This window comes from Enoplosus armatus, chromosome 15, assembly GCF_043641665.1.
Source record: "Enoplosus armatus isolate fEnoArm2 chromosome 15, fEnoArm2.hap1, whole genome shotgun sequence".
Classification (NCBI taxonomy): Eukaryota; Metazoa; Chordata; class Actinopteri; order Centrarchiformes; family Enoplosidae; genus Enoplosus; species Enoplosus armatus.
In genome coordinates, this window is record NC_092194.1 from 8,562,431 (window position 1) to 8,629,115 (window position 66,685).

The 66,685-nt window shown below is 43.7% G+C and overlaps 2 protein-coding genes across 3 annotated transcripts; one reads left to right on the forward strand and one right to left on the reverse strand.

The window, feature by feature from the left end:
• The first annotated feature begins 2,427 nt into the window (after nucleotides 1–2,427).
• Nucleotides 2,428–2,976, forward strand: grem1b (gremlin 1b). 2 transcript variants are annotated; one of them, XM_070920587.1, is made up of 2 exons: nucleotides 2,428–2,545; nucleotides 2,660–2,976. In XM_070920587.1, exons 1-2 carry the CDS (start codon nucleotides 2,428–2,430, stop codon nucleotides 2,974–2,976), a joined length of 435 nt encoding a protein of 144 aa, XP_070776688.1. The 2 variants fall into 2 exon arrangements, with proteins under 2 accessions (XP_070776688.1, XP_070776687.1); XM_070920586.1 differs by having other exon boundaries at nucleotides 2,428–2,976.
• A 1,578-nt stretch (nucleotides 2,977–4,554) lies between these two features.
• LOC139297431 (formin-like) lies at nucleotides 4,555–53,441 on the reverse strand. Its single transcript, XM_070920093.1, has 19 exons — nucleotides 51,872–53,441; nucleotides 44,809–44,975; nucleotides 40,160–40,280; nucleotides 38,449–38,510; nucleotides 36,426–36,729; nucleotides 35,942–36,338; nucleotides 33,193–33,343; nucleotides 28,281–28,365; nucleotides 24,870–24,931; nucleotides 24,536–24,624; nucleotides 23,503–23,632; nucleotides 23,256–23,402; nucleotides 23,063–23,122; nucleotides 22,845–22,965; nucleotides 17,087–17,179; nucleotides 12,428–12,479; nucleotides 8,010–8,159; nucleotides 6,841–6,922; nucleotides 4,555–6,729 (listed from the first exon to the last, which is right to left on the reverse strand). The coding sequence occupies exons 1-19, from the start codon at nucleotides 53,439–53,441 to the stop codon at nucleotides 6,685–6,687; spliced, it is 3,888 nt and encodes a 1,295-aa protein (XP_070776194.1). The 3' UTR covers nucleotides 4,555–6,684.
• Between the last annotated feature and the right edge of the window lie 13,244 nt (nucleotides 53,442–66,685).

The following is a 66,685-nucleotide window of genomic DNA, read 5'->3' on the forward strand; positions in this document are numbered from 1 at the left end:
ATCGAGCTCAGCGCGCCGCGTCAAGCTGTTAAAAACTCGTGTTGACGTGAGAGACGTGAAGGGCGCGGACATTTTTCTCTTCTCTTGTAAAGAGTCTGAAGAGTAGACAGTGAAAAGGTGAAGGTCAAAATCATTCCTTGAGATTTATTCTCCACACATTGGGAGGCTCGCGTGCTTCCCAATGTGTAGTAGGATAGATGTTTCTGCAGCAGCTTATTGTTATTCTCATCACTGCAGTGTGTGTGTGTGTGTGTGTGTGTGTGTGTGTGTGTGTGTGTGTGTGTGAGATTGTGTGTGTTTCTCCACCTTCAGGCGCTGCGTGATGATACTTCAACACTGCAGAGTGACGGCTGGCCATGTGTTCGGCAGATGAGTTCACGGGGAGATGAGAACAACGTAAAATATATGTACGGAAAGTCCGGGAAGAGACAGTTCGCTAATTATTTATGTTATAAAGACACGTGCACGTTGAATGTTTGGCCTAAATATAACAAACAACAGCGCTGGACTTTTCATTTCTAGAATATCATCAGGCCTGAAAACGGAACTTTCCTCAACAACAAAGGAAGCTCTTCAGTTGTCTTTCTGTATTTTCATATTTTGACTTTCGTAAAAGTCAGCCCTTTATAACGGGATTTAAAGTTGGAACGAATGCCTTTATATATAATGAATAACTACATTTCCAATGTTTTATACATCAGTCATAAGCCGTTCGTTTTGAGCTGGCAGGTTGTGAAAAAATGTCTTGAGACCTGATTGTCTTTAGAAAGTTATTTAGTTCATCAAGTAGACCAGAATCCATTAATCAACAACTTATTAACTGTTCCCATGTTGACTTGTAGCTTATTAGAAAATGCAAGCATTTATTCATAGATTACCAACATTGCATTTTATCAAACATAAAGAATATTAGATCAGGGATATTTTCACAACCTGGCAAAAGTTACTCTTAATAATGGCTTAAATCTATTTATAAAGCATTAGTAAATGATTTAAAAACCAACAAAAACACTATTAGTTATATTTATAAAAGAAAGACTAACGATATTCTTCTTTAGTTAATTTTACTTTAGGGACAATAGACACTTTTATTTAAAGACCGTGTGATTACTGATAACTGATTTATATAGTTGCCTAATTTGGGCATGTGTAAATAAACGAATTGGGGACACACGCAATAAATAAATGTCTATCACATGGAGCAAGGAATACTGCATGTCTATATCATACTGTGCTCCAGAAACCCCCAAACTTCTGATCAAACTCTGTCCATTTGTTTTTATTATTTATTTATTTATTTATCTATTTAAAAAAAGCCTATTTTCTATGTTCGTTTGGCTCAGTAACGTCTCTGGTGTTCAGCTGTATGTAATGCGTTTATAATGCAGTCTGTGTTGAGGATTCACAGGTGTGCTGTAACGTGATAGTCAAGTTCGTTCTGATGCGTGCCTGTTCGTAGTTTGCGTGAGGACTGTGAACGCCTCCTTTCCGTTTTTCAATTGTGACATTCTGCGCAGTGTTATCATCAGGCTCCTTTTGATAAAAAAAATAACGACTTTTCCACATGCGCATAAACTCCAGGCCTGTCCGCTCCCTCTCTGCTCGCCCCCCCCTCCTCCTCCTCCTCCTCCTCCTCCTCCCTGCCCTCGCTGTTCCTCGGTTGTCTGTTTCTTGAAGTGGGTTCAGGGAAGTGTTGAGGGGGCGGATAGTTTTGATTTTCTCTACATCGTGCTCAGCCAATAATGTAGAGGGAACTGTTGTGCACATCTCAGCTGGCAGACATTTAAAAGGGAGACAGTCCGGCGCTGGAGCAATTTGTATTAAACCCCCTGGCCCCTGTCTATGGAGCGGTTAGTCTCCCACCCATCCACAGTCCCGCCAGTGTTCAGTCGACAGCAGTAGGTGCCTATCACCGCGGAAGCTGCCGTAGAGGACTGACAGCACCAGATCATCGCACTTGTAGCAGTGGAGGCTCGAACAGGTGAGTGATATTGGACTGTTTCTGACCACAACTGCCGCTTACATTTGAACTTTATTTGGTTTATGACTTATAGAAATTGCAAAACTGCATGCCTGTTATGTATTATTATATTATATATTATATATATTATATATATTATATGTGTATTTGTGCAAACGTAGATGGTTTATTAAACATATAAGAAAGTTTATTAGCTTTTGCTTGCTGAGCCTGGTGGCGCTCCTTTGCGTAATGGATAATGTATCGCCTTATAAAGTGCGAGAACATAATACGAGACATTATATTTCTCACTCACATATATAGTTATATTGTTTTTGCACTATAATTTCGTTTTGCATGCTGTGTCTGTACGTTTTTACGCAGCGTAAAAGCTTTGACAGCTGTGCGTAACCCGTCCAGAGTTTAAACAGTATAGGTGATGAATTATTTTCTTCTTCTCCCCAAGGATGGCCAACTCGAGGCGTATCTTGTGCAGTATGGTTTTCATCATGGGGTTGCTATCCTCTCCCGTGGACTCCAAAAGAAACCGAGGTTCACAAGGCGCCATTCCTCATCCTGACAAAAGCAACCCAAACGAATCGGAGCAGCAACCGCAGCCTCCGCAGGCGGGCTCCGGGTCCCGGCAGAGGCAGGGCTCGTCCTCACCGGCCGACGAGGTGCTGGAGTCCAGCCAGGAAGCTTTACATGTGACGGAGCGCCAGTATTTGAAACGGGACTGGTGCAAGACGCAGCCCCTCAAGCAGACCATCCACGAGGAGGGCTGCGTCAGCCGCACCATCATTAACCGCTTCTGTTACGGACAGTGCAACTCCTTCTACATCCCCAGGCACATCCGCAGGGAGGAGGGAGCCTTCCAGTCCTGTTCGTTTTGCAAGCCGAAGCGTTTTACCACCATGACGTTTACTTTGAACTGTCCAGACCAGCAGCCACCCACCAAGAAGAAACGCATCCAGCGCGTCAAACAGTGCCGCTGTATATCCATAGACCTGGACTAAAGACGCACAGAAATGTGTTGTGTGTGTGTGTGTGTGAGAGTGTTTCATATTCTTATTCTTCGCGGACAGAATTGTTGGTATAGAAAAAGAAAAAGACAGGCTGTCACACAGCCAAGAACACGTGCCTGTCTCCATCTAGGAGGAAGCATCCCTGAAGGTTTCCTACATGTAGGCTACAATCATTCTCTTCTTGCACAACGTGTGAACAAATATGGACAAATATGCAATCAACATTTCACTCCTCACCAGTTTGCCAAGTTTGAAAACAAGCATCACTGCACGGCAACGCTGACTTGGAATGGGCACGTTTTACGCACGGCTTCCTCACCCCGAGAGGACTGCATAACCCCGGTTTATTTAACAAGTCACTGTTCAAAACGCAGGAAAACATTCCTGTCCAGTGTTGTATTTTTGTGCGCATATATGTTTGTTTAACTGGATGTTTCCACTGTGTGGAATTTGACGGATGAGGCGATATTTGTAAATGAAAAAATGTGATTTTATTTCGATATTTCAAGAATCTTTCAAGGTTAATTGATTTCTGTGAATTTCGAAGTCCATCAGTAAAGTTTATTTTGTAAGTTGGGTGCCTACTCAGTTGTAGAGACAATAGGCTCCTATGTTAGTTAAAACGGACAATGTACAGTGGTGGTTTCTACAGTGTCGAGGTTAAATAGTTGTAAAATGTAAAGCCACCTTTGATGTAACCGGTTTCTTTATCCCTTTGATTAAATTATCTATGAAAACATAAAATAAACGGATGTTGGAATATTGTGCATATCATCTGTCGCTTTACGCCTGATGTAAAGAGGGAGTGTTAAACAACACAACGTTAAATTCAGCTCTCTTCACCTGCTGCTCTCCTGCTGCTGCATGGAGCACTCAAACCCTGGAACACACTTCACCGTAAAGCAAGTCAGTTTTATGAGAGAAGATGCCCTTGTTCCAATTATCCCTTGAAATGATGTCATTTAACTTCATTGCATTTTGTTACATGGCTCGCAGATCTAGCGGACTGGAAGGGGGGGGGTTAAAGTGCAAATGAGGTATTTCCTGCCTGAACGGCACCAATCCAGCGTTTAATAAATAAGTCTTAATAGTTTCTTAATTAGAAAGAAGCATTATTTTTCATCCATATTAAATAAAACAATTGGGATGATCTGAAATGCCACAGGTGTAAATCTACTTTCAAAAATTAAACTTTTTTTTTTCATCGGAACCAATTGGTGATTTATTGATCCTATAGCTTGACGAACTTAAACGCACCACAACGCAATTTGAATTACATTTTTCCTACATTTCCACTGCAAGGCACATAATGACTGCTGGTATTTTAGGGATGCAACAAAACAGGCTAAAACATTGAAATGTGCATCTCATTAAATTTCACATTCCTGAAATCTTAGTTCTCTTAAAACAAACTTCAAGGGACCTGACAAATTCCTTATGTTTGCAATGATAATCACTTTATTTTAGGAGTCTTCCAGGAACAAGTTTTAATGTCTAACAATGAGGCTTGATTAAATGACTCATAGTTTATTGAACAGCCTAGCTGAATTATGAATCATCAGATCCTCTTTGATGAGCTTTGCTCGGTGCAGCCTTACGGAAGTGCTGACAGACAAAAAATATAGATATTGGTCCAGTTTGTTCGACATCCAGTAGTTTATTCTTGAAATTTAAAACAATTCCATAAAATTACAGAGCACCTAATGAGAGCTACTGAAGGTTACATGAACCGACATACATACAGTTGAGGCTACAGCAGCTCCTTGGTCAGTATCAGCTCATTTCTTTTTTTTTAGTTTTTCAATCCCTCTGAAGTAAAACATATCATTTAAAGTTATGAAATATCTATCTATCTATAATATTTTTTTATACAAAATAAATGGCACACAGTGAAAGACTTTGGAGGGTTAAAAAAAAGTAATTCAAGGTGCAGTTTCATGGATAGTCTGATAATGGAAGTCTGTCTGAGGTATAACAACTCACATGGCTTAAGGTGATATGCTTAAATGTTCTCAAAATACAACCCTCATCTCTCCAAAACTAAACGGCAACTCTCTTCATTCAAATTCCTCCATTCCCTGCAAATCAGTGGGCACAACATACAAGTGATATCCAAGTGAAAATATATCTTTCATCTGACTGACCCATCAGGCAGCTTCCCGGTCAATTATATTACAACTCATAAAAATACAGCCTCAACGGGAGCAAAGCTGAAGGTTTTTGGCATAAAATAAATCTTTCCTTACATAAATAGACTTTTCTTGAACGTTACAGGGCCGTGGTTACATCTTACATTTTGCGAAAATTGAGTTTAATACAGTTTTTTTTAGAAAAAAAAAAAATCTAATAGGATTTCATCATGAAGCAATATAATTCATAAATCTTATAACAAGGAAACCACAGCCTTGCATAGGAAAAGAGGTGCAAAAAAGTGCAAGACATCTGAAAAACGCACGCAGCTAGCATAAGAGGGGAGTGCGGCTTATAGCAAGCTACGACACACAGCTACTGCAAGAAGTAAAGTGCCTAAAAGTGTGCTGGACGCAATGTGATGTACAGCACTCACTGAAGGACTAACAACTTTGCATAATAAATACTTAATATCTTGGGTGAGTGGGTGCGTGGCCAAAACTTGTTGTGTTCTTCTGATGTTTTCAACTACACGTGTGTGTGTGTGTGTGTGTGTGTGTGTGTGTGAGGGGGCCTCTGCTCGCTGCCAGGCCTCTGCTCTTCTCTGGCCGTCACCCAGGAGAGGTCAGTCTGGTGCAGCGCTACACGATACAATGAAACCTCCGTGTACCGATTTGTACGCACGCACATACACAATTTACACGCAATACGTCTTCATCTGCACTTGAAGCCTGGCGCAGATCTTTTATCGTACTCCTCGAAGCTGCACGGCCCCTGCCGATTCTACAGCATGACATATTTACAAGACTTTTAATGAGTGAATGAAAAGCTATCCACTTCAGCAAAAGGACACTGGAAACTGCTTCTTTTTTTACCACTTCCAGAGAGAGAGAGAGAGAGAGAGAGAGAGCGAGAGAGAGCGAGAGAGAGAGAGAGAGAGAGAGAGAGCGAGAGAGAGAGAGAGAGAGAGATCTGTTTTATCAATCTGAGCAGAAATCTCCAACGTCTTAACACTTTGAATATGTAGGAGCACTTTCACTTTGCTGTCTGTAACATCTGCTCTTCGGAAAAGAAATGGTTTCTCTTGTCGATCCAGAAGGAACCCTCGCGGATGTGTCAGCTGGCCCTGTTGTGAACCCCACTGACCCCTTGAGACCTTTCACAAGCTGGGCACTCAGGGGTCATGCCACGCTGGATGAATGAGATCAACCTTTGGCCTTTAAGACTCTAATCACCGCGGCCGTGTCAGCCACGCATCCTCGCTGCAGGCCCAGCCTCTATCTGTACAGCAGACAGAAAAAGCTCCACATGAGGGTGGTGGAGCGTAGGGTGGGGATGGGTGTGTGGGAGGGTGGAGAGGTGTCCAGTGTTGTTAGTAGGGCAGAGATACGGCAGTGGGAGTAGTATGAGTCCGGCAAGGTTTTATTGCGAGTTCGTACGGGACACTGAGGGCGGCCCGCTGCTGCTGAGGCAGGTGTTGAACAGAGGAGAGATGAGGCCTGCACACTTTCTGATCTCCAACTTTCTTAGCATCACCACTCATTTCTTCTTCTGCTGTGTCATTTTAGCTCAGCTGGAGGACACGCCGGCTTCCTTCTGCCGCAGCCTCTCTTTCTGTTGGCAAGAACCACAAAAACATTCGGTGTTATGGACTTCGGTGCGGACTCAAGAGAGAGTAGCTTTCAGGAAATTACATTTCTCTGCAGTACGTAGATCAGTTCTTACCAGACTGTTTGCATTGATCTTCTTGGTTTCGACTCTCTTCTCCGCTGTGATCTTCTTGATGTTTTCTTGAGCTTCTTTCAACCTATGGAAAAATAAAAAAACACAAGGACTTGATATTTGCAGACCTTTAGTACACACTGAAAGGTCTGGAACTAAATCCAGAAAATAGCACTTGTGTAACTTGTGAAAACAATATAAAGTCGGAAGCCTCTCATCACTGTGACCTTGTGAAGTAGTTTGTAAGAGCAAGACATTTAAGTATCTCCCTGGGGCACCCTGTGTCATGGAGCCATGAGGAGTTTGCGGTCAGTGAAAGCCCCATAAGTGAGAAGCAGTAGAGAATGACAGTGGGTTGATGAGATAATGAGGCAGCCTTTAAAAAACACTTGGCTTTTATGAGTGCACAAACAGTATTTAAAATAAAGTTAATTGTACATAAGCACAATCAGCTGTGAGTAATGTGAGACGATTACCTAGTAAACAATTAAGAGAGAGCACATGGATCCACTCCTCCATCTCACAGAGGGAGAAGAAGGCTCACTTCAGATAACTGATAAATGATTTTAGTGTGGAGGACACTAAGCCTAATCTCAGATTGATGATATGATACGAGGGTTTAGAGCCATGAAGGCACCACATGACCACACCGTTTGGCTGGACAGTAACGAACAGCTTCTCATAGTCCCGTTGTCGCCTCTGCACGTACAGCGCTGCTGCCCTTTGGGCTGCATGTCCAGCATCATTACAGTGTTTGTCAGTTCTCTCGGAAACGTCATAAATTCAGGCCCACAGTCCTACCATTACACTTACATTAAGTGGGGGGACTAACAAGAGGTCAATTCAAAAAAGAATAATCAAATTCCATGCAGCAGAGGTATCCCGACTTTTAGTCCCTAGTATGGGTCAAGCTGTATAAATACTGATCCTATATTTCCCATAATGCAACTCATGAGCATCTTTTGTTAGAACCTTTCTGCCTTGTAAATGCCCATTCAAACTCCATGCCTTAAATTTGAGTGAATGTTAGTTTTTAGAGATTATTTTTTTCAGACTTCAGAGCCACAGAGGACATTGTAGAGTAGCACTCCTCCCGACAAGTAAACTGACCTCCATGTGTCTTTCACAGACAAACTAAGAAATGGAAGAACCCCCACCAGAGTCCGACTCACCTCTCCTTGGAGATGGTCTTGCTTTGTCGTACCCAGCTGTTCTTGAAGTCATTACAAAACTCATACCAAAGCATGAAAATGTGACTCGGGGCCACTTCTTTCTCCCCGGACTTTGGCTTAACCCCAAAGTAGCTCACCGTGTCCTGGAAACTGTAGGGGAAAATAGAGCAGAGGCACAAAGAGTGTTGTCTTATCGCACATAAACACTTATAAATAACCTCAGGCACAAATAATAGTGTGAACTACTCCAGGTTTACAAGTCAAAGTTATAAACAGTAAAGTACAAGGAAGCTAAGGTGTGTATGCCCACAAAACACAGACAGAGGGTAAAAAACACAGCGCACACAGAGAATGATGGATGTAGAGTCGGACAGAAAGGCGAGAAACAGAGCTGGAAGGTGAGTGTCCACCCTGCTGGGCCACGGGGGAGAGCCAGCAGCGGCGGCTCCATTATCACATTGACCTCCACAGCCGGGAGGAAGACTGCCAGAGGAGACGGAGACAGCCAAGAACAGGCTGCTGCTCCTCCACACACACACACACACACACACACACACACACACACACACACACACACACACACACACACACACACACACACACACACACACACACACACACACACACACTCTCCTGTGGAACCCACACATATAGCTCCAGGAACATATTTACTGGCAGACAATCAAAGATGCGAATATGATTTGATGTATATGCATGGAAGCTCACTCAAACGGGTGTGCACACATCAGATCTATGCAAATAAACTGATTGTGGATCTTCTGTTTTCTGAGACTGTGGCAGTGTTGTAGGCCAGCTTCTCAGCCTAATTCAATTGTAACCAAATCTGAACTCTATGCAAGGCTCTCACAGGGCATGAAAAGCAGCCTGCTGCTTCAGATTCACTCCCTAACCCAAACATGAAAGACATTTTCTAGCCCTGCCTGTCAAAGGGTTGATAAAAGGGGGCAATGATTCAAGGGATGCTCCCTGTCCCATTGACACCCAGATAGGCTCTGACCTCCAGATGCTAGGTGGCTTTTTGCGACGCTAATCTAAGACATGTTCATGCGGAATGAAATGGTACAATATGCTGCCCAGACGGCCTGCTAAACGCTGAAAAATAGGGGAGGGGGGGGGGGGTTCTGCGTGCGCCTGCTTCCCATTTCCCAGTGATGCGTCATTTTGCTGGGATGCTCAAAAGAAAAGGGAGAGTGCTGTAGATCATCCTGTACGTTACAAAAGAAATCAGAGGCTCTGGGATGTTTAGATTGACCAAACAGACCTTCCGTCCCAGGTAGCTTTGTTGCAGCCGGCCTGGTCTGGCATGATGAACAGGGTCTCTTCTCCATCAGCTCCTCTCCTGACCCGGGGTCATCATGTCAGAGCATGCACAAATCAAGCAACAGCGCTTTTCCTTTTACCCTCCTGAGCACGTGCAACAAGCAGATACACAAAACTTCACTCAAAACAGATGCACACACGCTCACACATGCGAGTGTACCTATGAAACATAAACAAAATCAAGCAGACCTTTGTTGCTTGCGAGCGCAGAACAATTACACTTGTACACACAAGCACACAAACACACACTTCTGTAATCCATGCTATAAAGCCTTTGCCGTGAGAGGGTTTACTGCGGCACCCACAACCGGCATTCCTCACTGACAGCTATAAAAAAAGACCCATTAGAAAACCATGAGCAGCCGTGAGAATCAGGGAAATATTTGGACAGGCAACTCTGCATTCCTTTGTTTCCCCAGTCAGAAGATTACAGAAGTAAACTCCATGTTGTTGGCTTATTCAGCAGAGGCACTAAGTCGTTTTGTCTTCATGCAATACCCGAGCAGATAAATATACCAAGTAGCATCCATGAAACTGTAGCTGCATGGTGATGGGAGAGGAGGCAGTCGGGCCAAATGAAATTGGGCATGATGTGGGAGAAGGGGAACTTAATGAGACGGAACTGAGGACAGAACCAGAAAAACCTCAGTGGAACCCAAACATGAAGCAGACAAATTAGAACTGCATGTTGAGGAAAAGGCATCGGCACTCGCCATGATGGGCCATACTGCCAGAATGACTTTTTTATTTTTATTTTTTTTTACAAAAAGCAAAAAACAACCAGAAATGATCTTGATAGAGACGTCATTCTCATTAAAATGACACTGGTGTTTTATAATTAAGCACATTGAAAATGTCGCCTCATTTAACATGTCAACAATACTTTGATATTATTGTATCAAATTATTGTTTTACACGTGTGAAACGTTTTGCCTGATGTAATATAAGGTCACTAACATCAACTGCACACAGCAGTGCTTTGAGCCAAAAGCTAATTTTTAATAAAAACTGCTAATTTGCACAAATTTAAACACAAAGTACAGCTGAAGCTGATGCAGGTATTTGGTCATAAACCAAGTATTGGACAAATTAAAATTTTGACCTGGCAATCACACTAAATTCACCCTGAGGCAACCACGAATATCAGCACCAAATTTCATGGCATTCCATTCAATAGCTGTTGAGGTATTTCAGTCTGGACCATAGAGCCACACCGCTAGCATAACTAAAAATGATTACAGCTACATTTATTTGAAAATTGATTAATAGTTAATTATTTTTCAATTTTCATTCTTGTGTGAATTTAATACCTTTGTGCTTTTAGACAAAGCAGCGTGTGAATTGTCTCTGGAAATTGTGATTGACATTTTTTACTATTTTCTCACATTTCATAGACCAAACAATTAATCGAGAAATTGGCAGATTGATCGATAATTAAAATAATCATATTTATTTTATTTTAAACCTATTTAGCATTTTTTTTCATTTTTTCCTATTTAACATTTCGGTCATAACCAGCCCTGATTCTTGTCAATATCCTGATGCTGATTCACCCCGTCCTTCTCACTGGCGGTTGACTTTGACTCGTGGGCGTCTAAACTCACAGGACTCCTCATGAGGAAGAGGCCGAGGTATTAGGTAGCACTAAGGATGTGTTGTCTTCCTTTATTAACACCGAGCCATAACGATTGTATGAGGATACCTCATCCAGTGCAGATGTGAGAGCCCACCCAGGGCCCTGGTGAGCCCGCTGACGCCCATATTCATCAACAGCGTGTCACTTTTATGAGGTGGCTCTGTGGGAACCTGAGAAAGAGACCCCCCCACCACCTCCCCTCTGTCCCTCCTGCTCTACCTAGCGCCAGTCAGCCAGCCCCCTCTTTAGATGAAATTAAAGGAAAACTTCATTAAAAGGCAAAGGTGCTGTCAGCTGCGGGGCCTTTTTGAGCAATATCCCCCTCCAAGTTCAACGCCTTCATTACAGTGGTGTCACTCATGCACAAGAGGGTGCACGCACATGCACACGCACACACGCACACACACACACACACACACACGTCAGTCCAGTTCAGCGGATGGAGATATCACTATACGGCGAGGGCGGGGTGAGGGGCCAGGACAGACAGTGAGAGGTGCAGTCCCTCAGCGATTTACTTGGCTTAAAAACAGCAACATGAAACAGAGCAGTTTGGAGCCATTCGCTCCAAAGCAATCAACTTCCTAATTGTTTATCGTTTCCATTTTTCTGCGTCCGTTGTCTTTCACTTTCTCCTTTATGTGCATTCATGATTTATTTTGGAAGTGGGAGAGTTACGATATAAAGCAAACAATTCTGCTCTCTATCCAAACAAGGCACAAATAATCTATTTGCTTTGTTTGTCTGCTCCACCATCTTGTTCCAATATGAAATGTTCCAGATATGATTTCACCCGGACAGCGAGCTCAGCGGCTGCCAGTGTGTCTTACGTCCTATAAATCAGATGCCTCTCAGAAAACTCTTGGGAGTCTTCTGCGCAAAACATGGCAGATAAGAATGATAGGAACTGCAGGGGAGGAAGCACAGGGCGTTCAGGCCTAAAATACAGTACGCTGCACGTTATGTGTGTGTGTCGACATCCACTGCTGTCTCTGGTGAGCATGGGCTTCTTCTTTATTTATCTTTCAGACAAATTACAAAAGGCCAAGAAGTAAGCACAGGTGTATAGATACGTAATAAAATAACAACAACAAGAACAATCCCTGTTTAGTCAAAGTTGGTTTGAATTTTTCAACAAGGCAGAGAACCACGATACTGTGAAGCCCCTTCATCTTACCAGAAACCTTATCAGCTGGTGCTAATAATTATATACAACCAGCAAGCATTAGTGCTATCAGATACCAGCTATGTTATCTACGTAAAGCATGCTAAATAATTCAACGCTGCTATGTGACTTTTGCAATCCATAACACTTGGCAGACCGCCCTTGTTCAGGGATGAAATTCCACAGGAAATATAAATATTTTCTATCCTAAACGTGATCTTTTATTCATAATATAAAGTGCATCTCGGCTTGGGATTGTTAAAGTTGGTCTCCTACCTTTTCTGTGCTGCGTTGAGTCGGTACTCTTCAGCAGAATGCTCCTTTTGAGCTGTAAAAAAAAAAAAAAAGAGAAAATATTGGATTCAGATCGATCATGGGGCAGCTTATGGGGCTTTCAGTGACATAGATAACCAAATGTTTGCGCTGCAAGCCAATGAGAACTCATCCCAGGTCACCGGCGGAGTCCGGGGGGGGGGGCGCTGTGTTCATTAGCCATCCTTAAGAGTGGTCAGGTGAGGAGAAAAGAAGAAGAAGAAGGGCTCTGGGTTGAGATGTCATTGACACAGCGAGCATGTTACCCAAGTGACAGTTAAGCACATTGTAAAGTTTGACATGCGTTGACGCATGAGAGTGTGAGCCTGTGACGCCTGGCCGTGGGGCGGGGAGCGGTGGTCTGTTTGCAGAGGTGTGTGTGTGTGTGCGTGCGTTGACATACATGTGCGTGTTCGAAGCAGAGCTGAAGCAGGGGTGCAGGGTTGAGCAGAGAGGCTTGGGAACTGGAGGCTCCTGTGGACTCCTGCCATGTAAAAGTGTCTAAATGCAAGGCAGATGTGTGCGGTGGGCCAGGCCGAGGTGCAAGAATTTATCTAGGGCCAGAGAGTGCCTGTGATCTCAGATTTATTGCATTTTTCCAGATTCATCCCTTTTACAATGATGGGGGACCTTTCCTACTTGAAGATTTAAGAGCGGGAAGTCTCCAAAAAATTGTTCAAAGGCAGGTTTGGGGGTCTTTTGGGAGAAGGTGAGCTTAAGCCTTCGACCAACCAGCCCTTTTACTTTTTTTTTTACATGTATGTGGGCAAGGGGGCTGAGGTAAACCTAATGAAGGGAGGTTGTGGCCATGTCTGGGATAGAAGGAGGAGGGGGGAAGAGTAGAGGAGGCCGTGACCAATGGCGTTAGTCTCAGTGGGGGTCAGGCTGGCGCCTGAGGTACCCCTCTGGTGCGACTGTGCAGAGGTGGCACTGGAGCCGAGAGGCTGAGGGAGAGAGAGAGAGAGTGGCCCAGAGAGAGAGGATGTGTGAAGTTTCTCTTCCTCCGCTCCCTGTGTAAACATGAAACCAGTAGTAGCTAACTAGAAAGTTATGAGATGTACATGCTGAGAGGGACAATAAATTAGGGCTTTAAAACTCTGACACACTTTTCCAAACCGCTGCTATACCTGGCAGCTAGATAACAAAGAGAAGGAAAGCAGTCTAAGAGGGGTGCTGAGGATTTCCATCCCTCTCCGTTTCCCTACACCACCTCTACTTGACCACAGATGCATCCCGAAGACTTCATCAAAAACAGGTTCCCTGGCCAGTTGTTATCTGCAAATTCTACTTGGTCTATGTAATTCACAGTTCTTCTGAATGAGAGAAATTTAGGTTAATAGGGCCTGAGTCACTGACAACAAAGAAAACAAACGGATGTGATGATGCACATGTATTTCCAAAGAGAGCCGGTGGAATGAGACTTATACAAGCTGAGATAAAAAGCAGGAATTTGTTTTCAATTAGGTTTGTATTCAACGCGAAAAATATGCCCGTCAGAGTATCCCCAGAGGTTTCAAAGAGCTCCTATTAAAAAGGGCAATACAAAGGCAGTTGATTAGATGTTGAAACCCCCATGGTCTGATCTGGGAGGCTGTTTTTTTTTTACCTTAAAGAATCGTTCTGAATGAGAGCTTCGCGTCTTGAAAGAGAGAGAAACAAATTGTTGGTGAAATACAAAGGCACATTCCAGGAAATCATCAGTGAACGAGATCAGATTAACACTAGGTGAAATACATCTCAGAGGCTAGAGAGGAGCTGGGCTAAAAACCGGAGTGAAACCAGCGACGGGACAAGCACAGGAACAGCCTTACAAGAGAACGGATCGCTGGATTTCAGAGGTGTCCCCCTGTTAGATCTGGGAGAGATCACACAGGCAAGTTTAAGAGGCAGAGCGCAGGGCGTTTGGGTTCACCTGCAGGCCCCGCTGTGAGCCTCTCCACAGGCTGGGTTATGGGTCAGTGCTACTCAGAAACACAACTCTCAAGGTCTTTATCTGCTGGTGTACTTTGATCCTCTCATATGAGGAAGACGTTACACTCCACAGATAGTATTTCGAGGCCTCTAATGACGCACTTCTCAACACTGTTTCTTAACGGTTCATTTCGACATCTAAAATCATGTGTCAAACACATGCATCTGCGGTCGGCCTCCTGAGCGTTTACCTGGGTGAGAAATTCACTCATTCACTGATGAGTCAGAGTTTAAGAGCCTCGGCCGCTCTTTGATGTGAGAGCCGTTGCTTTGTTTTGCATCTTGAAGTCATGGAATCATCACAAACGATGATTACGCACCGCTCCTCCCTGAAGCGTGGGCAACAGCTCGAGGAATTCTGTTTATGAAAGAAAGGTTTACAAGTATTCCAACGCAGAGTTTATATTCAAGATGTGCCTTCGCAAACCAATGCCATTTTGTAGCCAGTGGCAACCCCAGTGGTTTTAAAAGCTTTCAAATATTCTGCGATACTGACCAAAGCTCAAGGGAGACTTTGGCACTCAGGAGTAGTCAAGGTGGATAAGCTAACCAGAACAATGTCATGGCAAATGAACACAGACTCGGTATGCAATAACAAACATCTTTTCAGGAATTGTACTTCAAACACGGACTCCCCACAAATTTTCACTCTGCGCCGCAAACATGTGGCTACAATCTCCCTGTGAGATACCTCATCTGACTCTTTTATGACAGAGTGAGTCTACTGTTTCTGTGAATGTAGTCTAGTCCTTGTGTGATAGGGACACTTTCCTCTGTCTGATGCTGATTAATGCATCAATGCAATAAGTCTTTGTACTTCAATGGTTGTTTAACCCAAATTACAAAAAACATATTTCGTCACTTGCCTCTGGTGGCATCCAGCCATGCAGATAGTTCTGAGTTTCTTTTTTGCCAAGGTTTTGAAATATGCGCCTCTCAGATTTCTGCCTCCACGCCAATATTTTGTAGGTGAACAGAATGTTGTTTGTGGTTCTCACAGCTTTGATTACAGGTTGCCTGGTGGTTGAAGTTGCTTACCATATAACTGAACCGTCCCCAGTTCAATACCAGTCACTATAGTACAAGATACAGTCCTGTATAGTACTACCCTTGCTAAGATAAAAAAAAGTCTGCCTGCATACTGGTACCAAGTCAGACAGGATTTTGTCAATAGCTGGTGCACAAAAACAAGTAAGGATTCTTGCCTAAAGGGATCAACAAACAAGGACAGGACAAAGGCTGCAAGCAGGTAGCTGCTACACGGGCCAACCGGTCAGTTTCTGGTGCCACATTTACTGTTTATCCAGGCACAACTGAATCAAGTGATGTGACAGCAGGAGAAAGAGATGGAGCCCTCTGTGGCAAACTAAGATGCCTTAATGGCTTCAATGGGATGCAGAGGGAGGTTTGTGTATAATAAAGCCTCTGTGAAACAAACGTGGAGCAGCGCACGGGTCTCTAATGGCCAGCATGGACCATCACTTTAATGACAAGACAGTCATAACTCAGGGAAATGTGTACACAGTCACCTTCATTAATGAACCAACCAAAGTACTCGTGTTTAAATTCTTACAGTTTGCTTCCTGCAGAAGTAATGAGGGTTGAAAGGGACTTAGATGTGGATGGATTCTGTTCACCTTTCTTTCTTGGAAGCTACTAAAACTATATTAAAAAGGTGGCAAGGAAGAGAGCATGAGAGCACCAGCGTCTGGGTCAGAAGGGGGACAGACGGCGAGATTATCAGAGCAGGTCGTGGAAGCTTCTGTCCCGGTGGTCCCAAGACCTGATCCACTGAGGCCGGCCAGTCTTTACAAGGCCGCAGCCAGAGATGTCCTGCCAGCTTTATGGCAGCCGAGAGTACATGAGAACCATGTTCGAGGCAATGTGATCCCCTCTACAGGCCCGTAGACCCCTGTCCTCACGCTGTCTTACGGCGCACCGGGACGCCCTCTCCCAGCAAGAACAAAAAAACCCACACACATACATGCACTACGAGGCAGATTCTGCACCACCCAGCTGACTGTCTGACATGGCAAAAAACATAATTATACCTTCCTCTTTTTTAAAAGGTCCCACGCTGCGCGTCTAGGTGAAAATGGGTCTTTTCTGGCTCTGTAAGCTCGCTTTCATGACTATCTCCTCGGCCGTAAATCCTCTGTCCAAACGAATGTTTCATCTTTGAAGACACTGAGAATTTTGTTTGGGGTCCTTCACAACTTTACACGAGACGGGCCAGCTTATGAGCAGGCCCGAGGGCAAACACCGGCGAGAACTTGAGTGTGTCATTGTGCATGATTTGGGGGGAGTTGGAGAAGGTGAAACATCTTATGCCTCCTCTTGACTGACAGAACTCAGAATATGGAAAAATCATTGATTTAATACATTGTGTTAAAGTGGTAATCAATGATTTCCTAATTTTTTGTTTTATTTTTTTTGCTGTCTTGTGGTGCTAAAGTTTCTACATGATGTGCATCAGCGACATAATTAAAGGGACATTTGTTTACATATATTTGGAATTTAAAAAGTAAAAACTACTAAATGATGAGCAAAATTAATACATATTTATAACCAGCAAACCATATGTGGGACAATGTTTCCTTAATGTTTCCGTGTCCACAGTTTCTCCACTGATGATATCTGAGCTCGACTCACCAGCAGAGATGAATCCTTCCATCTTCTCCATGAAGGGCTGGAGGTGTTCCTCTGACGAGCTGGCGCACACCTTCTGCACGTCCTTCTCACAAGCTGCAAGAGAGAGCAGAAACGAGAACGGAGGGAAACGATGAATGACAGAAGAGGCGGAAATGACTCTTAATGAAGGGAATGGAGGAAAATGTCATTCAGGGATATAAAACAAAGAAGAAAACAAATTAATAACATGGTGTCGTTAAACACAGTGAAATTAAGTTCATCAAAATGGGGGAGGCAGACAAGATCACTTGGAACAACTTTATCTACATCTTCTTCCCAAAAAACAAACATTTTGTATTATATATATTTTCTTTTCTTATTATCTTCTCTTTCTGTAATTGTCCTCTTTTATTTGTGAAGTGTCCTGTGACACTGATCATTTTAAACTTGAAATAAAGAGATGTATTGGAAAGCCACAGACACACCCCCCTTGTTAAATGAACAGAAAATGACAACATCAGTGTGTGTGTGTCATTTCGCTTAGCAGTAACTTTGAATTCAATTTGAATTTGAAACATGAAACTTTATTTTATTTATATTTTTATTTGTAAATTATTTTGGTTTTTTCCACCATGATCCACTCCTGTCACCTGATACTATTGGTGGAGAGCATCCCATGGTTTACAAATACGTAATACTTGCCTGTTGTTCTACATGTTGTTGCTGTTCCTGATGTCTTAATGCGGTACATGTGAGTGCAGCAGATGTGTTTGCTGTTTGCGGATGGGTTTTCTGTGCCGTGCCAAATGACCCAACTCACACGAGCTCAGAGGAAACAGCCGTGACTGAGCGAGTTCCAGCCGAACCGTCTCCATTTCCTCTAAACTGTAAGCCTGGGTTACTTACTATACACACAGACGCCTGGTGAAAGAACTTTGGCACATTCCTCCAACCTGTAAGTCATTAATGGCTGCAATAAATACCTCCACTTGCTTATGACTCCATAGCTAAATAGTTCTGCAACACAACAAGAGCATTAACAGGTCTGGCCGCTGTCTCACTTCACTGTGTCGCCGCTTTTAGATCCGAGTTTGGCTCTCATGTGTTTGCATGCGGAGCTGCTGCACCTGCAGCTCGGTAAACTCAAGTCTATTACATCTTTCATTTATTGGCTGTCTTAATAAATCAGACAGGAAACACAACGTCTGAGCATTAAAATTGAGGAGTAAAATAAAAAACAGAAATCAGCAACCATACAAACATGACAACCAAAATATCCTGTTGGGACAAACCACATTTCCTTACCAGAAATCCCCCAACTCAAAAGGACCCATTAAAACAGTGTTCAAAACAGCAAGTCTACAATTTAGAGGCGGCTCTCTTCCAAATGTGGTCCAGACAGCAAAGGCCGCAAGGAGGAAGCCCACAAAAACACAGCAGCTGTAAAGAATAAAAACTGAAAGCTCGCATTTCAGACATTGTCTCGGAGTGATAATACATTTTTTAGAGGAGTGCATTCAAAAGGAGGATTCTCCAGTAACTGACTGACGCCATGTGTCAGGTTAGACTGAAGACCTTAGAACTTAACGAAAATAAATAAATAAATAAATAAATAAATGCCCAAAATATAAAAGTGTTTTTAAATATAGTATTTATTTTAAATGTGTGTATTAAATGTTTGTAATCAAGTAATTGTACATAACTTCTGCTTTGATGGGCTTCCCAAATATGGAGAAAATTTAAATGATGAAAAAAACTAAAATTGTGTCCTTTGTTCTTGTGGGCTTACTAGTCATTACTTTGTTTGGAGTATTTTTTACTGTGTGTTTTTCTTAAAATTTGGACCAAGCATGTAATTCTGAGTAAATGTGTGATATTTAAGTAAAAGTGTAAATACATTTTCACTGTACACTGTATCATCCCTACTGTTAACTGTTACAATAGCTTGCCTTCTCTGTTTGTGACCACTGAGGAAGCACAAAGCTGATTTACAACAACAACAACAACAACTACACAACAGTGTCGGCCCCTCGGCTGCTGGTGGCACAGTTTGTGTCCAGTCATGTAGCCACAGAGGACTAGCTTCCCACCACAGACAGACAGGATCATGATGGGAGCCACATCACCGATCTTTAAAGCCCTTCCACTTTAACTACAAGGGGGAAGCAGATGAGATTACAGCCAGTGGACTCTTTGGAACTGGGCTGCTAATATTCATCAAGACATTATTGAAAGCAGTGAACAGAGGACTGTGAATTTTTGTATGGCTATAAGTCATTTGCAAAATCAGCTGATTAACAAGCGGACTGTGTTAAACCAGAAGAAATGATTGCTTTTCGTGAGCCAGATTTGAGCTTCCATGTGAAAACACATCCAACGGGAGCCACAGGTACAGTATGCCACACTGTGGGAATAAATAAAAAGGGCACTGAAGAGGAATCAGTGCCCAATCCATCACATGACAATGGGAGAGAGTCAACTATTGTAAGCTATTGTGTAACATGAGGCAACATGACAACAAGCTTAGGGTGAAGGGGGGGGGGGGGGTGTTAGAGTAAACGCGAAGAAAAACAAACTCCAGGATTTACCCTGTGTGGTTTGCATAATGGGTGACTTTGATGTCAATATGATTTTAACCGCAGTAAGCAAGAGCCCCCACTGCAGCTACCAGGAAATCACAGCACAGCAAGACAATGCACAACTGTGTGTGTGGATGCTTAAACAGTGAATGGGTAGCCTGCGGAACACCACAAGATGAGGGAACTAGCTGTTTGATGAATGTTTCTGTCTCAGAAATGTGGCCATAATAGCCCCCCACCTCCTGTCTCTGTAGCTCTGCATCATTGCTGAAATAAAAACTGAGGGAGCAAACGATTAGACAGAGAAACGCATGATAATACACAGGTGATTCCTTTCTTTTTGCACATTGTTGTGCAAGATCAGTTCCAACTAATAATTCAATTAAAATATTGTTATTGTATTGTTTTCACTTTTACAAATACCTGTGTGTAGAATCAGAAGGTGAACTCTTGAGTCCTGCTATAAAAAAGTTTTTTGGGAGGTACTTACGTATGTATTTAACTTTTTTACCTTTCATCAGAGGTTAAACCAGTACAGTGCTCCAGCCCTGGCATATTCTAGTTATTTATACCTGGAAAGTGAATTCTCTCACTGATCCCCAATTATCTCCAATCCCAGCAGACTGTCAGACTTCCAGTTCCCCTTGAGCCAGGATTTTGCCTCAGTAGGGAGGTAAGACGCTCTCTCCCCTTTCAACTCCTCATAAATCAACCCATATCCATCGAACTATAACCCTTCTCCTAAAATGTTCCTGCAGAATGCTGTGCTGACAGGTAGAGACATCAGGTAGGACTTAGAATATGAGGTGGAGCATTAACCCTTGTTAAAATGTGGATGCGGGGAGCAGAGAGAGTGGCCACGATCAGTCACTGCTAAATGCATCTATAATCGCCATACTAGCTCAATATGTGTCTACACTCTACATCATGTACTGTGAAATAAAAGTAGTTTTGATCAACCTTTTTATAAAATATAGCACAAATATGGGCCCATTTAATTTATAAATAAGATGCACTTCAGACTTTTCTTGAATCGCCGTTAACAACCAGACAATGACAAATATCCAAAAAAGTAGCATTACTTTTGTCTTATTTGGTCAGACGAGCGGCGACTGTACTTCGGCTCGCCGACTTCACACATGCCGTTCAGAGCGAAGCCTCCGTCGTAAAACAGAGCTCAGGCTAAAGGCCCTGCCTGAACCTGACATTAAAGGCCATTTAAAATCAGGACACTGTCTGATTTGCCACGGTGATGAATGCCTAACCCGGGCCAGGCCTTCTGTGAAACACTAAACTCCCCTGAGCAGCAAATGAGCTCTGACTGTTTCTTTTTATTTGATCCTATTTCATTCGGTAGCGTCCCTGCCTCTCTGTCCAGTCCAATTACGCAGCAGTTAAAGGGATCTTTATGTAGGTACTCGCTGGTCTGAGAGAGTCATCTTCCAAGTCTGACTTAGCAACTGAAGCTGTGCTGGATTTCTAAAGACAAACCTAATCTTTGGTTTGGGTGCTGTGTCCCAAAGGTAATTGCACTACTATACATGATGTGAGACAGAAACAGAATAGAATAGATTTATCTTTATGGGAGCTGAGCGTCCTACAGTGGGTTTAGGTCCTCGTGGCCTCCCACTCATCCCTCTCCCCCCTGAGAGAGGTCATCACCCTCTCCCCAAACAGGAAGCCCCATCAAAAGGGGATCATGTTTCTGCACAAGCCAGTGAAGGAGAGGGCAGCCAAGTCGGACGGGGACCCGCTCCTGAGCATCACTGATGACTAGACGCTGCACACACACACACACACACACACACACACACACACACACACACACACACACACACACACACACACACACACACACACATAGCGTCGTCACGTCTGCAAACACACTCAAGTGCAAATTTAAATACAGTGCGCTGAGTTTTGTAAGAGAGATGCACACAGAGAACTTCTGTCTGAGGAGGAGGCTAAGCTAGGAGAGATGAATTGACTGCCAGCACCAAGTCTCCTGACCTTTGACCCAAGCCTGGAGGGCGAGACACTGCAGTCGCCACCTCAGGATCAGGTGAGGGGCAGGCCGCCTCGCCTGTCTCAGTCAAACAGAGCGAGCGAACCAAAGTGTGACTCAGTGTTAGCCTCTTGGTGTCAGACACAATGTGGATGGAAGTGATCTGTGTTAGCTTCATAATTAAGACCACTTGCTTTCTTTAGGCTGGTTTATAATAGCCAGGCATAAATATTTATTCCTGGCGGCTGGAGGGGATAAAAATGGTGGGAGTCAGAGGTGGAGCTCGCCAAACATCCAGAATCTAACGCTCGCCCCTGTGATGCTAATACCCCTGAGGACTACTGTGCCAGACTGTGCTGCAGCAGAGATCAAATACGAGGGCCCTTATGTTGCATTTATTGTCTTCAGGTCTTCCATTTTTCCTAATAAATGAGTGACAGCTTGAGGTGGGTCTGGGTACTTTAGTAGACTCTTTGTATTTTTCCCCCAGGTCAGAGAGGAGAGGGCTTTAACAGCAATCTAAAAAACGTAGGGGAGAGCTGCGGAGCATATCTAATTGCTTTCATATGCCGTATTATTGGTTGATTTAAATAACCACAGACACCAGGGGCACTGGGGGGCATCGCCTTTAACCTCCGCATGGCCCTGACCAAGACTGACTGACTGACTGGCTGGCTGACTGGCTGGGTTACGGAGTGGCTTGGCGCCCACGACACTCTGAACACAGAACACCACTATCGCATTTACTTATTTATCCCCCGATTATCACTCTGATGCTTCCTCAGTGAGCTGCTCTTTGGATTTCACTCCTGCTTTTAAGTGCTCTAGAACAAAGACAGGTAGATGCTTCTTTGGGTAGCTGTTCTGTCATTGGTCCTGAAATAAGAGAGGTTGTGGTGTTATGATGATACTGCTGTTAAGATACAAAGTCTGGAAACTGTGAAAAGTGGCCTCAGGCCATCCAAGGTCCTGAATACACCCACAAGCCTCTCTGCACAAGGGAGGAAGAGCACAGGGGATGCACATTTACATTTAAACTGCTCTGCTGAAAGACTGTAATGTACACAATTACACTGACTGATTTACAATGAAACAAAGATGACCTAAGCAATAAAATGCAATGTGGTGTGCAGTTTAAGCCTCGATAAGCACCAGTGGAAATGAACATACTTATACAACCGGGCACATGTCCTACCTGTCAGATCTTTCTTCAGCTTCCTGATGTCCTTGGCGAGGTCATCAAACTTAACCTGAGCAGCCTGGAAGAAATCCTGAGGCTCCGGCAGAGGGAACACACTCTTGTCTGTGCCGGCATGCTGGAACAGTGGCGCAAACATAAAAGTGTGTGAGCGTTGAGGAACAGATGTTATAAGAGTGTAAAAGATTTTGTGAATTTGACCGAGAGTACCTTACCTTGTCAAAATTACGCAGGTAGTATAAAACAACATAATCCACCAGATTCATACGGTTGTCCTGAGGAAGAAACAAGTGTGATTATACCCTCCATTACATATTGAGAAATCACTGTGATTTGATTTGATTTGACTTGGCTAATATTTACCAGAAAATGATGGGACTTTGGTAAGAATTAGAGGTGTTGGATTACCCTGCTCTTGACGTCCTTTAGTTTGGGGAGGATCTCCAGTCCAAATCCATCAGCCTGACCTCTTGTTCTGTTCCCTCCGTTCATATAGTTCCCAAAGGCCAGAACAAGACCCAATACATCCCGCAAACGATTACAATCTAACAGATCCTGACACAGATACACACAAACACACACACACAGCCTTTGGGTTAATAAACCCTAACGTAGCTTAATTCTGAAGCAGTGTTTGTTGACGTGACGTTCTTACTTTGCAGACATTTGAGATGATCTCCACCTTGCGGCGGATGGAGGAGATGGTATCGAGGAACACTGACTGAAAGATGATGCAGTGGGATCGGCCCGCGAAGTCGGGAATCTGGGAGAGCTCATAGAGAAACCTGGGAAACAAAGGGGGGGGGGGTGGTGGTGGTGGTGGTGGAAGAGAACGGGGTGTGATGTGTTATGACAGAATTAAACAAAATGTCTAACAGGAAGAACTATTTCGGGTCTTTGGCAGACCGTACTTCCCCCCTGTGCAGGCCGGCTAAGTCAATGTTGCTGCTCACAGGCAGCTGATAGTCATGAGCGGCACTGCTTGGCTGGGTTTGAAAGGTCCACGGGGTCGGGTGGAGGGAGAGCAGCGAGCGGTGCACAGAGACTGATCAAAGGTAGCTCTGGCCTGATGCGGGACGACTTGTGTAAACAGTGCTGTGTCAGAGGGGAGCGGAGCGGTAACATCCTGCGTGATTAGGCCCTGCTGATGGAGGGAGACACTGAGTAGGGATGACTCGGGCGGCCGTAGTGACAGGTCTGGTCAAACATGGAAATAGGAAGGCCAGGCTGAGCGGCACCGCTGGGTCCGGGCCTTGTTAACTGGCTCGGACTACTTAACCCAGACAGGAACTACTGAACTACTGAAGCAATGTCCATTAATGCACATGTTTGCACACACACAAAGTTGTAGAAGACCACATAAGAAAATAAAGGAATAGACAAATGATGCCCCAAAGTGTAAACGATGTAAACCATGTTTATGGTTAGTCTTGTTTGACCAATGACCTTTAAGCTCAAAAGAATGAATAAATAAATAATACTGGAATCATTTCATTTTGTTTTTTCCATTAATTTCCTGTGAAATCTCAGAAACCCATGTAAATTAATTTAACTTTAAAGGGTCAAATATCTGGCAAATACATACTGATAGCACTAAACTCAATATACCTTAATTTCTCTGATAAATACAGGCAGGTTTATCATGATTTATGAATGTATTGTTTTGGTTTTGGTAGAAGCGATCTTACTGTTCAGGTTTGTCCAGCAGTTTGACTTCATCTTCTTTGGAATTCTCATAATGTCTCCTTATCTTGTCCATTTCATCGCTGGTGGCCCTCTACAAAAGACACACAAAGTCCAAAATCAAGGTGTATATCAAAACAGTTAAATATGTTCAGTAAGAGAAAGACATTCAGTAGAAATCTGAACAGGTACTGCAGTTGTTGCAGTGCAGGATGCTGCACCATAAGAAAAGAATATGATATAGTAATACTAATTTGTAGCAATAAAATCGTATGACTTTACAACCTTATGTTCTCAATGTTTTTATTATCTTAGACAGACTTGCTCCTTCATACTCACATTTTCATATAAAGCCTCAATGGTCTCCAAATCCACCACAGAGTTGTCCACAGTAAGAACAGCTGGAACAGTAAAGACATGCATTATAAGTAGTCAGTCTTATAAATGGATAAGATCTGGGTCAGAGCATTCAGCCTTTTAAGTGCTGCCAGTGCTTGAAGAACAAACTTGTTTTTCCGACTGGGGACGTACACTCATGACAGCCCTGTAATTTTGTTGTACTTTGGTTAATAGAACATTGTATATACATATTATATATTGTAGGAGAATGAAAAAACTAATGTCAAAATTAGCAAAAAGGATCGACCAAAACATTCATGTAAATCCATTCAATTGCCATGTAGTTGAATTATACACCTAATTTAGAATATTAGCTGAGGTGGTGAAGCGTGGCCACGCTGTGGGGGCAGATACATGTGAGGCAGACTGGGTGTGAGGCCACAGATGCTGGCCCAACACTGGCACAGACTCAGGGATGAAGTCCCTCGCTGCAGCTCAAAACCTGAAACTGCCTAACCTCTGGGCCCACAGCTAGAACCACCACAGCCGACTGTAATGATTTTTAGAGTGAGGCGGGAGAAAGTGAGCTGAGCCAGAAACACAGGATGCAGGAGGAGGGAGAAGAGGGTAGATAAAGGCTGGCAGAGATCAGGATTCAGACACCAAAGGACTGAGAGATAATATGAAAAAGAAGGACATTTCTTGAACTCCTTCTCCTACATGCTGCATGTTTGTTTAGCTTGACTCACACAGTAAAAACTAAAGTGCGCAGGGAAGGCAGAATATAGAGGACGGCACAAAAAGAGAAAGTGACTCCTGTTCTGTGTCTGGGTGGTGTCACAGGTTTATGGCTTAGTGGGGGGGTGGGGGGCGACACACACGATGGGAGGGATGGCTCCAGTGCTGCTGGATCAGCTGACAGTTGTCTGGTTGGTGTCGCCTGTACACCACCTACTGCTCTCAGATCAGTCACTCAATGTAACAAACCATCACTGTCACCAAGACCAAGAACTGATGTAGTGATAACTACACAGTAAATGTATTCAGTGTCATAAAGGCATAGTGTTAAACCTCAATGCTTTCTGATTATAGATCATATTTTGTGTGAAGTGTCAGAAAGTGTCCAAAACTAAAAGTTGGCAAGAAATATTTAAAGGAAAACTATGCAACTTTTGAATAACAGCCACTGTGGTCACAAGTGACAATTACAGGGTGACTGTAAACAGCACAATGTAGTGTAACAGTAGAACAAGTAAAGAAAAGTCACAAACTGACTTCAGCAATCCTAGACACACCATAAAATCTAGCTTAAGTTTGGTAACATTAGCTAATATTACATTAGCTTCTAAGCATATAAACATTAAAGCAAAACTGGGTAACTTTTGATAAATAGCAGTCAGTGTGGCCACATGTGATAATTACGAGATGCCAGTAAATTATAAAATGTTTTGTAACAGAAGCACAATGTCAGTTTTCTAACATTAGCCACCATAAACTACTGGTCATGCCTGACCAAGTAAAACCATCAAGCAGTGAAGCCCCTGAGTGTGTTGAACTGGGAAAGAATGTATTTTATTGCTAATGAATTAAATGTTTAATTTGTAAGAGGAAGATTGTTATATTTCATGATTAAAAGTATAGCCTTGCTTGTCTGCAACTTTCTTATTTATGTAAATTAGGAAATTAAATCCTAATTTGTTTAATTTTATACTATTTATTAAGACAAAATTCATGTATGGTACTTTAAACATTGGAAAAAAGCGTTTCAAGTAGAAAACAATAGCAATCTTAAAAAAGTGCCCTAGTCTCTTCAATCACACACTGCTTCCAGCTAACAAGGTAATACTTTGCATTCTGGTTCCCCGCTGGTCCTGTTGCAGAGAAGCTGTCAATGTGGTCCCAATGTCTGGATCAGAGAGAACGCTGGAGGTCCATTTCCTACATCTTATTAGAGTGGATTATTCAGTCCCTCAGCCATGCAGCCGTCAATCACACACCAAAGGGGGGCCTGCTCCAGTGTGCACAGGAGCACTCTGATCCGAGGGGAGCCGGATATCTCTCCACACCCGCAGATCAAAGCCTGCCTGCCAACCGCCTCACACCCTCTCCTTCCACTTTTCACTCATCGGCTTTGGTGTGGAAGGGCATGTGGGGTGTGTGAACATGTGTATGTGTGTGCGTGTGGTGAGGTGGTGTGTGGGGGAGAGCCTCCTTTTGCCCTTGAACCATGGTGGCCCTTGAGGTCCCCCAGTCACTCTGGCGGGTGCAGTTGACCCCCTCTCTCCCTTAACCAGAGTGCTGCCTTCTCTCTCCCTCCCTAGTAGCTCTAATTACATTACATGTCCCATGTCCTTTTAATTTGGCAACAAAGGGGAGGCAAGCAGGCGAGGCCAGGGACTAGAGCCCTTAGAAGTGCTTATTAAAGTGCTGTCCTTCATTGTCAAATTCAAATTGTGTATTTCACATACACCTCCCATTAAGGCACAAGGAAGCAGCCTCACGCTGGGTGTGAGCAGGCCTTTTTTTTTACCAAACCACCTCTACAAACTGACACTGGAACAGAGAGAAAAGGATTGAAGGGAAAGGGGAAAAAAAATCTAAACAAAATGGGCGGTCCTGGTGCTGTGCTGTTTGGCTTGTGTTTGAGGTGGTTTTATGTGGTAGCGCAGTGTCTGCTAACTGTGGAAGGTGGTTTTGTACATGCTTAGATCATTAGTGGGGTGTCAGTCCCATTAGGCTTGTGGAAACCGTCACTGGCTACAATAAACAGATCTGCTGGCCGCATGCTCAGACTAGCAGGCGGCAGGCGCTCTCCGCCACAGTCTCAGGACAGGACCAATTCCTGGCCCATCTACGCTGTCCCTAACACACATATAATGTGTTTACACACACATACAGCCACACACACGCCTGCATTTTCCAAAGAACAACCAAGCATGTAATCAATCCACGCAGTTCTTCAAATGAAGGAGATGGCAATTTGATTTTAACCAGTGCAGGAGGGAATTCAAGCAGCCTGACAGAAAAACTGAAAGGCTGCTTTCATCCCAGTGTTGCCGTCTCACATTTTGACAAATCGAGGCATTTTCTTTCCCACCGTGGTAACTGGAAAAATCCTCCACGTTCCACAACACATATTAATCCAAAAAAAGAAAAGTGTCTCTAGTTACAAATTAGTAGCTGTCAAGAGGTCGGAAATTATTCTCCGCTGCAGGGCTCGCTATCTCATCTCTCAAAATAACTTCATCTGCATTTCATCAGGAGTCATCCGCAATTTCTTGCAGATATGGGACTATAAATTCAGTTTATTGCAGCTGAATCTAAATAAGAGCCTCTTCCCTGAAAGAGATTTTAAATGATATCCTAGCGTGCACAAGCTTCTGGACATGTTGAACAGAAAATATGTTTCACCTTGCTGAATGTCCTTCATCTCCAGATGCAGGCTCGATATGAGGATGCCAACTGCTTGTGAACGCTTCCCGTCCAGCAGCTTGATCTGGTAAAACAGAAAACAAATGAATTCATAATGTTAAGCTGCCAGAGTATTAATGGGATTCAGTGTAAAACCCACAGTATGCATTTCAGTTAACAAGGCTAAAGGCTTGAATTGACCGATGGCCTTATCTTGAATTAATTCTATACTCATATTTCTTCATGTTAATCAGAGAATGACACTTTATTCAGAAGGTAACAACACAAGTTCTGTACATTTATACCGTTCCTCTACAACGGCTTCATACCTTTACTCCAAATTATACCTTCTTAACGACCACGTTTATCATCAATTCTATTATTCAAACACGGACATAAAACAAATTGAGGAACAGATGGCGAATAAAAAGTTCAGATCTGTGATGAGAGGCCTTAGTCGCTCCCCCGGCTGTGGAAGCAGATGATAGATGATGAGCGAGGCAGAGCACCTGAAGCCCCAGTTAGTCTAAGTAGCCTGGGAATCATCTGGATTGACCCAAACGACCAGACTAATCAGCACGCATTGTCATAACTATCATCGTGATGCAAACGACTGGGAAATGCAGAGCACGCACACACACACACACACACACACACACAAACACCCTTTGGGACACACTTTGTCAACTTACATCAATGAGGGAGCAAAGTTAAACAGAAAAGCACCTCCTCCAGTTTACCGAAGAACATGTGTGAGATATAATCAAAAAATATCAAGTCGCAGTGAAAGTACAAAGGCAACAGTGGCACCATAAAAGGACAGTCTAGAAGAGCAAGGCAAAGAGAAGCAGGGTTTTTATAACAAACTATAAATTCACAGGATTTTTATTTGTGCCTACACATGGTCACAATTACTTATGACTGAATTAGCCGTAAAGCCAGAGAGAGTTTTGGCAAGGTAAAGCCCCGCTCTAAAAGTTAATGTGTCAGGCTTCTTCATTAGGTATTATGGCGTTGTCGGCTACTGGGCTGTCCAGTGGGAGCTGGAGAGCAGAAGCCTTAGAAGTGGGTATTGCATTACAGGGCGTTAGTGGGTGCCATGCTGCTTCCAGCTCTATTACCTGGATCACTGGGGATCTCCCACTCTAAGGACTTGAGACGGCTGAGGACCAGGCTTTCCCAACACCTCTAATTAACCACTTTGGACGGGCCACACTAAAAGCAGCCCAGGAACCCTTCCCGCTCGCTGTGGCTGCAGAACTCGCCAATTAGCCCAAACAGTTACGTTAATGAGAAAAGACAACTGATGCTGGATGCTTGGCTTCAGACACGCAAACAGCTCGGGTAAGTGGAGGGAGCCGCGTGATGCTGATGCTGAGACAGGTAGACGTCAATAACAGACGTCTCCCTCCTGTGGACAAGAAGAGAACTGAAGGCTTTCATTTGAAATTGCTGTGGACGCTTGAATAACACAGACGGGTCAAAAGGAAAGAGGAGAAGAAGAGGGAGAAAAAGCGAGCAGGCTAGGAAAATAAACAAAATGATGGAAGGAGACACTGGGAGTGTCAGCCATTTGAGCTGAAGCAGGTGGCTGATGTTAGGCGAGGTGGGCAGGGTGATGCAGGTTCAGAGCCGAGCAGATAGTTTACACAGCCACGGCTGAGCAGCCAGCCTGCTCCCGCCGTGACTGTCTGTCTGACTATCTGTCTGGAATCACCCGGGCAGATGTTACAATAACAACTGGATCAAGACTTCCCATCAATAACCACCTACGATATACTCAACAACCCCAGTCTCACCCAGCGGTGTTAGTCTTACACCCACTCTCCCACGTCATAGCCAGAGCTTCAAATATGTCTTTCATAAACGCACCATGATTACTCATAAGTTATTCCCATAAACCAGTTAAAGCTGCTGTTTGTTTAAGGAGATCCGCTACATATAAACTTGATACATGTCTGATTTATGTGGGGAGAGGAAATGTGCCGTTTTGTGTTTACTGATGTGCATATTTTGCACACATACAAACTCAACAGCACGTTTAGCTCGATTGATTTCTTCATCTTCACCCATTTCTCCCTCCCTGCTAATCCCTCAATCAAGAATGCACCGGCATGCGCATCCTCTCCTATAGGTGCCCCATCTTCATTGCCTCCTCTAGCCAGTGGAGTGGAGCCACATGCCTGCAATTACACCCCTGGTCCAGTCCGGTCCGGAGAGCTCTCTTCCATGTCATCTCCTCTGCTTTGATATGCTAATCAGCAGGGAGAGAAGGGCTCCAGAGTAAACAAGAGCTTTGATTTTTCTATGGCACACATGATAAAGATTAACTCACTCATGTAGGCATCGGCTGCATCCCCCGAGTTTCAACTTTTGCCGTGTGGAGTTGTTGGAAAGCGGGGAAGTGGCTCATATGCATAATGTACACACACATTCCATTCCCTCCCACTCATCTCCTCTCGCCGCACAGAGCCCCCTCCCCCCCTGGGCTGTGGTGATAGCATGATCTGGCAACACTTTCTGAGCAAGTGCATAACGACTCGCGGGGACGTGCCATCATCGAGCACTCAAGACGCACGCGCACAGAAACAAACACTAGCCTGGTGCATACACAAACACACACACACACACACACACACACACACACACACACACACACACACACACACACACACATAAACAAACAAACAGACACAAGCATGGTAATTGACACACACTCTCCCCTCACACAGAATCTGCAGACTCGGAGTGTGTGCTGGCAGAGGCAGGAGGCGGGTGGTCTGCATCAGTGTCCATTGGTATTGGTAGTCACGCAGGGGGACAGAGACCACTGTCTGCAGATTCTGCACAGTGAGGCAGCCATGTTGAGGCCCATAAAGCGCTGCCCAAATGTCTGCTTTTTGTTAAAAGTGAAGAATAAGACAGATTTATCAGACCAAGAGTAGGATTAATTACATGTATGCTTAGAGAGAAACAGACAATCAGACATAAGGATTCAACCTACATCTTTAAAATCTTCACTTCCTAAATTCTTTTAAATTAAATTGATTGTAACTCTATTTGTCACTTGATTTTGGTTTTCTAGTCTTATAGCTCGCTTGTTGCTTTTGTATGTTGGTTGTGTGGCAACCGACGCAATAGATAAGCAAAAAGTGGTATATTCTGAAATATACGTATTGTTTCAGAAAATGTACTGTTCATGAGCAGTGCTATACTGTACAATCATTTCAAAACATGACCCAGAAGGCATGTGCGTGAATACTACTCATAACCATCAGAGCCCACAAGAGCTCTTAAAAAAAGTAAAGTAAAACACAGTATGGTAAAAAGCTTTTATTCTGAAGTTTGTGAATTTGAGTAAAAGTGAGGGATTTGTACTTTTATCGTTCAGTTTAGTTGAAATTTTTACTTTTTGCTGCATGAGAAATACTGGTCTCTGCTTGGTGGACTCTTTGTCCCTACACATCCTCCCTATTTTCACCATCATTTGTCCTAGTTTACCCCCATATTCAGTCCATCTTCATGATCCATTCCTCCACAACTCAGTAGCACCTAGTCTTCATCCCTGCTCTTATCCCTACCTCCTCACCCGCCCAAAAAAAATGTCTGTTTCTCTTCATTCTTTGCTTCCCTTTCTTTCTTTCTCTTTCTTTCTTTCTTTCTTTCTTTCCCACCCGTTAACCAGCTGAACTTCTTGGAAGCCATCGTCGGCTGGTGATTCAGATGATTTCTCGCTCAAATGATTTCTCTCTCTTTAACTCAGAGTATAAACTTTCAGGGATAAAAAATGATTACGTAAACAAGTTTCTTTTATTTTGACGACCTTTCCAGTGAGTTGGACCTTCTAAGCGGGCTGAAAACAACCATGCCTTCACGTATTCACTTTCCCTCTTTAATCGCAGAGTTGGACTCTGAATGCTCTCGCTGGCTCTAAACACAGACCTTTATATTAAATATAAGACTCCTGTATAATCACAGTACTGGGAACAAAATGTCTAAACATAGATATCAACCCCAGCCAGTGTACCATACAGGTCTTTCTCTTCAATGCTGTAAAAAACATGTTGGACATGGAGCTTTTTGATTGATATGAATGTGTTTCAGCAGTGTTTCCATTAGTGGGGTCAAACCTCTTCCAGGCTGATGTAAGCCCAGACAGGAGACAGTTGGCAGGATTTGTGTCTGGATGTGGCTGTCTGAGTTGGATCAAATGTTGGACAGTTTGCCGCTTTAGAGTGACCAGACTGACTGGAGAGATCTAAGGATGGAGATCAGGGACAGAAGAACACACACACACACACACACACAGACACACACACACACACACACACACAGTGGCCCTCTGGAGCGAAGTGGAGCCTTAACAAATTGATCAGAATAGGGGATGTGTATGGATTTAGAGGGGACAGTCTGGCCGATTTTTAACTGCTTGGACGCCACAGTGAGGACCACGAGGCAGCCAGGATGCTGACGCAGCACTGCCTGCAGTCGAGGGGGGGTGGGGGGGGGGGGCAGTAGATAGATCAATCTGGCACGACGCACGTCTTTGCTGATTTTTCTCGACTTGCACAGATGCACCTACATTACAATCCAGCACAGTTAGCTTGGCTTGCCCAGAAAAAAACGAAAGCCTGTGTTGGCCCAAGTGCAAGATCTGGCAACTGCAGGCAACATAATCCTTTCTTCCTGGGTTCACCTTTTGTTATTTATTTCTTTGATTACTGATTTAACTTGACAGCAGTCAAAAAGCCTTTTTAACACAAAGCTTGGTAAGAAAACATGCTAACAACGCCCTTAGGTGGCTGCAGCGAGATCAAAATAGACAAATAAGCGATGGATTACGCTTTCCACACAACTAACTGAGATAATAAGAAGATATCACCCAAAACTGAGAAGGAGTGAGTGGAGCGACTGAATTCACCTTCTTAGCTTTGGCTTTCTTCTCATAGGTGTCCGACAGGGGTTTCTTCTTTGGCTGTGGCGTGGCCTTGGAGAAAAGATCCTCAAACTCATTGGCGTTGACGAGGTTTGGTTCCTCCAGAGAACCCCAGAGTGTGTTGTTGCTGGAAAAAGAAGTGAGGATTTTAATCTGTGAATCATTTTAGCTTAAGTATATGCTTATAAGGTTATAAGGTGCTTAAGATTTGATCACAGTCACAATGACAGTTGCTCACAGGACCAGCTGGAAACATCTTGGTTATTTCCCTTGAGCTAAACAAATTGTGTGTTCTATTTGTGGAAGCTTATTTGATGTTTATTCAACCTGCCCACTGCTTTTCATTTTCCATTTCGCTGCCTGGCAAAATAACTTGGCAGGAATGGCTGCAATCTCAACTTTAAAAAGCACTGTTTATGAGCTAGGTGATAAAAATAACAAACGTTTAAGAAGGGCTTGTTTCTGTGATAAAAGGACCATTTCCATCAAATGAACAGGAATACAGGAGGCAACATTGTGTTTCAGAAGTTGCTGAGTAACATGGAAAAAAAACAAACAGACGCAGAAACAAGAACAAGAGATGTCTAAAGTCAAGAGGATGTTCAGGAGCAAAGCACTCTGCTGTTACCAACACGTCAACTATTCTGTTCGCTAAAAAGCAACACATCTGTCTCTGCTTTTCCTCCTTAAGACTGTTAATCAAATGGACATTAACGGCAAACAAAATCATTTTAAAGAAAGATTTTGGAGTGATGGCATCTATAATACACTACACATGTCTAATTACTGGTTTCCTATCATCTTTTCACACATCGCAGTTACCCTCGCAGGTCATTGATTACTGACATTACAGCTCATCTGAGAGCCAACAGGTCAATCTCCCCCAAGTCAAGGCCCATTTACAATGAGAAAGAGAACATGGACACAACACAGTAGCACAAGCGCTGTCAGGCCTATCATGGCTTAAATACCAGAACAATCAACTGCATTGCCAGTGACTGGATTAGGGTCGAGTTAGTCCAATTGCAGCCAAGAGGTTTTTCTGTTGAGGACATAATGATACTGTCCCAAAATCCGCCTTTGATTTTGCACTCCTTTCTGAGAGGAAAATAAGTCCAAATGAACAGCCTCCGTCTCTGAACCCAACTGTGCAGGAATTTAGCTTGGAAAAGGAAATGACATCCAAACCCCAAGAAATATTTCCATGCGAGACAACTTTGTAATTGACCAGACTGTGACTGTGATTGAATTCGAATCCCCCTTAAAGCTCTGTTCCCTTTTCTTCACGCAGCTTCCCAACACAGACTGTCCCGCATGCTGCCAACTGTACTTCGGCTTACATTTGGACACCTGGCATCATTTCAAACCTTACACTGTTCCCCCTCATAACCTCACACCATTAACAGAGATCACACAGCTGATCCAGCTATAGTTAAACATCTGACCCATTTAATGCCCCTTAACTTAGCCCTTTACAGTTAAATTTATAGCTGACATGAAACTGCTGCAGTGTAGTCAGTCAGTCCTCCAGCGCTGGCCAGGACTAGAGAGAGAGTGCGAACCACAACTCAGCTTCCCCCACTAATCCAGCCATGGAAATACAAGGCCATAAAGCTGGAAGCCTGGCACTCAGAGGCAACAACCACAGCCACTGCAAATGGGCTGGATAATCCACTTACAATGACAGAGTTTCTGGTGCAACAACCGTATCTATGATATCTCTCTGAGATATCTCTCTCCATTAGAGGGTGGAGCTTCATTAGTCCTGGGACAACAGTTTCACTCTTGCAACTTCGAGCATTGGATATCTTCGCCTAACCCCCGACTTTCTAAACCTCACTTTGAAAACGTTCTGCTATAATGCCCCAAAACAGCCACAATTAAGAAATCCAGGTGAGACCAAATGCAACGAAACGTTTATCGTCCACTCAAACGTAAATAAGCCACATGCCATGTGCATTCTGAAGATTTTAACAATTGTTTTAGATGTTTTAGTATCCTCAATACAGCCTGACCAATACCAATGTTCTTGATATTTGGTAGTTTGCAAAATTCTATATAATGATATATAGGTCAGTTCTAATTGTTTTAACATAAACAATCAATCTTGATACAAATCCCTATGTTTCTAAATTACCTCAAGCCTAGTTTGGCATTTATGTACTGCAGTGTCTTGTTAATAATTGGCTGACACACACACACACACACACACACAACATTTCTGCAACAAGCTAATATCGACCAATATGTCGGTCTAGCTCTAGTATAGACCTTATAATAAATACAAACGTGAACTGAGGTTATACTAATCCTGGGCTTTCTTGGGTTTAAACTATTTCAGGGAAAAGAAATGCAAGTGTGAGAGGCCATTATGATTTTTGTGGGCTACTAATGTTTGTGCATTGCATTATCACTGCAAGTTAAAGGATAATTCCAGTTTATTACACCTTGGGTCATCATTTCTATCAGTTATAATAACATGCTACACACCAAAGTCATTTCTGATATCTGGGAACAAGGCAACATCGCTACATTAAAGTCCAATGGGGAAAGAAATGGACATTTCTCGCCATGTCGGACTTCTTCATAACAATGCAGCTGCATTCCCAGATCTCTGCAATTAACTTGCTGAGTATAATGTTATCATTACCAACTGAGACGATGTAATCAACCGCAATTATCCATTAAGAGCAATATGAGTGATTGTAAGCGATGGTCCACATACTTATTGTCCTGTATCTGAATCCTGGTCCAGTACAGAGGCTTCATAGGACAGGCCGGTTCAACGGCAGGTTTCCGTGGGGCCTGATTCACCTTCTGGCCGAGACTGAAGCCCCCCATAGGGGGAGGAGGGGGAGGGCCACAGCCTGGAGGAGGGGGAGGAGGAGGTGGACCGGATCCAGGTAGGCCAGGAGGGGGAGGCGGAGGTGGTGGGGGCGGCGGACCACCGCCAGCGAGAGGAGGTGGTGGGGGGGGTGGTGGCGGTGCTGCCATGTGGCCTGGCAAAGGGGGAGGAGGAGGGGGTGGTGGTGGTCCTGAGAGGCCTGGTGGGAGAGGGGGAGGAGGTGGTGGTGGAGGTGGTGGTCCTGAGAGGCCTGGTGGGAGAGGGGGAGGAGGTGGAGGTGGAGGTGGTTGTCCTGAGAGGCCTGGTGGGAGTGGGGGAGGAGGTGGTGGTCCAGGAGGCCCTGGAGCCGTTTCAGCTTTTATATTTAGTCCGACAGAGTCCAAGTTGAGTTTTTTCGGCACGTTCTGGCCGGGGCTTTGGGCGAGCCCGCTGCCGTCACCCTCGGGGCTCTTGATGAAGGTCTCCCTGTCCGTCTGGATCCCCACAGTGCGGCAGGTCTTGGGGATCGGCTCATCTGTGGTGGACACAGCAACATCGCAGACCTCACCTCGCTCCTGGCCTGCATTGTACGCCCGGTCTCTTTGCATCTTAGCAACGACTCCTTCCAGGTGCGATATTGAGACGGCATTCTCACCTCGCAGTCGGAAGATCTGGAGCTCAAAGTCGGACTGTGAGGAGGAAAACCACCGTATCAGCAACTCATTCATTTTCCATGATATAATATAATAAAGCCAGAGTAGGTGGCAGAGATTGTGTTTGTTGATTGTGTGTTAAATGTATAATGATTCTTCCAATGTGATTCTTTCTTGAACAATAACAAAAATATCTTCAAAAATTCAGCTGTGTTTTTTTACTTCATTGCCACTATATTTTCTCCCAATCTCAAGTTAATATCTGACTCTCACAGTGATAATCTGGTAACTCCAGTTTTTATTTGACATTTAAAACAATGAAGAACAAATCCAGCCAAAGCAAAGTATTGATTTGATACAGAAAGGAAATGGTTTTGCAATAAATCTTACACATGTTCCCTGTTAACTTGTGTCTGTTTAGAAATAGAATTAGGCACGTTCCCACCCTTTCTTGTGGGCTGACTGTGGTGCATGTTTGACAGTGTCAGCATCAGTGCTTTAAAAGGTCGACGTCAAATTAAAGGCTTTAAGCAGACAGGCTGAGAAACCAATTCTGAGGTCAGACTTTTCAGGGAAACGGTCCATAAAGCAATTTATCAGTGGTACAAATTATGTAACATGGCCACAACTATGTTCCTTTGGTTTTCCAAGGGTATACAGTAAGACTTGAGACTTGATTAAGTTTACAGACAAAAAACACCAAATGAAACACTGTTCCTAACCTCTGCTTTTGATCAGTGAAACAGACACCTTTAAAATGAATTTGGGGAGAGCCATCACATTGGAGAAAGAGAGATGTCCGTCACAGAACTCACACAACTTCCAAATGTTCAGTCCATAAGGAAGTTACATTATTATACATAATATATGAAATTCTGGTCAGCGGAAAGCTCTAGATTTGTTTTAATTGACACAGGACAGTTTTAACATGCTCTGTAAGATGTTTAAGATATAATATATTTTATATCACTGAAATAATGCTAAAGGTCACATTATGAGTCAATAATAAGGACATTAAGTCATTAAAAAAAAAATAGTTTTTAATGGTTTAGTTACTAAATGCTTGTACTCCGGTCTAATGTGATAAGTTTTTGTTTGAAAAATATAGATTTTGGGCCACTCTGTGCCTCATCCGTGTACTAGAAGCTTGCAACCAAATTTCATAGACAATTTCTCTCTAATTTAGAGACACACTACAACTACGTTTGACAACAGAAATCTGAGTCAGATTTAAGTTTTTTTCATTTTAACCTATCTATACTGTTTCTCTCAAAAAGCAAATGTACAAAATTAACTTTAAAACTTAAAGAAAATGGCTTAATTGGCGTGTTGACAAACAATTTACATTCAAAAGACATTTTACGTACAAAACTTCAAAACCTCTGACATCTTAAAGCTTCTAGCGCTGTGAGTAAATACTCAGCAGAGTTTTCACACCAGTTCAGCTGCTGCGCTTCAACATCTCATGCTTACTTAGTGCCATCTTGTGTTCAGGAGAGTCAACTGCTGCGACTGGCCAGATATGCCTTAAACAGTGCCTTACACATTTACATACATGAATTATTGTCACACACATTTTCACACATCCCTTGTGCTAATTTGTTTATGTTTAATATTGTACACCAGAATTTCTGGTTTTTAACTAAGCACTTTGAATTGCCTCGTTGTTGTGGTATATAAATGATTGTACAACAGTGCATAATATGTTTTCAGTCAATGTTTTAACATGTCTGCTGAAGTCGTATGATAACTTACATGCATCCTCTCCAGCTCTTCTTTGCACTCTCTCTTCAGCTGCAAGAGGGCAGCCTGGTGCTCTGAAAGGACACATAACAATAACACTTAGCTGACTCATTCAGCTGGCAGTCTGATTTAATAAATGTACACTGAAGGCTATCAGGTCAACAATCTCTGCACATTGTTGGCATTCCTCTACAGAATAAGAGAAAGGATTTATAGAGTCACGTTAAGTCACTATCAGGCTAATCTGCAAAGCAAGACATCAAACCAGATAATCCTACATATGGGTGGGTCACTTACACTATAAAAGGACCATATTTACAACTCAACCAACCAGTTTTAAATTATACTGCTGGCTGAAATGAGAGCAAAACATTTGGTTAGGTCCAAACACATCAAAATGCTGAATGCAGGGGAGAGAAAAGATCACCAACATAATTCACCTAAGGTCCATGATGTAACAGTAGTATTTGGAAACATGTACAACTTCACACTACAACAGAAACCAGCCAATAGAGACTTAGTCCTTAGTCAAGGAAATGTTTTGTCCTTAACCATATTTTCACAATACAGTTTGTGATGAAATGAAATGTCCTTCCCTGTCCTATTCTGTGTAACTTGGAATCCCACCCGACAAGCTTTCATTTCAATATATGGACTAGACTGAATTTGGGGCTCATTTTTACATTTGTGAGTGTTTATTCCTATTTACAATTAAGACTAAAATCAAGACCACATGAAGAAGATGATCCTGTTGTGGACTGATGCACTGGCATAGACTATCTATTGCGCAATTTGTTGTAATGAGTAACATTGTACTGTAGCAATGATTAATCTGAGTCAATGATCAGAATCAGGATGTATTCAAAGATCAATTAAAGCCACTGTAACTGCACTTAATAGACTATTAGGGCCATAAGTGAGTGGTGAATCAACAGACAGTTTGAAAGAAATGTGTGTACGCATGTGCTGATTTATCTATATGGCTCACGGTCTGGACTTTTGCTCTGCTTCTCAAATTCCACTCACTGTTCTCTTAGAGCAAAGCCCGATCGTGGAGCACAAATCACCAGAATAATCCACACTTGCTAGTCTTAATCTTAATCTATTCTCAGGGATGAAGCTGCACCACACAGAACATCCAACAGCTGTTGCTATGCACCGTACGCTTTCAGTGAACACAATTTCACTGTACCGAGAACAAAAAAGGAAAGCTTTTTACTTTGTAATTTAATCAGCCCATGTGGACAGCCGTGTGTGCTTTTAACCTCTCTGTGTGTCATTACACCTTTGGAGTACAAGGTAGGCCAAACATGGCATGCGGCCCAGGGTGTGCTTGATTCCATTAAATGTTTTTACCTCACCAACACCCACACATGCTATCCGGAGGTTCCACCACACAAACAGCAGCATTAAGGTGTGGACACAGCCTCACTGTATTCTTAAATGGGTTTAAAGGATGTCTTACACCCTGCTGCGGATACTTAGCTAGCTCTGCATGATCTCAGCGTTTTAGAGGAGTGAGTGCTCAGGGGTGCTCTACTTTTGTTGAGATCCATTCAAAAATACCATGATATAAATACTATGATATTTCCAATGGCCCTTATCCACAAAGCCACTCAGTGTGAGGTGTGTCAGTGTAAGCTTGACTGGCATGATCCTCTGTCAGCATTCCTGGTCTTAGATAGATAACAGTGTCTAAAGCAACAAAGCTTGAGGTTCTTACCTGCTTCGGTGTATTTGAGCCCCACCTTCTCTTCCTCATCTTTTGTTTTGGGTGGGGGCCACACAGCCTGCAGGCGCCCTGGAGTCCGGTCCTCGCTATCTGTTGGGGACGTGACCTCCGTCTGTGGGGAGAAAACACATGCAAAAATGTCAGCATGTACCCTGGTAATGCAATGATACAACAACAATTTGTCTCATCGTTTTTGCTTTGTACAAAGCAAGTGTGCCACTTAAATTTTAAATAAAGAAAGATAGAAAATAATTACGTGTTGTCGAGAAAACATACATTAGCCTCTATGGGACTTTTGAGTTCCTTGCCAGGTGACTTGGAGGTTCTCTCAAAAATAGACCTCAGGTTTTCCTTGTCATTCTTGATTTTCTTTTTCACTGCCTCCAGATCCACATTCTCAGTTTTTTCATTTTTGACAGTTTTGGGTCCAAAAATGCTCCTGAAGGTTTCATAGGCCAGGTCTGAGGTTTTCTTTTTTCCTGGTGGGGATGTGGGGGTTTCTGGACCTGGACATGTCTCTCCCACAACCTGAGACTCTTTTTTGCCGTGTTCCGGATCAGCCTCCTTTTTGGTCTGATCCTGGTTGTCTAGTTGGAGCAGCTGATTGAGCTGTCCCATTTCAGTGCTCTTGGTTTCCGCAATGGGTTTAGGCTCAACATGTTTTTTGGCCGGAGTGGCTGTCTTCTGCTCAGGGAACAGCTTGGCTTTGTTTACGGTCTTCTTCAGGCTGAGCAGGGCCAGGTCAGCATCCTTCTCCCTCTGCTTGATCTCTGACACCATCTCCCTGTCGTCGCCCACCGCTCCTTTCTTCAGCACCCGCAACCCACTGAAGAGAGCCGGCATCTGGAAGGAAGGGGGCAAAGAGGGCGCCGTGCCCCTGGATGGGGGTGAGGTTGAGGAGGTAGAGGAGGGGGAAACGGATGAAGATGGAAGTGGTGTGTTTGTTTGTGGTGTCTTTGGAGCAGCTGTGCGCTGTGAGGCAGGACTGGCACTTGGCTGGATGTCACCCGGGGACTCTTCAGGTGCTGATGACAGCGACATGCGTTTTTTAAACCCTGTAGGGTGATCTTTGATACCAGCAGAGTCTGACTGCTCCTCTGGACTGGAGGATGATTGAACTGAAACTTCAGGAGTCTTAGGGCTGGATGGAACAGAGGAGGACACCGGGCTGGAATGAGGTTCTGCAGTCCCCTCCTCAGCCTCGGCCCTTTGCTCACGTTTCTCCTCCTTTTGTGTACTATCTAAGTCCTCTGTCTGCTTTAAAGGAGAGGCAGCATTTTGATGATGTCCGGAGATGATGGAAGGAACGGGCAGAGAACAATCTATGCCAGCATACTCTTCGGTATCCATTCCCACATTGATGCTACTATTCTCTCTCGCACCAGATGTTTCTATATTCACAGATGCGGTGTTGGTGCTCTTCTTGGGACTGCAGTCATCTCCCTGTTTGGAAACTGAAGGGATATGAACTGTCCTAGAGTCAGTTCTGCTGACAAACCTGTCTGAATATAGGATATCTTCTATGCGGGATCTCTTTTTAATTTGGTGTGTTCTAAACACCGGCACTTGGTACTCAGCTGCTTCCTCACTGGCATCTCTTAGCTCATCATCATCACCATGGTTCCCTGTATTATTGTCCTCCTCAGGTAGAGGGCTAGACAGACTAGGGCTGTTGTGGGCCGCCTCCTCGTACTCATTTTCTGTGTCACTATACGTTTCCACCCTTGTGACCTGGACCAGATCTGGGTCATACGAGGCTCCGGCTGCTGTTTTAACTTGGTCGCCAGACTCCTTGCAGGTTTCCGATGATTCAGCCCTCAGCCCTGAAGCAGTCACATTATCCTGATGCATATCTTGCCCTCCTTGAAGCTTTTTCTCACTATTAGTCGTTTGACCACCCTCAAGAAGAGGATCCTCCCCATCTGCCAGCTCCTTGAAAGACGTCAGCAAGGCCGACTCCGTGTCTGAAGAGGCAGATGTATCCCAGCTGAAGAAACTGCTGATGACATTCAGAATGGAACTAGGGGGCTGCTTCCCCGGTCCATCCGAGTTATTACTGTCCATTATTATTCAAAGTGTCACACCAACTGAGAGCAAAGTGAGGCAAACCAAAACAGGTAGCAGCTCTAGCAAAGTGACCAATGAAACCGTCAGAAAAGGTTCATCTCCCCACCTCCAGTTATCCAAGTTGCTGCTATTCCACCTCTACCGCTGGCTGGGAACAAAAGGCCTTTGTATGGACAAATCTCCCCAGCTCCCCTTACCTTCTCCAGGAGGGCGACAATTCTGACAACACTATCCTGTATTCCTGTTTAGTGACACACAGGTTGCATGTAGTAGACTTTCCTAAAATCACATAAAAACTATGACTGAGTGTATGTTGTCAGTAGTACAGTTCGGTCTCCTCATGTGCGAGCAAGATTCCCATGACGCTGGAAGTGAAGTCAAGCTGTTCAGTGGCTGGAAGCATGCCCCACTGTAATCTCCCTGGGAGAGCAGGAGAGCAGACTTCACCTGCCTTTCACAAAAGTATGTCCAACTGTTACGACCAGTTGAGCGGTATTATCCATAAAGTTGTGGGTTATCCTTCTCTATGTGCCGGTATACAGTCTGGAGTCCATGACTAAACTGCTCTTCTAATCTGTCTTCTTTAAACTTGTCTCTCAGTTCACAGGAAAGCCCCGTGTGCTGTTGTGTGAGAAAAAAAAAAAACACAGGTTGGAAAAAAATGTGTCTCACTGGTCTACCCAGTCTGGGGACGCCTCCCTTCAGGTTCCTCCCTTCCTGGGAGGGGACCTATAGAGGCGGGCACCGCAGGTGTCTGATTACCTCTGCTCATTTCCGTAAAATGGCTGGTGACGTAACAGAGTAAACACACAGAGGGCGAGTCAGTCTGTGGTCAGGTGGAGAGATGCAGAGGTCCATTAACCCAGCATTGTGGTGAGCTATTGCAACACAGGGCTTAAGACGTAGTGATTAGTCAGCTCTAGCTAACATGCTAAGATGCTAACATGCGTGATAAGCAGCCCATGAACACTCAGATAGGGCTGGACTGAATTCAGTAAAAAAAAAAAACTTACCGTAAGTCTCTATACACTGAGCACTGACAGTTTTGATCCAAATTGGTAGTTTAGGACACTTTTTTTCTAAGGAGAAAAGCTTTAAAACATTTGCAAGCTAATGTTAGCTAGGCAATACAATCGAAGTGTGAAAAGGGACTGCCTAAATAGCTTTTTAGCTTATCCTGCTTATACTTTAACCTGCTCCAAACTTTTTTAATATAAATGTCAAGAAAGTGGACACACAGCATTCTTCAAACTGTGGTTGCCCTCAGCAACCAAAGTTCACCCTCCTTAAATGCATTCCTTCAGACTGCGTGATTGAGCACTGTCTAAGCTGGACATACCAGGACACATTTCAAACTGTTTTAAAGAGTGCTATTCAAATGATTGGTGATCAACTGAAGGAAGCCACTATGAGAGAGGGGGCTGCTGTGGCTGAGGAATGTTATGTAAGAGCAGTGGTATTTCATACACACACAGTAAATCCCCCCTGAGGTTGCACTAGAAAGAGGGACCACTGATCGTCAAGGCTGTGATGTGAACACAGATCTGACGCATATGAGCTCAAAATAGAAGTTGCAGATCACATAAACATTACAGATGTAAAAAAACAAAACAAAAACTATCAAGTCTATAGCCCACAGACTTGGATTCATCATAACAACCCTCTTTTTGTGTATTCTGCTGTTACAACACTCTGAGAACACATCATGTACAATGGAGGTGTGTGTTTTTCTAATGAATAAAAATGGTTGGCAGTGACAACGAAGCCGTGCTACAGCCAAGTATGTGAGACGGCTGTCACTTTCACAACAATGCAGAGTGCCTAATTCTGTACAGCGTGGCCTTTGTGCTGAACCGACTATGCTCACAGTCAGGGCAGTTTTTGTGTCTTGGGAAAACAACGCTTGGCTTGCACCCACCTAAAAACCACACCCAGGTAATCGGCCGCATCTGCCACAGGAATGAATGCCTTTGCCAGACAGCAAGATGGAATCTGGACAGACAGACACTCTCGGAGAGTGAACAGTTTTTCACATCATTCTCTTAGATGATTTAGAAGTGCAGTGCAGTTCTTTAATTGCACTACACGTCAGCATAATTAAAGCCTATAAACAACGTGAAACAAACAATGCTTTGTTTGCTGCAGGCGTATTTTTAGAAGACACAAGGCACAGTAGGATTACATTAGTCACATGCTCTGTGGCAAACCAAATATCTTGTGTTGCAACTTCTGCACAATAGTAGGAGAGAGAAATCACAATAATTGTTCCTAACAGCCTACACATCGAAAACAAGGTTCGAAAATGCTCCAAGAGAAGGTCTGAACGAAAGAGGTTTGAGTGGAATGATCTCAGTCAGTTTTGGCCCCAGTCAGTCTACAGATTATGATCTATGACCTGTTAATCCATTTCTAAGAATTCACGATCAGGTGGTTAAATGCCTGAGTGGAGAGAAATCCCTATGAGTCCCACGGGGGGGAAAGAGTGCTATGGTACACTACTCTGGGTGTGAAAATATGTATTACAGCTAATTTTCCGCTTCAAGTGTTTGTGCTGCTCATGTTTGAGCCCTCACCGTGCACTCCAGCTTGGGACAGTAGGGTGTATCCCCGATGATGTCATCCTCGGGCGGTGTGATGCGCAGGAAGTCGAGGTGATCAGGGCGTGGAACGCGGGAAAGGTGCTCCTGAGGGTCATCACCATCCAGCATCCAGATGTCATCCTGACGCAAGAGGGAATCCTCTACAGAGACACACAAACAAACACAAGACCACGGGTTAATTAATCAATGAATCATAGCACGGAAAAAACACAACAGCATAGCAGGTGTGATCATGTGTGATAAGGCTAAATAAGCAGCACTGACTGAGGCAAGTTGTTTTCCTGTGTAACCTGCCCGGGTAATACAATTGAAATGAGGTAGAAAGCAGGCATCAGAATCTTTTAGCATCAAACAGGCAGCGAGAGAGACCCCTGTTTTGCAGCAGGCTTGAGGGCACGCAGCTATTTTTATCTGCACTTAGCCCTGTTCTCATCGTCAACACCAGCAGAAAGCCACACTGATCCAATAAAGAAAATGGTCTGCAGAGCTCTGGCCTCAAAAACAAATACCATTGTCTAATATTGACTTGCATTTTAAGATATGTTCACTGTAAGAGAGCACTCCTACTGTACTACAATAAAGTCAGTTGCAAATAAGTGTGTGTGATTTGTGTGATCCTGTGTGTTTAGTCATCCAAAGGCCCAGAAGGGGTGAAAATATAGAATTTCACCTTTGTTTAGTTTGGGAAACACTGCCCTCTACTGACTATGCCGGTACACAGAAGGTGATGAGTGAGCTGTATTGATGAAGACTGCTCAGAAAACAGCTAAAACAGGGTAAAAGTATATAACAATTTCAATACAAATTCTTCCCTCTGTGCTGTTTTTGCCGCAGTATGCTGGGGGAGGTTGGATTCATTCTGTGCATTTCAGAGCCCCTGGCCTTTAATATTTACTGCTCAGAGACACACTGCAGACCTCAATCTGCAGAACCTTCCTCATGTGCTATGCCCTGAACAAGTCACATGGTATTAACGTCAGGAACCCGGCCAGTGCCTCAAGTGCCAACACAGGAAGCTAAGCAGAAACGCAATTCCACATTCTTCTCACGTCCGCAGGAACATGATACATCTTGCCTTGATGCATGCATTTAATGTCTCAAGAGAGTTCGTCATGCAAGAAAAAGGGTAAAAAGGTAAGAGATATGAGGCAGGGACAGTGAGGTGAAAGAATAAGGAGGAAGAAGAGAGAAGAGAGGACGTTCTAAGAGTGAGGGGGGGAGGGTGTAGATCTTGAAGCTTGGTGACCTCAATTTCCTCCGGCTGTAAGACGACACCTTGACCTGGCAGAATTATGAGCTGAAAACTGAGAAAATCACTTCCTGTTCGACAAGCTGCTAAAATATCCCATAACCTTCCTTTGTAATGAGTATCCTTGAAGAGGGCGTACAGTATTACTGTATTGCTGCCCAGCATCCACTTCTAAGGACTTGGAAGTCCCCTTGTTTAGCTCCCCAGAGTCGGAGTCTCTGCCATATACTTTAAATTCAGTTATGAAAGCCCACACACACACAAAACTAACTGGGGGGCTTCATTAAAAACTGGAAGCATTGAAATTCAGCTTCAGTATTCGACCACAATCAGTCATTATGAGACAGCAGCAATGCCTGCAGTCCCTCCAGTTATCTGGGACTTAGACAGCAGGGGGAAAAAAGTAGGATTAGATTAATAACTTTTCATTATGATAATGCTGCGCTGCATGGTCCCGCAGTGGGAACTGCTGACTGTAGGCTGGCCCACTTCCAAATGCAAAGTTAAGCTCAGTCCAGGCCAAGAAAAAAAACAACTGATCAGAAACAGCTCTCTCCACAATTCCTGGTTCTAACTGAACTATCAAATATGAAATAGGGAAACAATGAACACATATTGATATACTGTATGTTTGCTATGTTCCTTCATGACTCCTAAAACATTACTATTTACATTTCTCAAGGGCTAGCTTGTGCAAGTGACAGCATATGTTTCCCCCGGATTGACAGCCAGTCAGTCACCTAATTAAATAGGTACAAGGTGGAACACACTGCCATCAGCTGGACAGGGAGAGGAAAAGGCAAGTCTGTCTCCCTGTAGTCCAACACTGCAGTGAAGCTCTGCTGCATGCTAGAAATTAGACACAGTGAAGAAACGCACAACGCTGCAATGTAATGACAGTAAACAGATGTGGAGAAGCAACTCTTAGATGTATTAGGTAATGAAGGCAGTGCATTTGTTTAGCTCGAGCTCTCTTGCATGCACACACACACACACACACACACACACACACACACACACACACACACACACACACACACACACACACACACACACACACACACACACACACACAGTGAGTTCACTGGCTCTGGGGAAAACTGCGCTTATTGCCATTTAATCTCACTGATGCTCTAAAAGCTGAGACCGAAATCACAGGGTCCGTCACTGAGGGGACACAGGGTGCAGATGGGATTGTGTTCATCAGTCGGGTGACACACAGTTTGGTCAGACAGCAAGTAATGCAATGCTATCTGGATCATCCCAACACAAGACAACAAATACTGTCTGAGTCTATGCACATGATACACTGCCCCTTAGCAAAGTCTGTGTAGAGACTTTCAGACATCTACAGTACACACAGGTGTTTCCTTACAGCAAACCTGCAGGTGTTGAATGACACTGCAGTAATGTGACAGTGAAAATCACAGCGTGTGAGTGAGCAGCTGTCAGACAGCATGGGTCTGTGCTACAATAAGCATTATCATTTAACAGTAAAGTATCTGTGTTTGGGGCGGTTCAGAGGCCATTTAATGTCTGACCCTGACAGGTGGGTGTTGTCAGCGGTGATGCATTAATCCACCTGTCACTCTGTCGGCTGATCATCACTCATCCAGTGGTTGGAGAAAGCTTTGTGGAGGCTGTATTGAGTACAACAAAGCAGAGACAACATCACAAAGTTACTCTTCAAACCCTTAAAGGCACCGACTGTCTCGTTTAGTTTATGTGCAGAAATTAGTGAACCCGGTCATTTCTTTGATATTAATAAGGGAACACTGCGGGCCAGACAAGGCAGGAATATCTATATGCATATCTATAAATACAGAGCTTTCACAAAGTAACACTAGTCTAACTCCTCCCACGTTTCAGTTTCTCATTCTTATTACAGACGCAACAGCTTTGCCCAGAGTGCCCTATTTTATCCACTAAAAATCTATAACCTCATCATTCAAAGCAAAAGAACTGGGCCATGTGGCATGCTGAGTGCATCTGGCAGCCTCCACCCCCCCCTCCATCACTTTTAGCCAGGAAGGAGGATCATAGACTTTTATATAAATCACGAAAAATGCAGCAATTGTAAATCACCCGCTTTCTTTTGCACCCGTCACAGCCGCCTCTCCACGCAGGCTTGTCGGCTGTGCACGGCTGTCAGGCCGGCCAGTTGACTGACTGGTTTGGCTGTCGGTGCTAAGGTCCATGTGAGGGGTAGCTACAAGTGGAAACTCAGGCAAGGGTGTTGTGGTGCTCTGAGGGCCAGGGCAGTAATGTAGCATGACATGATGCTCACAGAGTCATCGTTGTTCATTTGAAATGCGGTTCTGGAGGCTGATGGGTATATGCCAAACTGAGGAGGAGGGAAGAGTGCTTTCATTGGGCCTGGCAGGCCAATGACTGGGAGACAGGAAATTTGGTTAAGCTTGCTTCAGTTCACTGTTGAGTGTATATTTAAAATAGTGGGACTTTTAAAGCTGCTCATACTAAAAAGCACAAGATGGAACATCGCTAACATTTTCCAAGGTGGTAGAGTAGCACTCATTTATTAAAGAAAACAAGTTACACATTATGTGAGACGGACCTTTGGGCCCTGTCTCTCTGTATGAAGTATGCACCTCAGAGCAACGGTGCGAGACAGACAGAGAGAGATTCTTCTTCTATTTGCCTGTTTTAGCAGAATCCACTTCATTATCCGAATAGAGCTGACCCTTGTCCTCACTGGGTGGACCAGTGTTGCATGACAGGGCACTTTGTGTTGAATGACAGCTAGAGCGGGGCGATACACTCCTGCTCTGCACTGATCAGTTTCATATGACCTTGCTGGACCGTATTGGGTAATCTGATTATGGTATTGCCTGCCATATGTCAATAAAATAAGTAGGCAACTGGGGGAGGGGGGGTAAAAAGAGAGAGAGCAAGAGACACTAATGGCTGATTGAACTGAAAAGTTAAAGCTGCTATAATCAGTAGTATTTTTATAATGGATCATATAACTATGTTTAATATGAAAAGGGTCGCTTTGAGTGAAGAACCCATAGTTATCACCCAACGCTGCGGTTCCCCTCAGCTCTACAGAGCTTTCTAGCATCTTTTAGCTCATTGTTTTAGTTTTCTGGCCGGCAACATTACTGTTTTAGTTCAGTGTCACCACTCTCATCATTGTTTTTGGACATAGACCAATGAAAAAGCTCTAAAAACCCCCTGTAAGCTACCTGCTCAGCACCAAATGGCAGATGGACAAAGTTAGTGGCTAGCTGGGTAACAGTGTGGAGCATTTAGCAGCTACAGAGTCAGATATTTCCCTCAGGAGCTGGTGAAGACCAAAGACAGATAAAAGGACAGTGAATATGGAATTTACATTTAGTAGGTGGCCAGAAACACGACTCCAAATGAATGCTAATGTTGCTATGTATCTGCTCGATGTGTAAATAGGCAACTGTTTGCTAGTTTCTCATTTCCACTTAAAAAGGTGATAATATGTCAGTGCCCAATTGGCCAAAAAATGTATTATTGCAGGTTTAAAGTTTCTTGTTGACTGTCCTCGTCAAAAAGCTGAAAAGTATAAGAGAACAAGCAACACAAGTGCTAACATAAAGAGAAATTATAATACATTACATAGATATTGTGTAAACATACATAAAACAACCACACGCACACCTTTAGTAAATGCATAAGGTATTCTGTTGCACAGACTGCAGCGCAAGAGCATCAGCACATGAACAAACAAGAGAATTTGTTACTTTAAAATTACCATTCCCATCTGCATAATAATCACACTCATTAATAAGCACTGAGCTTCAATAAGAGAGCACAGATTAAAGAGCCTGGATCATAATTAGTTCGACATTTGCAAACCATGAAGGGCCGGGCTTCATACTGACCCACTTAGCCCTTTTGGCTGGACCCTGTGATGTTCATTTATCTGTGTTAACATCTGAAGTGTATTCAATCATCAAGCAACACCAGGACGATCCCGTAAACAGCTACGATTCAGCAAAATCGTCATATGGATGCTTTCAAAGATGAAGCATTTGGTTAGCATGATGTTGGCAACAATGAAAGTGTATTTTGCCCTGTCAGAGTTTCATACACACAGCTTAAGGGTTCTAATATCACACCATTACATCTGATGAGGACATGGGATATTTGCCTGGGCCCATGCCCAGGAAATTAACAAAAAACATTGGACTTAATAAAAAAGAGGTGGAGTCTGATGCCTGACAATGTGTGTGTGTGTGTGTGTGTGTGTGTGTGTGTGTGTGTGTGTGTAAATGTTAATGGTGACATCTGTGTGTGTGTTGTCTGTGCATGCCTAGGTGAGGACACACAGGGGCAGTGTCATTTCAGTGGGAATTGATCCAAATCATCTCCACATGAGTAAAGCCCAGCACCAGTTAGCTCAGCTCTCCTTCTCCCTCTGGCTGCTGCAGAGCTGAGCATTGCTGGCTGTATTTGTTGAGCTAGTGCTGGTCTATGGTGTAACAATTCAAACACTCTTCTCTTGGCTTCCTTAAAAACGCAGCATAGTTCTTAAATTAGGGGTAAAACTGTCTACACTGACATTTAAAAGGTCCAACCATTATCCTCTCTCTATTAGTAAACTGCATAATCAATGGGAGGATATCTCTTTGCGGCTGCAGACAAAAGCAAAGATTGTGTTCCACTGACTGAAAGGGATGATTGACCACATTACAGAGGGAGCTAATGCAATAATGATGAGACCTCCTTAGAAGCATCAGACCAACAACAACAGCATCACTGGATTGTGCAGTTTGGAGTGATTCCAGTAAAGGCACATGAACAAAAACCAACACAGAAACCTCTTCTACTGATCAAAGAGCAAAAGGTCACAGAATGGTGAGGCTGGCGACTGTAAAGTGAAAAACAGAGCCAAAGTGACAAAAGGTGACACTGACAAACTCTGAGCTACAATGTGACATTATTATGGCTTTCCAAAGATTCTATATGTTGTGTTTAAAACCACAGCACAGATTATAAAAAGAGGAAAAGAGTTCTGCAAATAAGGAAATTGTAATCCTTTCTTCTATAACCCTTGTGCCCGGTGGGTCCCTGATCCTTTGTCAGTTTCCAGTGAAGTGGATAGGATGTGGGTTTAGGGGAGGGACAGCAGATCCCACAAAGTCCAAATTGGCAATGGTTCAGTTAACACCGCGCTCACGAGAACCCTGGTCAGGTCGAACCCCGTGTCAACTTTGTGCCTTTGATCTGAGACACTCCCACTAATCTCTGACTTCCCAGCGGCACCGAGAGAGTTAAAATGGATCATCAGCGAAACTATTCTCAAGCCCTGCTTTGCCCCTTGCACAACTCTGTTGGGTAGTTTTTAATTTGCGGTCACACGTCCAAGCCAAGACGAGAACACAGCAGTCAGACACTAGCAGGACTAACAGAGACATTTTGGAAAAACAATGCTTATTTATTGGTCTAGCTAGTTTAACAGCTGGAGTGACAAAGTAAAACTCTCTTTGCGGAAAATGTTTGTCAGTTACAATGCTGCGGAGTGATTACTGGAGCATTTCAACAACACACACACACACAGACACACAGAAATAAACACACTCACACACTTGAATCTGAATCTGAAGACATCTTTTTCTTGTTCTGTTCTTTGAAATCCGGCAACAGCAATGCCAGATGAAGGGCATATTCTGACAAACGTTTCATGCTACTAAGATGATAATAGCTCTGCCGTCAACATTTACATGAAGGCAGGGAGTTCAGACATGAATCAGTGCGTTCAAAGAGGGAGCAGTGGGATTTCTGATCACTCACCTGTTGTTGTGGAATTGCTGGAGGAGTTCCACTTGGAGTTGCTCGGCCGCCTGCTGAGGTTCAGATCCAGACGGGTGACGGTCCGCTTGTTTCCGTTCTTGTCGATGACCTCGGTGAAGATTTTAGGCTCATCTGTGTTACTGGAGCTGTCACGTTCGTGGTCCACATCCTGATCTGAGAGCAGTACAATGCGGTGGTTGAGCTGTGGGCTTGCTTGCTTGGAGGACAGAGGGGACAGGACTGGGGACATGCTCTGGAGACTGTTGGAGGCAGGGAAAGATGTGTTGAAGACCCCAGCGAGAGAAGGTGAAGAGGGGCTCTTTGTGTGGGATTTTGCTTGGAGATAAGGTTCTGTGGTATGGGATAGGGGCAAGCGTAGCCCCTCAGAAAGCTTGTTACATGTCTTCTCTCTGTTGACTCTCAGCAGGTAGTCTTTGTTTGGTCCACTCCACTTTCCATACTCCTGCTGGCAGCTGCTAGTCCCTGGCTGTAGCATGGCTGGCCCTGGGCTCGTATGGTTGACATGTTGCACTCTCCCTTCCACATCTTGGACTTTGGCTACCACCCTGACCCCTGTGTTACTCTGGTTGATTTCACCATACAGCTGCTGAGCGGACTTGACTGTTGATGCATCCTCAGATAATGTCTCAGCCAAAGAATCAAACCTCTTAATTGGTCGAAGGTTGCTGCCACTTTCCCGTCGGGTCAAGCCCTCCATCAGGCTGCAAAATGACGACTCATAACTCAGCTCACCATCATACTCTGAGAAGTCGTTACAGAAGTCAATGTCAGGGTCAAAGGTCCGGTTGTCCTCCATGAAGTCCCAACCGTCACGAGCAATCTGGAAGGGTTCCTCCATGGGCAGGATGGGATTACTGACTGCACTGACATAAGAGCCGGTGACAGGGCTGTCAGAGACGTGGGCTGGGATACCTGGGATCTGCTCCACTACTGAGGATGAAGATATGGACACACTGTTGTGAGCAGGAAGCTCAATAGATGAAGTTCCACTTCTAACTTTCTTCTTCATTTTACTCTGCAGGAAATCCTCAGCACTGTCAAGCTTCTTGCCTCCCAACTTCTTCAGCCTTTTGCTCTTGGATGTAGCTCTCTTCGGCTCTGAAGGCACAGTGAGAGAATAGTTGCTGCTGCTGAGAACCTGACCTCCAAGGTGAACTTCCTGACCCTCCATGTAATCCTGGAGCTTCCCATCCTGGTTACCCATCCTGACTTTGTTGGCGCAAACCCTACACAGCGATAAGAGGTCCGCCAGCAACTGGTGGTGCTCCGCCGCCAGCCAGCAGAGCTCTGCAACTGCTTCCTTTGTTGCCTGCTGGGAGTTGAGGAGTTCGCCTGAGGAGTCGGTATACTGGCCTCTTTGTTCGGACACTGCGAGATCCTCTTTTCTCCAGTCATGGTCATTAACGGACCTTTCTGAATGAGGGGCGCGGCTCTTGTACTTGAAGCTCGGGGCCCGCCTCTTGGGGAAATACAGGCTGATGTTGCTTAGCTCACGGATGGGTGCATATAGGAGCAACACAGTGTGTGTGCCCTCCATGATGGGTGCCATGTTAATCACTCAAGCACTCCGAGTAAGAGGTCAGCCCCCCAGACTGAGTGACTGGGCTCGGACTGCAGATGAGGATCTCTGGCTATTCATCACCTGGCCTGTCCAGATACTATCAGAGAGAAAGTAGCACACAGCTGTAAATCTGAAGACATGTCCAATAACATGTTAGTCCAACTAATGACTTTCATGCACTCCTGATGCCAGACTGCTTGTGTGAGCTCAAGCTTTAGATAAAATATAACCTTTATATTTTCAACGTAGAATAGACTCACAGCTAGGGCACTACAGACTATTTGGATCTAGTTTTTGAAGCATAACAAGACAAACTGCTCCTTTTCCCAACAATGGGCCCTCCATATTTCCCTGTCAAACCCATTTGTTAATTAAAAACTAAATAAAATCCAACACTGCATTGATTAAACTAGACAGTGCTCTTACTATACACTTAACTTGCTAACCCTATCTTATCTTCCTCCTACTCTCCGGGGTTTTTAAGTAGATGAAACATTTCTGAGCCGCATTTCATCAACATTTCACACGCTGCCGCATAAAAACCAAGTGTCAACCAAGGTGACGACAGACGCAGAAGCCAACGCTACGGCCGCCACTTGAGATGTTTACATGCAAAACAAGCACATATTTTGCATGTGCTTCAGTGGATTCCCTCAACATTGCGCAACATCTCTGAACTGTTTACATCATAACATAATCCCGTGGGTTACTGTCACCTTGCAACAAGCACGAGTGCAATTGTGAGTGTTAAAATGGCAGCACCACTACACTATCCCGCGGGGGTTACTGCTGCCCACTACAACTCATAGCCAGAAATAGTCAGCTTGATTTATTATAAATTAAAAATGTAATGCATAAAAGTCCGCATTAGCCTCATATCAGTTTCAGACTGATGTCATCTATTTAATACGGCTGAAAGTACGTTGCAGTCAATTGCACTTGCATTAGGTAACAGCACAGCAGCACAAAAGAAGAAAAAATAACAGTTACTTACCCGATTTAGTGGCATGGCAAATCTTCCTTCACGTCTCTGTACTGCAGCCAGCCAGTGCTTACCGCTGCTTCACTGGGCTCTTCCGCCGTGATTGATGGGAGTTTGGTCCAATAGAGAAACTCAGCGCCGGGCTCACAGCTCTTTGATTGGTTCTTTAGTGTTTCATCCACAGCAACATTTGAGTCAGTGCAGCTGCAGCTCGCAGGTAGGCCATGTGATGGGTTTCAGCCTATGTAGCGGACAGAAGGGGGACCAAAGTTAGGCTGAGATGAATTTAATTTAACTGTCGTAGCAGTTTCCAGTGTTTCCCCGGCTAACATTAGTGTTTTGTTGTATACGCAAAAAGATAAGTGTATGTGAAAGTACCTGCTCTGTGAAGGCCCGAGGTGGCGCCATTTTTTACCAAACAGAGACACCTAGTGGCTAACATGTGCATCACTGTTACACAACTACATTTAATTAATGACAGGATTTTCTTGAATTATATATTCATCTCCGCCAATTTGTCCTTATTTACACAGTGTGGCAGTCACAATAATTTAGATTACAGACAGAAATGCATAATAAAAAGGGGAAACAGTAAAAGAAAAATATATATACATATATACGAGCATATACATAGATATACGGTATGTATATGCTTAAGAGATTTCAATGGAATTTGGTGGAAAGTTAAACAGGGAAATAAGGTTGATATGAGGGAGTTGGAATCACAGACCTTTGCTTAAATTTCAAGAAATGATGGTACTTATTTAACATCTAGAGTTTGTGAACTGGGGAAGATAAGAATGAGTCGCTTACCTTCACCTCATATGGCCCACATCTAGACCCAGAGAGGCCTATAGTGCTGTAGTAACTCAGTTTCTTACTAGTAAAATTCAAATAGCAGTGAAACTCAACTAAATAGGCTATGTAGTTCTGAAAATGAACAGGCTGTTAATTGGGCAATAAAGAAAGGAAGGGATGAAGATAATTTGTAATCATAAAGGAAGGAAGAACAAATTTTAATTGAAAAGAAGTGGCCAGGAGTAGAGAGGACAAGGGGAGGGTCAAGGACTAAAGAGGAGGCTAAATGAAAGAAGGAAACATGTACTCTCAGTGGGGCAGGTGTCAAGTCATAGCATTGACACTAGAGGGCGGCATCGCATCGCGATAAGGGAGCACGTGTTTATTTATTTTCTATAGTTGTAGAGATGAGTGGGTTTCATTATGGCTAAGCTGAGGGTCAACTGTGATTCAGCTGTGAGTAATCAAACACCAGACTGATCACTGCTGTCACTGTATTCAGCCCACAGGAAAAAAGTGAAATGAACCCCTTGCATAGCACCCATTCATTTTACAGTACATGACTTAAGAGTTTAATCTCACTTAATGTAAATAATTTAATGGCTAGTCATCCAATCATAATGTTTTAAATAGTTAAACGCGTGTGCAATTTAATGGTTTTTGCAAGCTGGGATGTGTCCTACAGCTTCATGAAATGAAGGGCAACTATCACCCCCCTGTTTTGATTTTCTGATATAATGTAATAGTATATCTACATCATAGCAAACACTGTGTGCAGAATATGTTTTAGGTCAAATAGATAGACATTTTTCTGCAAATGTGTGTTGATATTGGAGGCTGTTTGCCCTGTAAGTCTGCTTTTTCCACTTCCACAGTGAGAATAACACATCCTCTATCCAAATATGTGGACAGTAATGCTAACTTATGCCCAGCCTTTGTCAAACAAATCTAATAAAATGACCAGCCTGTAAAATAAGCTGCGATCTTCGGTAGTTTGCAGTGTGTAGTAGATGCTGCTCTTCCCACACAGAGGCATGTCTGCGCAGTGTGGTGCTGACCATGGTCCTGATCTGGACCAGCACTGTAGTGGAAACAGCAGCTCTCGTGCATTTCCTGCATACTGTACAATCACGCTGCCGGTTTGCTTTCACACATTAGCATGTTTTCTGTAGCTAGGGACAGGGCGGGAAAACAAAAAGAAGGCGACACCCCGTCAGGTAGTGATTATTTCACCGCGTTTAATACTCTCATGTTTGAATATTCGCGCTTTCTCGGCTGTATTAATAAGGTCTGCCGCTGACGTCGCAGATAAAGACCCCGCTGCCGTGTCTCGGCTGCGCGACTTGGCTTCTCCCCGTTTCCCCGCCACACCGTCCCCCAGTTGCTCCAGCCCACCGATGCTGACACACACTCCTCCTCCGGGCGGCGAGCCGGGCTTGAGCACAGGGGCTTGAGTGACACATGCTGCGGTAGTCTCCCCAGCTGTATGGCCGCGGATTAGCTATATATGCTAATATCGATAGGGGAGAGGAGCCAGCGGAGGCTTCCCGAGTCTGAACAGGCTCCTTTGCAGCCATGGCTGAAGGTGGAGAGGGAGAGGATGAAATTCAGTTCCTCAGAACTGTAAGTACATTTCCTGCCGCTTGTACTTGAAGCGCTGCTCCGGCGACTGTGGAAATAACGTGTGGCTCTCTTTTTCACGGTACCTTGTGTGCGGGGTTGTGACTGTCGAATTGCTTATATCACCTGGCTCGCCTCACAGATGTTATTTTATCCTACAGCCTTTGATAACCCGCTGCATTCTTCGCAGATCTTAGAGGCGGTGTTAGTGCTCTATTGTTTTGCGCATCGCTCACTGACAGCTATTGTCTTTTCTGCAGTCTCTGTCTCAAGAAGTTGACAGCACTATTTCCCATGCCATGTCAAACTCAGCATATGCACCTTCACTGCGCCGTCAGTAGCCATAATTACCTACAATTTGACAGAGGTTGACAGTGCGATTTAACTTGGTCTTTAAATAACTCACAGAATCCCAAGGCTTGTTCTTGTAGCACCACTTAAATCTCTTTGAAGAAAAAAAATGGAGTTGTGAACCAGTGTGCATGCTGTGTAATAGCCTGGCAGTGTAGGCTGCCTGTCCAGACAGTCACCCCAGGGTTCCTGTGCAGCAGCAAAGGTCTGTGCAAATGAACTGAGGATAACATTTTGTAATAGATACAGTATTGCTGCACCTGAGCCAGATTACTAATGCTGTTTTACTTGTTGGACATAAATGTAGACAGACTGCATGCTCATAAAAAAAAGAGCCAATAATTCCGATTAGATTGAACACGTAGATTATTTGCTCTTCTACACTACAGTGAAATTGTTTGCCATTTACAAATGTACGTACAAATGTATTTCTTAAGCTGAAAATGAGTGTCTAAGATGGGGAATGTGTGGCAGTGGTTTGTACCGAGAGGAGCACTTTCCGCTGTTGACAAAAATAGACGATGACATGATCTGCTCATCTATGGTGAAATGCATTGAGAGGCATATCATGTCTGAAAATACACACTCAGTCTACGAGAGATGAAGGAGCAGAGTGCTGGAGGTCTTCCAGATAGACCCCGAGACAGTAGGAGGTGTTTGGTTGCACACAACACTGGCGCTGCTGCTTGTGGTTTCCCTTTATTAAGCTGCTCACAGATGCGCAGCCTGCTGTACTTTCAGGAGCACAGAGCAGGGATGTTCTTGTTTTTATTTAAATGATACTAACCGGGTCATTTTTTTGTTCTAACTTCTCGATAATGTCCATTTTTCAAGGCTTGATTGAGACGTTTCAAAACAAAGTAATGTCTCTTAGTAATCTAGGAATCATATATTACCCAACAAATAACTACATGTCAACAGAGACCCAAGCAGACACAATGCAGCTTCATAACACTGCCTCAGGCATAAACAATGTACAGTAAGTGATGGATTCTTGACTAAGTTGTTTTTTGCGCTGAAGGGCTTACCTATCCCCAGGCATGGCAGCGATCTTTAAAACGTCCCTTCCCTTTCACTCAGAAAAAGCCGATACCTCCTCCATATTTGTCCTGCATCCCCCCAACCTTTTAACCACAGCACATAGAGGTCACCACATCAGCATGCCTGCCACTCCAAAAAAAGAGCTGACATTTCAGCACCACTTCTCCTCTTTTCTGAGCTTGAACTTAAATGCCACCGACCTGCAATCAGGATTTTTAGAGACGAGCTGCACAGGAGTTGGATCAAGTCGTTTTTTTTTGCTTGCTTGACTGTTCTAGTCCCATTTGTTGGATTCACAGTGAACATTTCCCCCCCCAGATGTAACCCTGTGAGAAGATGACATTGACTAATAGGGAGCTGCTGTTGCTTTAAAAAAGGGCTTAGCAGCTTGTTGCATCCCTCCACACAGGGAAGCAGCTGACAGGCTGGATGGTGTCGGGATGGGGGCGCAGTGAGCGAGCTTGGTGTTCATGAGTGTAAAAGTGTGTGTGTGTGTGTGTATGTGTGTATGTGTGTGTGTTGAATGCAAATGTGGAGCTGTAGCTGTGTGGTGCAGTCAGGCTGCACCAGACGTGCCACAGCAGAGCACAGTGCAGAAATTATTCATCAGTCCAAGCAAGGCACAGCTGAACTACTCAGTGTAGAGGAACAGAGCAGACACACACACACACACACACACGAGTATGTACATGCACACACATAAATATACATATGCATACACTTATCTAGTACATGACTGAAGTCATTCCTGCAGAAACAAATGTTCAATTGGACACACATATGCCTATCCAAACACATGCATGCATACACACACTGGAAACTTGCTTTTACATCATAGGTGGTGAACTGTCTGTCAGGATATGTAGAGGCTATATTTCTTAATGGCATTCAAACGTTGCTTGTTATTGGAGTGAAGGAGCTTGATAAAGCAGTTCACAAACTGTCTTTTCCCTAACAACGCAAAGTAATTTCCCTGGAGTGGTAGCAGAAATTACTCCCTGCCGGACCACTGCCTATAAACCCAACTCAGTGGGAGGAAAGGAAGGGAAGAGAGGGCAAGAGCGAGGATATCTCAGCCATGGGTAATTTGATGTTACAGGAAGAGGAACGGTGCTGATTGTGAGCCAGGAGACTCAGAGAAAAGCTTCCCCCCAAACTGCTGTTTAATGTCAGAGGGGGCAAAGGGGGGCTGCGTGGACAGTTTAATAAGACTGCATATTCTACAGGAACTTTATTCGTCCTGTTTGGAAATTGGATATGTCCTCAGATGCACCAGCTGTTGCAGCACTGGCTTCATTATAAGCAGTATAGTGAATAAAATATCAGCTTATGGTTACGTAGCTCAGACTGCTCATTATGTAAGAGTGGTTTTCTAAATGAATTGCTTGCCTACTGTGCGTTGTGTCATTAGAGCAGACGGAGAGAAGTAGAGGAAGAAGAAGGCATCGGAACAAACTTTTGTTCTTGTCTCACTTGTCTTCTTTCTTGTTTTAATTCATATAACCATCCTGACAGAAGGCCACTTATTAGTGAAAACATGGTGCAGTGTGTGGTGTGACCATCCATGCAGGGGCACGCGCGCACAGCTTCTCTGTTTGCAAGGATCCCTGCTAGGCGAATATCAAATTCTGGTGATCTATTAGCAGCTCGAGTGGGAGTAGCGACTTTGAAAAGGCCAGACTGGGGCTTTGACTAATGCACTGTGGCAGCTCTTGGCTTGTTTATGCGAAGGCACCGGTCTCACTTTGCATCCAGGCGATGACTGTCAATGCGGCAACACAGAAGTAATGCAACGAGCCAAACCAGCAGACAACATTAAGCACATCAGTGAAAAAAACAACAACACTGTAAAGCAGTAAAGCTTTCGTTTTGCTTATGCTATGTGCCTGTGACATCAGTGCCAGAACCTGCTGCCTCCTCACCCACTCACGTCTCTGTGAGCACCCTGCTGGGTTGTTACTTTGTTGCTGTCGCTCCTTTTCGCTCTGCATGGCTCTTCTCTTCTTTTGTTATATTTTGCAATTCACCGTCTCACTTTTTTTCCTGCTTTTATCTCTCTTCGCCCTTCTCTTCTCCGTTGTGATCTATTGTGGCTTTGTCATTAACATGTGCTTGTATGTGTGTCTGTATGCTGTATCTATGGATGTTTTCTGGATGATGTTAGCTTCAGTTTTAAGAGGAGGCTGTGTCTAACAGCTCCACGCTGACCCAGAGGCAACCAAAGGTGCCCTTGGTCTGCAGTGTGCAGTTGGAAATGTATTATTCCTACTATGAAACTGTATGGAAACATCTTTAGTTCACTTTAGCAGAGGTCAAGTTTTCCAGGTTACTGCTGACCTTCATCACTCAACTGGAAAATCATTTCTCAGTTTTTCAGTGTGTCCTATGTCTAAGTTGATACCTGTACGTGATTTTTGCGCCACAAGTATGCTTGACTTGCCTCACATTACTCTGTCACTTGCCCTGTGTATAATTATTAGAGATCACCATGAAATTATTCCCACTGATGGGAATTCAGTTCAGCACATCATCGCATTCGGCTTGACACTAAGGAGGGGGAGCTTTAATGTTATTATGATGAGGTCTGCTGTCATTTCATGGTTGAATTAAAAAAGTAATAGCTCAGTTTCATTAGCGACCGAAAAGCATTTTGAGCATAATGGTGCAGATTCGGGCGCAGAGATTCACTCCAGAATAGCTTTGCGAAGAAGTGACTTCATGAAAGCAAGAAAAAATCTTCTTTTCATGCAAATTGTAACAGGGAATATTGCCTTGTATAGTTCTTTTGGCATATGTTTTTACCAGCTGTTACTGTATGTTTTCTCAGATGCAGAATCTCTATATAATTCATTTATTTCTGACATATTGTCCTGGGCAAGTGTGACGAGTTTCATTTAAACTACTCAAAATGCAAAGTTATGTCATATGTAAGGCATGGTATTGATCAAATGGATACTCTGTTCCTGCACTGCATACATACAGTATGTCCATAACCCTACTGCAGTATTGATTTCCCTCATATCTCCCATTAGCATCACCTGAAACTCATTTACACTTCTCAATATTGCACCGTCAGAAACTCAACTTGCAGAAAAGTAAGTTGGTGTAAGGTGGAAGTGTTGTTCAGCAGAAGGCTGTTGTCTCTGTGTTTGCGTGATGAAGATGGACAGTTAAGATAGGCCTGTGATGTAGAGCGAATTAAGCCAGCAGGCCTGCCCAGAGACAACCCAGTGCAAAGCTGCTGTAATGAGCTATTGATCGTGCCACCAAATGAAGAAATTTCCTCAGTAATGTCAGTGGCATGCAGTAAGCGGGCATGATTGATCTGCCGTTTCAGAGCATGAATATTTAATAAGGCAGTGTAGGACGCTTCTTCCCAAAGAAGACGCTCTTGTTCTTTTCTCTTTGGTTGTTGACCTCCAACATGTTGTCAACTGTAGAATCAGAGGGTGGCAAGCCTTGATGTGACTGTACTGACTAATGGGGAGTTTTGTCCACATATATATGCAAGAGACTACTTGGAATGAGTTTAGCCCTTACACTACAGTGTGTGTATCTAGTTAGAACCTGAATGAAAACAATTCCCAGATTTACTGAAGATAATAATCCCTGACTGTAATCAGAGTAAAAAGTTAAAACAAGACAAATTTATTTCTTCAAAATCATTTGCCTATCTATGCTCAACAAACTTCCACACCTCATCAAAACTCATGAAAGTTTAATAATTACCATAGTATTTGCATAAAGAACGGCTTCCTGACAACTGATTGGACTATCTGTTCAAATTTATTGAGTATTTCTTATTACAATCAAGTAAATAACTACCTACTTGATGCCTAATTGTTGTCTTTGTGTATAACAAGTTAATTGTTATTCACACCAGGGACGTAATAGCTATTATACCCAGACCAGTCCTTCCCTGGCATAGTCCACTTTATTCAGAGACAAAATGATTTTCTCCCTTATCTTCACAAATAGCACTGATGTCAATGAGTCATAGCCCTTTTGGTTTTCTGTAACTTCTTTTGTGCTTCGGCCACCTCCTGATATCCTCGGCTGGCTGCTTTTTGGACCAACAACAATGCCGTGCAATTAATCCTGCAAGCTCCGCTGACAGCATGCAAAAAACATGCAAACATAAGATTGTTGCACACCGCTTCTGTTGCTTTCAGACGGGGCTACTCATCTTGTTGGTTATGGAGGACATATTAGCAAGTTGTTCAGTAGCCTGTGTAACATCACATTGCCCAAATTAATGTTTGAAACATATGTTGAGCACAATATCTTCACATTTACTCAGAGGATGCTGTCTTGGCCAGTTAGCTCTGTGTATCCTGCAGTACATTAGCACTGCGTGTCACTGTGTGGCTCAAAGCTTCGATGTTGTTCTCCATTTCCTTTCACCTCGTGCTTTGTTGTTTAAATTTAACCCAAAACACCACTCAAACACCATAAGGCTAAGTGCACACTTGCCACATAGGCTCCACCTCCACCAGCCACTGTTAGCCTGCTGTTAGCTGCTGCCTCCTCCTCCATAGCTAGCAGGGCCATCTCTGCATCTCTGTCTCCGCTTCTCTTTGCCATCGATTCTTGGCAGTTAATATTGGCTCACACATTCAAAGCCGCATAAGCTGTGGCTATCCATTAGTCACTGGTTGTAGAAAATCCATGCCATCCACATATTTTTACTGGTGTGTTGCTTTCTCACCTTTCCCCTAAAAGTAAACTTTTTTTTTATAGATTGCTATGTAAAAGGGCAGTTGAGTGCAGGTACATTAATAAAACCTAGCATTCCTTTGTTTTAGTTGTAGTTTCAAAATACCTGTCTTTGGTTTACCTGAGTGATGTCACATCCTTTGATCAAATCACCTGCCTGTAGATGCCTGGTGAAGGAATTCTTCTTTGCTTTCATCCACTCTCATATCTGTCTGTTAAATACTGTATGTAGCTAGTTAGCTCAAGCTAGCATAAAGACTGGAAGCAAGGGGGAAACAGCTAGCCTCTGTCCAAATGTAAAAAAAAATATGACGTGTTAATAAGCGAGCTTTAGAGGTGCTACTAGGTGGATTTCTTTCTTTATCTTTAGACAGAGCCAGGCTTACTGTTTTCCCTTGCTTCCTGTCTTTGTGCTAAGCTAGTGCCTCTAAAGGTACTTAACAGACATGACACTGGTATGGATTTTCTCATCTAACTCTCGGCAAGAAATCAAATAAGCACAATTCCTTTAAGTTTATTTTGAAAAAGGAATGTGGGAGGTAGGTTAGTACAATAAGAAGAAAACATAGATGCTAGGAAGGCTTTGCTCATAGTGGTTCTTCTTAATGTATTCTTGTTTCTGTGAGTGAGTTTACCAGTGTTGTCAGGCTTTTATCTGTCATTTGATGATGAGTCGCTACACAGTGGGATGGGGGTGTACTGCATCAATTATATCCTCCTCCAAGGTTTCACTGTTTGCTGCCATTTCACCCAAAACAAACCCCCTCCTTGCTGGGATGGCAGCAAATCCATCCAGCGATAAAAAGTTTGGATCATTTAAAACCTTCTGCCAGACGAAACAGATTCAAATCTGAATCTGTATCCTTGACCAAACAGTATACAGCTTTCAGTGGGGATATATTCAAATTATTTATATGGACATATCATATAGTCATATAGTAGAGCGGATGCCTGGTGATGGAACTCAAATGAGCATAGCTACATAGTTCGGTACATGTAAGAAACTATACGAAGAACTACCACATTTGTTAGTTCACTTCACATACCTTTTTTAAGTGACAGCGTATGCTGGGCAACTGAAACATTTTAGGATTTCCTTACCTGTGCAACCGACAGGCCCGTTACCACAGAAACAATGTCATTGTTTCTAACATCTCACCATGGATGAAAATCATTCAAACTCTCACTTCTTTTGGCTGCGCATGTGAATCATTCTCCTCCTACATAAAGCATCTCTGGTAATTATGTCCAATGTTCTGTCTCCCCACTGTGCCCCTAATAGGCCATTTAGAGGAGTGTTTACTGCTGCAATCTGCTGCTGTTGAGGCTCACTTTATAGGACTATGTTGAGTGTCTTTCTCTGAGTTTACTGAGTTTTTAAGCAAACGTTGACAGTCTTCTGAAAATGTAATGCTGTATCCTTATGCATTGGGCAAGGTACTCCCAGTGCCACCAGTGCATGTTAGTGAAGGACCTTATTGACTCGACTGAGGGTGTGTAATTGAGTAATTTGCAGGGTGTTCACACATAGGTGCATCCGGCGCTACAACAATTGCTGTGTTGAGAAAATCCAGTGATGTTCCCCCTCTAGGCGGGTGCCAAAGTCTCTGCTTTTTCATCTGATATTGACAACGGTGGCGTTTCCCACCTCATAAAAGATTCATTCCTCTTTAACAACCTCTGCGTCGCAACCACGCCAGCACAGACAAGGAGATATCACCCTCTTTATTGGGCCTTGTTGCTGCAGAGTCAACGATGTGTGTTATAAAGAAATGCACTATCCTGCCTTGCCAGCAAGCAGGGTTGGAGATTCGTGGGGGTTGCATGCACAGCAAGAATACTCATAACGACACACACATGCATGCCAACACATATTCAACCCACCTTGCCCTCGTCAGTGCCCAACATATTTGCACTTTTTGAGAGTACTCCCTGCTAACATGACATTATACTGTAGCTTTTTTTGTAGCTTCTACTTTCTTCTGGGACTCTGCAGTGCTTCTGTGGAGAGGCAACTTTTATAGCTATGTCTCGCCCTGCAGGTGAGGGAACGCATAGAGATAGTGGAGCTTTTTTTTATACCCTTACTGGGCTGAGTATCTCTGCAGCATTGCTCAGGTTTTCTCAGCCCCGCGGTAGCACTCCCTCCCAACTTGCAGTGTTTCTGTGGCAGTATACCTGACGAGCTGACACTTCAAAAGTACCTCAGCAAGCTCTTAATGGCCTCTTCCTGAAATGTATGACAAATCAGAGTGCTGCAGGTTGATATTTGATGCAGTAAAAATTGCCCTACAAGAGGCTGTCTTCTGACTCTGAGCCTGGATGAGCTGAAATGTCTGTTTTTCAGCACCACTGCTTTGTTTTTCCATCTTCCATTTCATGACGTGTTCCTCAGGGTGGTGATATGTCCCTAAATTTGGCAATTGTCAAACTATTTCAGCACTCTCTCTTTGCTTCCATATGCCTTCTCTTCTCTTCTCTAAGTTTCCCTGAGTCTCACCTGTGCTTTAGCGTTGACACCAGAACCCTTCACCTGTGCATCATCACCGGTCCCTGAACAAATAGAGTTTGACACAGCGGCGTCTCAGCTGCAGTTCAATCTTCACTCTCTTTGGTGCCAGGGGCCCAAAGAAGCCACACTCGAGCATGTGGATGAGCGCTCTGAAGAATTGTAGTCAGGTCAGGCCTTAAAGGACAATGGATATTTTTATCCCGGAGAAGCTGACAGTGCGATCACTGTTATTGCATATATAAGGAATAAGTGTAATACTGTTAGACTGTCCAGGTCTCTGCAGAACAGGGTAAAATTACATCGTTTTCGAACATTTATTTCTCCAATTTGTGAACAGATAATCTGGTTAGAGTATGAAACCGTGTCTTTCTTGGAAAAAGTGTTGCGGGCAATGTTCCCTTTAGAGCTTTGGGATTGTGGGATATATGATGATTGGATCACATCTCCATTACCCACCATGGTCTAGATATGCAAATGCTGGCATTTGACGAGTCTATTTAAAGGAATACTTTGACATTATAAGAAGCATGTTTATTTGCTTTCTTGCCAACATCTAGCTCCCTAATTAACATTGTATATATCGTTTGCTGAGACTCCAAGAACTCACGATTCCAACCACTGAATAAGTCCTGGACATGACCCGCTGTAAATTCATAAATTGTCATTCATACACTTTGGCTTTTTGTATGGATTAAACAAACGAGATTTAAGGTTTTAATTAGTGAGCTTTGGAGGTTTGGACAGAGCCAGGCTAGTTGTCGCTTTCACACTTTTGTACAAATTGAACAAGGCTAGCTGTTTCCTCTGTTTCTAGTTTATGCTAAGGTAAGCTAACTGCATCTTGGTTCCAGCTTCATGTGGACAGACATGGGAGTGGTATTGATCGACTCAACTAAATCTCAGCGACTAAATGTTGTTCTCAAAATGTTGAACTATGACATTGTAGACATTGAACTTCTATAGTTTGATATGCAGCAAAGTACATGACATGCTCTTCTTGTGGATTGGGCACAGACTGTTGCGCTGCTGAAATACCTGCAGTCACAGCTCTCTTTGATATTCTAGGTCACATACAGTACTTCAACTTTCTTGCCCTGAAAGAGCAATTTCCATCCCCACACCACTTCGGCCTTTCTCTAGCGTCACACAGTTGAAATAGAGAGTCAAAATTCACGCTTCACTTCCTGGATGCAGGATGGTTACAAATGCACC

Coding starts and splice junctions, on each gene's coding strand:
- grem1b (XM_070920586.1), top strand. CDS start 2,428: ATGGCCAACTCGAGGCGTATCTTGTGCAGTATGGTTTTCATCATGGGG.
- LOC139297431 (XM_070920093.1), bottom strand. CDS start 53,441: ATGGCACCCATCATGGAGGGCACACACACTGTGTTGCTCCTATATGCA. Junction 17,180..22,844: donor GCTGAAGAAAGATCTGACAG/GTAGGACATGTG, acceptor TCTCTCTTGCAG/CTTGTGAGAAGGACGTGCAG. Junction 6,730..6,840: donor AGATCAATGCAAACAGTCTG/GTAAGAACTGAT, acceptor TCTTGCCAACAG/AAAGAGAGGCTGCGGCAGAA.